The sequence below is a fragment of the Pipistrellus kuhlii genome, unplaced genomic scaffold (genome assembly GCF_014108245.1).
Source record: "Pipistrellus kuhlii isolate mPipKuh1 unplaced genomic scaffold, mPipKuh1.p scaffold_m20_p_3, whole genome shotgun sequence".
NCBI lineage: Eukaryota > Metazoa > Chordata > Mammalia > Chiroptera > Vespertilionidae > Pipistrellus > Pipistrellus kuhlii.
This window is the reverse complement of record NW_023425529.1, coordinates 142,450,259-142,522,347: the sequence shown is the minus strand read 5'-3', so window position 1 is coordinate 142,522,347 and position 72,089 is coordinate 142,450,259. Positions and strand designations below refer to the sequence as shown.

The 72,089-nt window shown below is 37.4% G+C and overlaps 1 long non-coding RNA gene across 1 annotated transcript; it reads left to right on the top strand.

The window, feature by feature from the left end:
• The first annotated feature begins 44,667 nt into the window (after positions 1-44,667).
• On the top strand, positions 44,668-68,949 carry LOC118729435. Its single transcript, XR_004991234.1, has 3 exons — positions 44,668-44,677; positions 52,628-52,632; positions 68,679-68,949. It is a non-coding gene; the product is annotated as an uncharacterized LOC118729435 (long non-coding RNA).
• Positions 68,950-72,089: the final 3,140 nt, after the last annotated feature.

Below are 72,089 nucleotides of genomic sequence, written 5' to 3'. Positions count from 1 at the left end.
TTAGCATATTTTATGCTACAGAACGAATTATTTTTTTTAACATGTATTGTTATGGGAAAACGCATTTCACATAACGAACTTTTCGCATAACAAACTTGCTCCTGGAACGAATTGAGTTCGTTGTGTGAGGCACCACTGTAATAGCAATAGTAGATTCCTTTAAGTGGTCAAATCTACACCAATAAGAGGGTAATATGCTAATTAGACCAGGTCGACTGGACATCTTCCTGTCATCCCTCCTTCCTTCCAGACAAAGCCACAGTGGCGGAGATGAGGCAGAGGTGGTTAGGGGTGACCAGGCTGACAGGGGAGGGTAATTAGGGGCAATCAGGCAGGCAGGCAGAGGGGTTAGGAGCCAGCAGTCCCAGATTGTGAGAGGGATGTCCCACTGCCAGTTGGGATCGGGCCTAAACTGGCAGTCAGACATCCTCTGAGGAGTCCCAGATTACGAGAGGATGCAAGCTGGGCTGAGGAAAACCCCCACACCCTGCACACAAATTTTGTGCACTGGGCCTCTAGTATATACAATATATGGGCATTCCTTGGGTTTTTTTTTTTTTTCCTAGTTGCTTCAAATAGTTGTTTTAGAAATCATCTGTTACTTAACATAACCCTTTGATGTGAAATTCCTTAGGGATATGTAACATTTGGCACATGATCTTTGAATCACAAAGACAAATAGAGTATTGATAAAGTGTTCATCTCTAAATACCAAAGGAAAAAAGCACAAGTACCTTGATTTGATTTCAAGCTAAATATTTCTTTTGTCCCTATGATTATATGAGTTTCCATGGCAATGAAAGTACTTGTAAGGGGAAAGATATAAAATATGTTATTTTAAGTCATAAAATCTTTATAAATTATTTTCCTTAGTTGCTTATTTTTCTTTCTAAATTAAGCATAGGGTAGGAGGAAAAATACATGGCTCAACTCTAATTGGGTTGTCTACAACATATAGTCAATAATATTATAAAATCTACCTTAGCTTCATCAATTCAAAATGAGATTCAGTGCATTTGATTAGAAAGCTGAACTTAATATAGTTATAGGGCTTAAAAGATGGAATGAAAATAAAAGATTCTACATCAGTATAATATTACCAAATATAGTGGAGAAAAGCTACAGCTTGCCCCTGATTTACCATATTCAATTTACTATTGTTTTACTTTATGATGGTGCAAGAGTGCTATATGTAATAAATTATGTGAGGCATTCAATACTTTATTACAAGATAATCTTTGTGGTAGGTGATTTTGCCCAATGGTAGGCTAATGTAAGTGTGAGCACATTTAAGGTAGGCTGTGCTAAACTATGATGTTAGGTAAGTTAGCTGTATTAAATGCATGTTTTACTTAAAATATTTTCAACTTATGATGGGTATATCAGGACATAACTCCAACAGAAATCAAAGAGTCTCTGTATCTAAATTTGGAGAGCTTCAGATCCTCCATTTATTCTTAATCACTTGTTGAATTTGAAATTATTTACAAACTTCTCTAAGGCTGAGGTTCTCATCAGTAAAATGGAGATAATATGTTAGGCTTTCTAGTTAAAAAAAACCCCACACTGAATACCATGCATACCACATAATAGGTGCCCAATAAATGCAATAAACCTTTTGTTGAGTTTATTTATTTGTACACTAGACATATATTTCAACTATCCAAAAATGTAATTTATATTATTTCTAGAATCATAGTGCAGAATACCAGCTGAGAGAGCTTGTTTCCTGATAGTAATCTAATGACTCTAAGGGAATACAGATAGTTACTAAATATATTCCATGACTTAATATATGTTTTGTTGTTAAGTTTCACATCAAGCCTATATATTTTATAAACTTGGTGTGAGTGAGACAGGAAAGTTAGAATAGGCAACAAAGCTTTATGCCACCCTTCCCCTTTCTCTTCCCCATCTTGGCTGGAACATCACAGGTGTGACCTTCACTGACCACTTGGTCCCACACATCTTGGCTCTAACATCACAGGTGTGACCTTCACTGACCACTTGGTCCCACACTTCCCCTCTTCAATTTCCCATAATTGGGAGGACCCCAAAAATGGCCATCTGAAGAGGAGAGAAGGACCAGCCTTAATGGCAGTCATCCCATCAGTGCTAGAAGCTGAGGACCAATCTCCCCTCCCCTGCCCTCCCACGTTTAATAAAAACTTTTACCCAGCCCTAAAAGGTTTGGCTCAGTGGATAGAGCATCGGCCTGTGGACTGAAGGATCCTTGGTTCGATTCTGGTCGAGGGCATATGCCTAGGTTGTGGGTTCAATCCCCAAGTGGTGGGTGTACAGGAGGCAGCTGATCAATGATTCTCTCTCATCCTTGATGTTTTTTTCTCTCTCTCTTCCTCTCTTAAATAAATTAAAACATATTAAAAATAAAATAAATTAATTAAAAGAAATTTTCACCCAGATCCCATTGGTGCAACGATTTGTTCTCTGAGGTTGCCCAGTCCTCACTTCTGGAGTGCATACTATCACTTTAACACATTTACTGTACTTTGCTAAATCTTTCTGATATTCTCTTGAATTCCTTCTTGTTCCATTGCAAGGACCTGAGTTGGGTTGAGGCCTCCCTTCTGCCTCTGGATGCTGCCCAGCATCATAAGTATTGAGTAATTATTTTTTGGCCATCTCATTATCTGATATTACTATCATGCAAAAATATCACTATCAAAGACACTTGTATATATGTACTTAGGAAAACATAAAACTGTGCATATAATAAAACATTCTATTAATATATTTTTATTTTGTTTTAAAATACATTATAAATAAATGTTTACAATTTTAAAAAATTTCTAATGCAATAGATAACAATATATGTAATGCACATAAACAAAAATTCTGTGGGATCCTCAAGTATTTTTAAACTACTTCAGGGATAGATGAAAATGATTTTCTTCAGGTATTAAGGCCAAGAGACCATTCCCCCTCCCCATTTTCTAAACGTGTTACATTAGGAACAGTAAAGCTGAGTCCAGAGTCTTCCCCATAATCTTTGACACAGAGGAAAATTCTATAAGGATTCAACTCAGTGAATTCGTTTCCTGGGGATTCTGTAACAAAATAGCACAAACAAGGCGGCTTAGATTTTATCCTCTCACATGTGTGGGAGCTACAAGTCCAAAATCAAGGGGTCAGAAGGCCCACGCTCGCTCTGAAGGCGCTAAAAAAGATTTTTTCTTCTCTTTTCCTCCCTTTGGTGACTTCCAGCACTTCTTGACATTCACTGGCTTGAAACTGCATTACTTTAATTTATGCCTCTGTTTTCATAGACTTCTTTCCTCTCTGTGTGTCTCTGTCTTTGCTTGACCTTCTTATAAGACACCAAGCATACAATTTAGATCCTATTCAGATCCAGCATGACTTCATCCTAATTAATTACATCTACAAACCTTCTATTTCTAAATAAGGTCACAGTCTGAGGTTCTGTGTGGGCATGAGTTTTCGAGGGAGGCTACTTAACTGAATACAGTTTGCTTTCTGACCCCAAAATTCATGTCTGTCCTACACGCAGAATACATTTACTTCATTCCAACATCCCCATAAGCCTTCTCATCTGTACATCATCAATTCACTTATAGTTATTTTTAAATTTCTCTTACATTAATATGAAGAGGTCTTTTTGTTGACATTATTATTATTTTTTTATTTTTTTATTTTTTTATTTCTACATACCAGGAATTAAAGAGTTCTGCAAAATCTAAAACAATGCTACTGATTTTATTAAATTGTATTGTTATTGTTCATAAAATAATCTATGTAATTGCACAATAAATGTACTATGGCTATTTTAAGTAAGCTGATAATTAACTATTTAAAATAATTCTCAGGCTTACATATAAAACATTGATATATTTAAGACACATTAAAACATTGATCTATTTATGACACATTAATAATTCTTTAGAGTTTTTAATTTTTCATTGTTTGAAGGTCTTATGAGTCAAAAACTTTTGAGAATTAACTGTTTACAATTCTGTTTTATGGTGTCAGCATGGCTTCAGCTGTTCCAAAACACCTTTTCACACAACAGAGTTTGGTGTCTGAAAGAGACAAGATAATATTTTCTTTTGTTCTTTGTGGATATCCTTATAGCAATTCTACACAGGCTTAACGACTATTGGTTTATTTCCAGATGATATTTGGTAATCAACTATTTTTCTTTTTTCTTTTCATATTGACTTAGCTATTTTCCATGACAAATTATATTACCTTGCCATTTTTACACACACACACACACACACACACACACACACACACAGATACCACTGCTGGTATTTTGTTTGGGATTTCCTCAAATTTATTGATTAACTTCATCTCATATACTAATTCTTAAAAATAAGTGAGACACTAAAATTTTAAAGGCATGACTCTTTTAAAAAAATTTTCCTTATTGATTAAAGTATTACATATGTGTCCTTATCCCCCACCATTGCCCTTCCCATCCCCCTGCTCATACCCTCACCACCACTCCCCCCCCCCCCCCCCCCCCCCCCCCCCCCCCCCCGTTGTCTGTGTCCATTGGTTAGGCTTATATGCATGCATACAAGTCCTTTGGTCCCTTACCTCCACCTTCCCCTACTTTCCCTATGAGGTTTGATGGTCTGATCAATGCTTCTCTGTCACTGGATCTGTTACTCTTTTAATACATATTACATTATCAATTTATATTGCTGACATTGATCTTCCATTTTAATAGTCAATAAAGCCGAGACCGGTTTGGGTCAATGGATAGAGCGTCCGCTTGGGGACTGAAGGGTCCCGGGTTCGATTCCGGTCAGGGGCATGTACCTTGGTTGCGGGCATGTCCCCAGTAGGGGGTGTGCAAGAGGCAGCTGATCTATGACTCTCTCTCATCGATGTTTCTAACTCGCTATCTCTCTCCCTTCCTCTCTGTACAAAATCAATAAAATATATTTTAAAAAAAATAGTCAATAAAGTTGGCATTCTTAGCTTTTCTGCTGTCTTCCTCCAACATCTGCATTTTCAAAAATCAAAATATATAAAAGCCTCAGTGATCGTTAGCACCAGTTGATTGGTCGCTATGATGCTGTTGACCATCAGGGGGCAGATACTCAATGCAGGAGCTGACCCATGGTAGTCAGTGCACTCCCACAGCCAGACTCCCATGCTGGCCAACCTCCCGTGGTCCCTCCCCCCAGATAGCCCCAATCACCCAATAGGCTGAAGAACCCCACCTGTGCATTAATTTGTGCACCAGGCCTCTAGTTAAATTATAATTTTTATCTCATCAGCTTTTAAACATGTTATCTTTTGGAAACTTGACCCTCAGAATGCTTGGTCTTAGCAAAATATAATTTTTATAATATAAACCTGAGTTTTTAGCATGTATTTTCCCATTTTCAGGTTTAAATCTAATTATCATCTTTGTTGAAATAAAAGTTTGTTTTTTTATTTTTTTTTAGAAAACAAACTTAAAGTTACTGTGTACTAGTACTCTGACTTCTACATGTAGAAGGATATTATATGTTTAATACTATGAAGAAGAGTGGATTGGTGTCCTAACTAGTTTGGCTCAGTGGATAGAGCATCAGCCTGTGGACTGAAGGGTAGCAGGTTTGATTCCTGATCAAGGGCACATATCCGAGTTGTGGACTTGATCCCCAGTAGGGGGCGTGCAGGAGGCAGCCAATCAATGATTTTCTCTCATCATTGATGTTTCTGGCTTTCTCTCCCTCTCCCTTCCTCTCTGAAATCAGTAAAAATATGTTTAACAAGAAAGAAAGAAAAAAAAGTGGATGGCTAGAAGATTCAATGTACTATTTGTTATATAGATTTTTATAATATGAACAAATAACAAATGTTCCTTTTTGTCTACATTTTTATATTTTTCTAAAATTGGAATATCATTATTGTTTAGAATTTGATAATAGCCAATTCTAATTTCTATCAGTTTATCTAAAATATAACTTTAACATTTTTCTTCCCATAATATAACTATGATAATGAAATTGCATGTATCTATTCTCTAAAGTTTAGACACATGTGCATAAAATGTGAAGAATTAAAATTTTATTTGCTCAAGCATTTTAGATTAGTATAAAGCTTTTTATTAGTGACCAAAATTGTAGGGAATTGCTCATTCATAAATAATATAATATCATCCCAGGAACAATTGTAATTTAATGAGCTTGATCTTACCGTCAGTTCATTGCTTACTAAGGCAATAAAAACTGACATTTTAAAGTAATATTTAGTAAAGCACCTGGCCTGAAGCAATAGTCTTATTGCACGTTAACAAAAAATGTATATACCCTTACCAATAAAAAGAAATTATCCTTAATCTACTAAACAGATATGTGAAATCCAATTAATTATTACCAAATTATTATTGGAAGGTCCATTTAATGTGGTAATATGATTCATTTTTGAATTTTAAATTATATGATACATATTTTATAATTAAAAAATATTTTTAAGTTTAAATAAATTGAATAATATTTTAAAAAGTCAATTTAAAAAACACACACAAAACTTCAATTGATTTCACCAGGACCTGCACTGAGTTGGCGGGTTTGCTAGAATTGCGAAGCCTCCTTACAAGCAGCAAATGGCCCAGAGGGTACAACGTGACACACTGGTGAGCAATTATCATGGAAACAGTGGGACATTCAGGAAAGCAGGGGGGACAGCAGCAGAAAAGGTTTGCCCACCACAGGTTCGCAAGAGGACCCACATCTCTGCTTCTGAGGCAATTAAAAGGAATTCTCCATCTGTCCAAAAAAATGCTGATATAAAGTGTCCTCTTCTCTCCCGTCTCCACATGTTCCTCACCTGTCAGCTAGGACAGGCTTTTGGCCAATGCACACCAGCCAGCAGCTAATGCGTGTGTAGCCAGGTACAGCCAGAGGTACCTGTTAGGGAGAAGATCTGGGCATACAGCTTTATCTAAACATGTGTAAGAGCAATCCTTATGTGGGGAGCATGCTTCCCACATGTCCATTAGCATTTTCCCAATCTGCTCCTCTGCTGCCTGCAGCGAGGAAGTACAATAGATAAAGTCTGTAAATATTACGTTTGTATGTCTGCATAGACACTCACCCAGAGCATGTCCTTGAACAGAAAGGATGAAGAGATGGTTTTGCTGAAAAGGGCTCAAATTTTCCCTCCCTCTACCTACACGCAGTCTATAATATAACTAATTAAATAAAAAATAAAAGTAATGAATTATTATGGTACATATGCATTTCTAGGAAAATATTTTAAAAGCTACTCTTTTTTAAAATTGAAATTAGAAAATGCTGAGAAAAGCCAATATCATTATATGAGTTTTCTTTTTTTAATTTTCACCTGAGGATATTTTCCCCATTAATTTTTAGAGAGAGTGGAAAGGAGGGAAGGAAAGAGGAGAGGAAAGAGAAGGAGGAGGAGGAGAAGGAGGAGGAGGAGGAAAAGAGAAAGATCAACTTGAAAGACTCAACTATTGGTTGTCTCCCATTCATGCCCTGACTGGGGCTCTGGGGATCGAACCTGCAACTGAGGTATGTGCACTTGACTGGGAATTGAACTCCTGACCCTTCGGTCTGAGGGCCAATGCTCTAATCACTGACAAAACCAGTCAGGTTTCAGTTTTTACAATTCTCAGATGAGAGTAAATGTGATTTTCCGTTTATTCAGGTCAATAATGATGGGCTAAAATTAAACCAGCCAGGAGCCAATATATTCAATATGAAAGTTTAAATGAACCATTAAATTTAAATTTATAACTAGTACATTCAAGTAGTCCAAATATTAGAATACGCAGAAGTCTAAACCTGAAGAAAAAGCCTTGATCCCACCCCTTTTCATATAACTTATTCTCTACTCATTTAGTTTTCCCTATATAAGCAACTTTTTTATTCTTTGTGCGTTTTTTCAGTATTTCATTATAAAATATGGTTTTTATTCACCCCTTTCATAAATAAAGCACCCAATAAAATTTACTGTTCAACTGGTATTTCTCACTTGAAATTGTAACTATGTAAATGTGCACACACATTAAAATGTTATAATTATATTAATAAATTATAATAGAGTATCTTACACAACTGTATATTTCTGGAATGAATTCATCTTATTTAAGATATAGTATTATTCAATAATCTACTAGATTCTGTTTACTAACATTTTTTTAAAAGTTATTGTCTATTGTCTCTATAATGAAAGCCTAAATGACCATTATGGCAGAATGACCGGTTGCTGTGATGTGCCTTGACCACCAGGGGGCAGAAGGTGCTCAACGCAGGAGCTGCCCCCTTGTGGTCTGTGCACTCCTACAGGGGGAGTGCTGCTCAGCCAGAAGCTGGCCTCCTGGGTGGTGAGCGCAGCCATGGCGGGAGCCTCTTCCACCTCTGTGGCAGCGCTAAAGAGCAGTGAGCGTAGAGGTAAGGAGTGAGGGGGCCTGCACTGTGAGAGGGCGCAGGCCAGGCTGAGGGAATCCCCCTGCAGTGCACGAATTTCATGCACCCAACCTCTAATACTGTCATAAGATAGATGTCTAGCATTCTTCTGCCCCATACGTAAGAGGTTTTGCTGTCTGTCTCATACTGACCTTTCTCTTTACAATTTATGTAACATTTGGATTTTCTGAGTTTTGAAAGTTTGGTAGACTTGCCTTGTGATATTTCTGTGTATTTTGTTATCACACTATTGTACTTTTAGTTCCACATTCATGTATTTACAATTACTGAGGTTTTATAGCTTAAAATTTTCTAATTTTTAAATGTTTTGAGTATTTGAAAAAAAAAGTATCTTTTCTATTATGAGTGTTCAGAGTCCTATATATTCTTAAGATATGCCTTATTTATCATGTTGTTAATTCTTTTATTTTTTATATTGTATGTTGAAAGAGATGAATTTGCATCCCCATAATTACATAATTTTATCTATTTTCCCTGCATTTCTGCTGAATTTTACATGTACTTGTATTTAATTTTGTATTAAATTATTCTGTTCATTATTATAGTAAGTCAATATATGTTTGAAACTTTATGTTGTCATCTAATATATTTATTTTTCTGTTTTGCTCCATAGAAAAAAATTGACAAACATATGGTTTGTGTTAACATCTAAGTGACTTATTTCACTTTTTCTTATAATAGGAACAATACTATCTATAAATATATGGTTCTAAATTTATTTTTAAAAATGTATCCACATCATCAGAAAATTGATAGTTCTGGCCAACTTTAGGAGGTATACAGAACCTATATAAACCAATTGTGAGCTACTTTCCATGTATGACAAATCTAGTGCACATGTTACTGATATACAAACTGAGACCCATGTATGAACAATTAAGGAAAGTGAAAGGAAAACGTCCAAAGCAAGACTGCCTGCATTTGAATATCAAGAAACAAAAATGATGACTATAGAAGGTACAGCTTTAAAATACTCAGCTCACCAATAGTTCCCAACACTTAGTTGAGAGGACTAAGCAAAGTCTGAATCACACTCATCTGGACCACAACTTTGATATACACCAGGCTGCTTTTAACAGAACTTTGATGACAATAACAACCTCATCCTCACTGTCCTGTCATCCTGCATCACATGTGAAAGTGAGCTTAGTCTAAAATTAATTAAAATTCTTGTTCACAGTGATAGACTTCAGTATTATTTGATTTATTAAATAAATATTTATTAATATTGTGTGAGAGTCCCCTGTTTCCTCCCACAGATTTTATTCCTATGTGTGATGGTTGATGTCAACTTGTCTGGGTTAAGAGATGCCCAGAGAGCTGGTAGAACGTGATTTCTGTGCGTGTGTGTGAGGGTGCTTCTGGCTGAGATCAGCATTGTATTCAGTAGACTGAGTAAGAAGATCCACCGTCACCAATGTGGGTGGGCATCCTGCACTCTGTTGGAGCCCTGAATGGAACAGAAAAATGGAAGATGGTGACTTACCTTTTTCCTTGAGTCGGGACATCTGTTTTCCCTTGCCAAAGGGCACTAGAACAGATTCTCTTACTTCTTACTCTTAACTGTAGTGCAAAGTTTACCTTAAACATTTGAAGATTCATGAATTTTTACATCTGCTAAAACTTAGAAACCGGCTTTAAAATGAGGTATATCTTCCCAAGATAAATTTGTAACATTAAAGTACACCCTAGGCTCTCAGTATTTTATTCATTACATTTAGAAAATTCATTATAACATACATGACATTTAGTCCAATATTTTTTAAAAAAATCTAGTTGTCACTAATTTTCCAACATATACTGAAAAGAAGATTTTTTTTTTTGTTCAAATGAATAAGATTTTTAATATTACCCAGAAGTGGAGTACAGTGAGTAAAACATTCTCCTATTAGAAGGAATTGCTTCCCATTAGGGACATTATTAAACTTCACTGGAAGGGAGCAAAGATAAATTAGCAGCCTCTGCAATAAACCAGCAGCCACAGAAATCTCGGGAAGAAAACTGTTACTTTAAAATATCTTGTGTGAGTGCTTCACGGAGAGAGAAAATTTGCAGATGGAAAGCGATTTTAAGTTCACTGACTACTTTGCAAGGTGAAGGGATGGGAGACTCACTAGAGCAATCTCCTAAATGGGAAACAATATAGAATAATATTAATTTTATAAGCCGTTTTCATGACAATTAAAATGCAAGTGTAGTATAATTGTAAGTGGAGAAAACTGGACAAATACATGAATTTTAACTAAAAAACATCCTCAGAGAGTATATTTCTTGGCTTTATCCATATCAAAATTTATAAGTTTGAACCATTATTTTCACTTATATTATATTATATTATTATATTATTATTATATATTAATTATATTGTTATATATTATACCAATGCCTTTCCTTTATATGTGTCTACATAGTAAACAGTATATGCAAGAGGTCTTCAGTTTTGACTTTTTTCCAAACTCAACTGATCAATGCATTTCAGGAGGGTGAGCGTTAGTCTAAAATTAATTAAAAGTGTTGTTCACAGTGATAGACTTCAGTTTATTTGATATTATTTGAAACTGCCAGCCTTGATGTTCACTGAGTTATTTTTTACGAGGCCTTCAGATATACAATTTAATAAATTATATCAATATAACTTTTATATCAATACCCTTTATTTAATAATTATTAACAGCATTAAACATTATGATGCCTCATTTATTTTTAGTTTCCTTTACGTTTTCCAACTCTTCATTCTTCTGATAATTTTGCCCCTTTGTATTTTGGTTCCTTTCAAATAATTCTTTCTTATATAAATGAAAATAAGGAATAGTTACTCCATTCTTCCCTCATTAATTTTGTTTTTAATGTACTAAACTGACTCAACAATGTAAGAAAAATGCAATTTCTTTAGCATGCTATGAAATAGACTACCTCTATAAGACTATAAACTGCTTCTAAAACATAATTCAACTGGGAAAAAAATGTAAAAGAGATTTCTAAATGTATATGTAAAAAGAGAAAAAGTATAGTGGTAATTTGATTAATTTTGAATCTAGAAATTAAATGCTGGTCAATAAAGATTTTTTATTTTATTTTAGAGCTAATATAAATCAAGGTATTTTATTGTGATATATCCTATCTAATAAAAGAGTAATATGCAAATTGCTGTGCTTCTACTACACCCACAAAGCCATGGCCACCAGCCAATCAGGAGTGAGTATGCAAATTAACCCAATCAAGATGGCTACGGCCACTGAGAGACCAGGAGGCTTGGGTTTCCCTGGCAATGGAGGAAGCCAAGCTTTCCACCTGCCTTGGCGGGTCCAGGCCTCTTCTAACGGCTATAAAGTTTATTATATTATAGGAGATAAATAAATTCCAACAAAAATGGCGGTGGTCATGCAGCTGGAGAGAGCAGGATGCTTGAGTTACCCCTGGTGATGGAGGAAACCAAGCTTTCCAGTGGGCCCAGGCTTCCACTCAAGGCTACAAAGTTTCAAATATAGAAGATAAATAAATCCCAGATATCAGGGCCTCCACTTGGGTCGCTGGGGGGTATGGCTGTCCTGCAAACCACCAAAGGCCCCTCACCCAGATTGCCCCATGCCTCAAGGAATCTTCACCCTAAACCGGGACATCCTTCAGGGCAAACCAGCCAGCCCCCACATGTGCACCAGGCAGCTATCCCATCTAATCCTATCTAATTAAATAATACAATAATATGCAAATTGACCATCACTTCAACACACTGGCTGCCCCCATGTGGTCAAAGATGACTGCCCCCATGTGGTCAAAGATGACTGCCCCCATGTGGACATACGATGGCCACCACAAGATGGCCAGCAGGAGAGGGAAGTTGGGAGGGACCAGGTGTAGGAGGGACCAGGAGGGCAGTTGTGGGAGATCAGGCCAGCAGGGGATGGCAGCTGGGAGGGACCAGCCCTGCAAGGGAGGGCAGTTGGGGGCGATCAAGCCTGCAGGGGAGGAAGGCAGATAGGGGTGACCAGGCCATCAGAGGAGGGAAGTTAAGGGTGACTGGGCTTGCAGAAAAGGGCAGTTTAGGGGGTGACCAGGCCTCCAGAGGAGGGCAGCTTGGGATAACCAGGCCTACAGGGGAGAGCAAACAAGCTGGCAGGGGAGCAGTTAGGCATCAATCAGGCTGTCAGGGGAGTGATTAGGAGGTGGCAGGCAGAAATGGTTAGGGACAATCAGGAAGGCAAGCAGGCGAGCAGTTGGGAGCCAAGAGTCCTGGATTGTGAGAGAGATGTCCAATCCCAGTTAGGTCCAATTCTGGTAGGATCAGGCCTAAATGGGCAGTTGGACATCCCTCGAGGGGTCCCATATTGGAGTGGGTGCAGGCTGGGCTGAGGGACACCCCCCAATCTGTGCATGAATTTTGTGCACAGGGCCTCTAGTATTCTTTACAATTTGATAGCCCTCCTTGTAGTAAACTGCACAGTAGATTAAGAGTTAATAAACTGACGCATGTTTTAGTTTCTGCCCATGCTCAGATATTTGACTTTGGAAAGTCACCCAATCTTCCAGTCTTCTGGTTTTTCAATGGCATAAGCAGCAAGATGGCCTATATGATGTCTTGGCACTCTTTAGAGGCAATGAGGCAAAAATGCCCATAAGTCAAACACAATTTATAGCTGTGTATGGAATGCCTTTGTTATTTGGATCTAAATTTGGGAATCTCCCTTATGCTAGAAACTAATACAATAATGAACTGGCACTCTGAAGATCCAGAATCAATATCTTTCCTGACAAGTATAAAACTTCTCTGTTTAATCTGTTTCATGAGTCACACTTCATAGTTTGCTTTTCAGAGAGTTTAAAACTTTCTACTAAGGATTATTTCCCAAATCTCCTTGAAACATGGGTTCTGTATAAATCTTTGAGATACCAAGGACTTCTTGATATACTATGGGGTTGACTAAATAATTGAGAAAATCACTCTTTTTTTTTTTTTTTTTTTTTTTTTTTTTAAATAACTTGTACTGGTACTGTTGCAGAAATGAGGATTGCTTACACAAAGAGACATATGACCCAGCCTACTACATTATAATTGCTCATATTCTAATGGATAAAACCGTCAAATATTTAAGCAAACTTAAAAAATCATGGAATACTCTATGTAAAAGATAATATGTGAGCTACCCAAAGGCCAATGAGTACATAGTCCTGTAAAGATGGAATGGCCATTTCAGGATGAAGATGCAGCATTAACATTGTGCAAAAGACTCATTCAAACATAACACCAGAAGACATAACTAGCTTTGTATGTTAGGGACATAGGGATAAGTAGAGATACACTGAGGCTGGCATGGGAGTAGTTAGGGGGTGATCAAGCTGGCAGGCAGAAGCAGTTAGGGGCCATTAGGAAGGCAGGCAGGTGAGCAATTGGGAGCCAGCAGTCCTGGATCGTGAGAGGTATGTCTGACTGCCCTTTTAGGCCAGATCCCAGTGGGATACGGTCTAAATGGGCAGTTTAACATCCCTCGAGGTGTCCCAAATTGGAGAGGGTGCAGGCTGGGCTGAGGGACACCCCCTCCCCATCCTGTGCAAGAATTTCCTGCACTGGGCCTCTAAATATATATATATTTATATTTAGAAGCCCAGTGCACAGAGATTTGTGCAAGAATGGGCCTTTCTTTCCCTGGCTGCCAGCACTGCCTTTCTGCTCTGGCCCAGGAGCCACCTCTTTCTGCTCTGGCCCTGCCTTCCCACACTACCCAGAGCATCTGAGCAGCTGGGGTGGTGTAAAACGCCTGTGTCATTGTCATGGCGATGATGTAAGCATCCCATCCCACTCCCAGCTGCTTGGGACCTGCATATGCAAGTTAATTCACCACCTGTGTTGGGTTAATTTGCATACTCACTCCTGATTGGTTGGTGGGTGTCACGAAGGTGTGGTCAATTTGCATCTTTCTCTTTTATTAGTGTGTGTGTGTGTGTGTGTGTGTGTGTGTGTGTGTGTGTATGGTCCAGTACATGGAATTCGTGCACAAGTGAATGGGGGGTTGGAAAGGTGTCCCTCACCCAGCCTGCACCCAATCTGGGACTCCTCAGGGGATAACCAGCAGTCAGACATCTCTCACAATCCAGAACTGCTTGCTCCTAACCACTTGCCTGCCTGATTGATTGCCCCTAACTTCTGCCTGCCAGCCTGATTGTCCCTAACTGTTTCCCTGCTGGCTTGATTGCCCCTAACCGCCTCTGCCTCTGCCCTGCATCTGGGACCAGGATTTCCTACTCCAGCCAACCACAGACACCAGGCACCAGGGCTTCCTTCCCTCTGGTCAGCCATAGGCGCCCAGGTAGGCTGCAGCCACAGAGGATGGTGGGCAGGTGGCTTTGCCTGGGCTGCAGCCGTAAGTGCTAGTGCCTGAGACCTTGGGGTGGGCGGCTTCTCTGTCTGCCAGGCTATAGCCTGGACTGCAGGTGGATGGCTTCTCTGTCTTCCCTGGGATTCAGTGTGGGTAATTCCCCAGCTGGTGGTGGCCTGGTTTCCCAGGCTGCAGCTAGCCTTAGGGATTGGGGCCCGGTTTCTCCATCTCCCCCAGGCTGTGGGACAGGCAGACATGAGGCTTCTGCTGCTGTCTGCAGCCTGGGATCCTGGGACAGATGGCTTCTTTGTCTCATGGGCTGCAGCCAGTCTCAGGTGCTGGGGCCTGATTTCTCCATCTCCCCAGAACAGGGGCAGGTGGATGTGAGGCTTCTCTGGCTGGCTGCAGCCAGGGATCACTGAGCAGGTGGCTTCTTCATCTCCTGGGCTATAGCTAACCTCAGGAGCTGGGGCCCGGTTATCTGTCTCCCCCAGGACGTGGGGCAGGAGGATGTAATGCTTCTGCTGCTGTCTGAGATCTGGGATCACGGGACAGGCGGCTTCTTGGTCTCCCTGGCCGCAGCCAGCTTCAGGCGCTGGCATCCAACTTCTCCAATCCCCATAGGCCCAGAGTGGTGGGGGGCAGGGCTGCCACCATGTTTTCAGGTTAATTTGCATACTCACTCTGATTGGCTGGTAGTGTAGTGTAGTGATGGTAATTTGCATGTTTCTCTTTTATTAGTATATATATATATATATATATATATATATATATATATGTGTGTGTGTGTGTGTGTGTGTGTGTGTGTGTGTGGTGTGTGTGTGTATGTGTGTATATATATATATATATATATATATATATATATATATAGAGAGAGAGAGAGAGAGAGAGAGAGAGAGAGAGAGAGAACCATTGCATTAATTTGTGCATGGGTGGGGTCTGGCCAGCCTGGCCAGGGGAGGGGACATGGGCAGTTGGCCAGCCTGCCTGCTGGCTGAACTTCTGGTTCAGGGGACAATTTGCATATTAGCCTTTTATTATATAGGATATATACTGAATGGCCAGATTATTATGCATTCAGAGAGCATAATAATCTCGCCACTCAGTGTATGTGAGGAGATGGAGGAGATGGATCATTTCTGACATTTTGTATCGTGCTAAAGTTTTTAGATTTTATCCTGGGGATTTGAGGTGGGGAAGTGACCTTATAAAGAGAATGTTTGAAAAAAACTATTGTATCAACAGAGTGAAAGATATATCTGACAGGGATTTGAAGCAAGAAGAACATTAAGAGATTGGAGAGATACAAAGAGCAGCATAGACAGTGCGCATTAGTGAGCCTTCAGAAATGTTTATTGAGTCAAAACAAATTGCAGAAGTTTGCTGAAACTTTTCTTCTTTGAGTCTTATTTTTAGAAAATGTCAATAGCAACTATTCATTGAGTTGCTTCAAAGTTTCCCCACTGAACCCCGGTGAGAGGGAGATAGTTGAAGTCTGGGTGAGTGACCCATCTCATCACAGGTGCTTCAAGAATGTAATCAAACAGTCCTCACAGATGGTCCCATTATTCAAAATGCTCTTTATAGATCCCAAGTGTTATGCTGCTGTTGGATGCAGAAAATAGTATCCTGCTTTTTGCAATGGAATTCAAAAGGTGCCTTAATTATTCCCTTTGCACCTTCACAAACAGCATGCCAGTGATTTCATCATCTTTGGTTGTTATAACCACACTCCTTTGAGATTAACTATTTTTACAGCTGTTTATACTTCTTAAAATTTTTGTCTGGGTCATTTTCAAGAGTTTTGTCAATAAAATAAACCTTTTAACAGTTGCTTGTCAATAATTTTGCCTACTGATGATTGAAAGCTGACTAGCATTTTTATTTTTGGATCACTTCCACATTTGGAATGTGCCATCATAGCAGTCATATAGATGAAAAGAGATATAACTTTTCTCATTTTACAAATGAGTATGTTAAGATACAAAATGTTGACTTAAAAGAAGTTGGTGAAAAATGCTTGGATTAAAAGGAGAAAGAATATCCCACCACAATATAATGTTATTTCAATATTTATAGCATCTATATTGGTGATAACATTTGATTACTTTAGCTTTGGCAATGGGAATATATTATTTTTTATACACTTGTGTGCGTGCATGCGCACGTACACACACATACATTTTCTCCTTTGTATGCATATATATTTTTAAGCATCATAACCTAGAAATAATGACCAACCCAGTAGCAATGAATACTTTGGCATATAGCATAAGGTCTGTAAAATAGCAAACTCCTTAAAATGAATTAAGGGTCATTGAAGAAATGGTTAAATCCACATGTAGTGAGTGCACAAAATGTACAGAATTGTTTGGAAATAGTCCAAAAATAAATAATTCTATTAAAAAAACCACCAGGAGTATGTCAAAAGGACTCAAGGTCCAATTTGAAGAGTCTTCCATTGTTGGCAATGGGATAAAGTGATATGAGCAGTCAAATAAGTGGAACCAATTGAATAAATGATTGAAATTAAAAATCAATCAAATATGATAAATTCATTAATTGATAATATCACTTAATTAAAAAACTATTTAGTTACATTTGGTAGGTACTATGTAACCAAAACATTCTGAAAACTGAGAAATAAAGGGAATTAGTGAAGCATTCATCCTAATATTCTTTTACAAACTACAACTAAATAATGACAGTTTAAAAATTAAGCAATCCAGCTAATAAAGGAAAACAAAAGCATGGTAGTTGCATATTGCAACCACTTATGAAATTATTAACATGTAAAGTGATTACCAGTGACTTCTTAAATTATTAGTAGACAGGTTAAAGAGGATTAGGCTAACTACACTTGAATCCTCTAAGCAATTATTAACATAAAAAATAAAACTGCACACAATATTTATTTAACAGGAAATATTAATTATTACCCGTGGCTCTTACAGCCCAATGTATAAAATCTGAGTTGGTTCAAACCAATAGACCCACCAGTTTATTTGTAATAGAAGAAGTGGAAGAAGAAATAAAGAGCACTAAGGCTTCAAAATTCAGAAAGTGAGATGTAGAAGATAAATAATCTAGTTTTGTCAGTAATAACAAAGCCTTTTTTTAATTACAAGGGGGGAAAAAAGGAAGACAGGGAAATCTATAGATTTTTAAGCAGTATGGCCTTGGATTACTTATTTGATTTCTGTAAGGATCTTTTTCATCTGTTTTATGATAACAAAATATATATATATATATATATATATATATATATTATGGTAGAGTTGTAATGGTTAAATAGATATTGTGTAAAAAGTGACTATTATGTGTGTTGTAGGTACTCACTGAATATTCTCAGCAGGGAATAATGAGTTGGAGACAAAGACATTGAAAGTTAATTATCTATCTGTGATGGAGGAAAGCAAGAGCAAGGGAAATAAGAGAATACCGTCTTGAGAAATGAGATAATTTGAAGGGAAGAAGGGCTGTGTTGTAGGGATGAAATGGGGACCCAGTCATCACCTTCTGGTTTTGGCAATAAATAAACATTAGAGCCCAGGAATCCATAGTGGATAACACAAATCTTGGTTCTGGGCATTTGCACAAGATGCATAATCACAAGACAGTTTCTTGGATATAATTATGATTTCCCACAGTCAGAACATATTCAGAGACATGTACATGATTAAGCCCAGAGCCAGAAAGATTCTTTTGACCAAAATGGCTGAAGCCAATGAGAGGAAACTAAGAAATTGGAGAAATACCATAGAAAGATGTTGCCACTCAATGCTGTCTCTAGCTAGACCTATTGTTTGCAAAATTTGTCAACAGGTATTATGTAAAAGGTGCTGGTTTCTCCTTCTGTCTTGAAAAAATCTTATCTTTTGTTGACTGTGAAATTGAAGGCTTATTTACATTAATGCTCCACTTGAAGTGTATCAAAATTAATTACAGAATGGTGAAATATTAGAAATATACACAGATATTATGTAATAAAAAAATTACCAAAGAATAAATAAAAGCATTCAAATCCAGTTTCTTAAAGTCTACTTTGTATTAAATAATTATTATTAATACCTGGGAGGAGTACCTATGAAAAATATGTGTAGTTTGTGCAATATTTTTTATTTAGAAAATAAAATAAAAATGAGCACTTGGCTAATTTGGCTAAATGATTATTATCTGTGCAACTCTAAAATTAACAGAAGCTTGAAATTTATATTACCATAAGACAGAAAAACGAATTTTTAAAAATTAAATGGTGCGAGACCCACCAGATTTAGATTTCCCCTACCTTTGGCTTCTATATGAATGCTTTCATTTCTATAAGAATTTCCATTACAGAATAAAGTATGGGCTATTTAATTAATTAATATAATTAAATTAATACATTAATTTAAGTGTTCATAATTTAAACTTGTACTATATTTCTCCGTAAAAGGAAAGTCTCATTAGGATATAGGTTGCATAGGTCATAAGGCTGTGCCTTTAGCAGCAAAGGAGGTGGGGAGGTGGAATTCCTTGCTCATTCTTTGGAGGAGAAGGATTTATACTCTGGTTAATTCCCTGGTAAATGGGGATGTGTTTAAGGATAAGGGCAAGTGATGAAGCATGGCTACCCATGAAATCCTGTTTATCCATGAAATGAACTAAACAATCTCTAAAATTTTAATAGAGATTGTCACTTGGAAGCGAGCAGTCTGAGGATAGAAGTGACTTGCAGTTCCATTTTTAGTGAGGATGGTAGTTTTCTTGTATGTCACTGGCAGTTTTTGGAATCCATTGCTCAGTGCAGTGCTGCCAATCTTCCCTCTGTTGAGGGCAATACCTGTGGGGTAAGGGCTGGTATAATTCTTCCATGTCTTAGGTGGAAGTCCCTTGTAAATCAGAATCTGATATGGAGACACATCAGCCGAAGTTTACTAAAGAGCGCTTTCAGGTTTAGTTTAAAAAGAGTGAAATATGCAGAATTGGACAGAAGGAGATGTTGAATTGCCATGAAGATCAATCAGATGGCTCAGGCTGTCCCATGGGGCAGACCAGACCTGGGATAGCAAGTTAGAGTTTTTAACAAATTGAGATAAAGGAGCCAAGCTTTATATCTATATAAACCAGTCATTGAAGGTGGGTTAGCCCTAAGGTAGCCTAAATCTTAGGTGAGGCAGCTACTTTTGAGGGCAATTCTTTAAAAATAGACTCAACTTAAAAATGTCTATTAACCCAATAATGCCGTCATCTTGGTCCCAGGTGGGAGATCTGAGCACCGTACTGCACCCACTGCACCTATGTGGTTTGGATGTCCTTCCTGGCGCGTACCCTCCAAACCCAGTTTTCTGGCCCTCCTGGAGATAGTGAGAATTAAGAGGCTTACTCACATGCCTTTTCAAAATAATTAAAACGGGTTTATTTTATGCAACTAATAGCCCTGACTGATACAACTTTGTATTTCCTTATATTCTAAATTCTTACACAAGATGTTTTCCCTGTTAGCTGAAAATTAGAACGTATCATTGTACAAGCAGAACCCTTTCAAGATTTTCTAAGGATTGTTGATATGAACATGAGGAATAATAGGAATTAGTCTGTACATGAATGTTTTGCTCCATCTCTCTTTACAGTAGGATGTATAAGGGAAGGCCAGCGACAACCGAGGCAATGAGAGCTTGTTCTCAGCATGACACACTTGTCAACTCCGCTTATTACATAACAGGCTCCACCTTTCAGTGGCAGTGGGAAGATGAAAGAAAACCAGCATGAGTACACAATATCATATCTTCACACACACACACACACACACACACACACACACACACACAAAAAAAAAAAAAATAATGAAATATCCAAATAGGAGTGTCTGGGATGAAATTGACATACTTATCTTTTGTATTGCTATTTCTCTGTGTAGAAGGTATGTGTGCTTGTGTGTATTAGTATATTAGAACCAGGATGTATTCTCAGTAAGACTCAGAAGCATTAGTAATTGCTCTCCAAAATAAAAAAATAAAAAAGAACCAAGTTAATCCCTTTTGCTCATTATAGCTATATTCTTCAATCCAGTGGCTTCTAATGACTTTTAAGATGGTTGGAATCATCTCTTGGCCAGATCAGACAGAGGGTGAGAGCCAGGGAAAAGTAATAAAGAGAAAATGGTATAAAAAGAAACCTTACATGTGAAAGAGTATTCTGGAGAACCTTGAGAGGAATTTGAGGAAGTCCTTGTAGAGGAAACATTGGCAGGAAGCATGGAGGCTTGGGAAGGCCTGTGGGGTGTAGACAGAACTGATTTGCAAGTGATGGGGGCTATGGGAGAACTATTAAGCCTAAGATGGAAATCTTTGCAGCCCTTGCTGTTACCCCATCTGCAGAAAGAATCACATGCCAGTTTTCTTAATTAGGATGGGCAAAGAGGGGCACCCTGTTGAGACTAGGTCCACAGCACAATAAAGGAAGAAACTGTTTTACTTTTCTTGGCTGCTACCAAGCAATGTGTTAATTAGCAGGAGAGGAGAACATTTTGTATACGTGATAAGTGAAATTCTTAACAAGTGAAAAGATTGAAGGTGATCTTTGAAATATTTAGTCAACAAGGAAGAATGATGCAGCCTACTGAGAATGCTGATGGAACTCAGTGTTTTAGGTATATTTATTCAATCTCAAATCCTGATTAACGGAGAATTGAGAATTCCACTGTGCTAAAGTGTGTGCAAGACTCCCCCGCCCCCGCGCAGCCCAGCTTAGAAGGTGCATTTATAATATTTTCAATTAGAGTATGATCTTTTTTATAATTTTACTTAAGAAGTGTGAATTTTGTTTATACTTATGCTAAAAATTGAAGAACACTTGTTTATTTTATATATATTTTTATTGTTGATAGTAAAAGGTGAAATAGAGAGGGCCAGAGGCCAGGATGCCAGGACACAGGCTTTATTGAAGAGAAGAGTACCTCTGCCAGCTGCTTCAAGAGAGATCGAGGGCCGGGGTCCATGTACTTTTTAAGGAGAGGATAGGGAACGGAGTTTAGGGCACTCAGCACACGCTGATGGGTGGTTTCATGTAAGGCCTATGATTAGGGACCTAGGGACTTAGGAATCGGGGGCTTAGGGTATTCGGCAGGTGCTCATTGGTGGTTCAGTGCTCAGGTGAAGTTAACATCTGTCCACACTTGGAGGAAGGGAGGATCTATCAGATAGTGTTACAGATGTCTCCTACTTCTCCCCTTTACTCCCCTTCTCCCAGCTTCTGTCCACGCCTGCAGGTCTTCACCTCCCTATTGCCAGTGTCCATGAGCTATGCATATAAGTGTATAAGTTTATCTCTTCTTGTTCCCCCACCCCCACACCAAGGTATGTCAGTTTGTTCCATGTCTCCATGCTTTGGGTCTTATATTACTGGCCAGTTCATTTTGTTCATTAGATTCTACAAATAAATGAGATCATGTGAAATTTGTCTTTCTCAGATTGGCTTATTTCACTTAGCATAATATTCCCCAGGTCCATTCATGCTGTTCTAAAGAGTAACAGATCCCTCTTTTTTTTTTTTTTTTAATCTACTCAGAACACTTTGAAATATAGGAGGATTTATACTACATGGCAAGAAATGTCCAATACCATGGTATCAGATATAATTCTTAATTATAATATTTTCTTATAGTATCTTCTTGTTTCCTCACACATGTTGGTTCCTGGTAGTTTTATAACATCTTCTATTCTGAAAACCAGTGCAATATAAAGAATGTTTAAAGGGCCTCCATCAGTTTAACATTCAGTTGACATTTTAATTAGTTGTAACCTTTTAAAGTATTTTGTTCTATATTAGATATTGGCTTTTATAGTTACAATAATCTTTGTGATTTAAGTAAATATGCAAAAAATTTCTTTGTGTTGTTGGTATCTTAAACTTTCTAATTGACTACATTTAATAGTCTAGTTGATATATTAGACTTTTCCTTAAAATGCCATTTATAAATTAGCTTGACAGAAAGCTTAGATTTATAATTTGACCTTCATTATGAATATGTTCACTTCATGTTTTATTAACATTTGGATGATAAAGCAATATGGCATTTAAGTTAAATTTCATCTAAAATTAGAAGACATTTTTTAATGACTAGTAAATACAATAGATAACATTATTATTTTATAACATCCCAATAATCTTTATATTTATCAGTGAATATGTAAGTATAAAAATATGTAGAATAGATATATAATATATTCATTATAGACATAAAGTGAATTTATATTTACTATATTATACATGTAAATAAATTTACCAATGGATAGAGATATAAATAGATACAGATGAATATACATTTAGGTCATATGTGTTTCCTCACTGAGAACTTTTTATTGTCATTTACATATTCTTATATTTATGCTCTTTATACCGAGCACTAAAATGACAATATGATTTGTATGAAAAAGCCCATGATCAGTTTATGTCTATTCTGGAGACCTAAATTTGATTTTATACTCTTTTTTTTTCATATTAGATGAGCAGACTTGGCTATTATTTATCTAAAACTAAGCAACTATTTCTTTAATAAAAAAACACCAAGTTTTAGTTGTTTCCTCTCTATTAAAGGAAAACAACTCCTATTTTTTTCTATTTTGTGTAATCTGCTAACAATATACTTGTTATTCTTTGACCTATTTGCTTATTCTTTCATGCAAACATATTGCTTCTCATAAGCTCTTCTCTGTAAAAACAAAACACCTTTCTACTAATAGCAATATATGTTATTTAAAGAGCTATCACACATTTTTCACAAGAAAGCTTTTCTACATACTTTTACTTTTTCATAACAAGCTCGTCTATTTTAATCCTGACATAACATAGTACATATTCAATGTGATGTAATGAATAGTGAATCTACAGTGCATTTCATACTGAGGAAAAAAGTAGATGATGTAGGTATGACACAATTTTTAAAAACTGTGACTTTAAAGTTTATGAGAAATATATGTAAAAATCTATTAAACAAGATACAAATATTATGAGATAAATGAATAAATGATACCTAAATGTAATTAAAGGAGATTTAGAAAACACTAAATTAAATACTTAACTTTGGAGACAAAGTTTAAAAGATGAGTTATGTTTTGACAGGGAATTTTGTTCTTTAGGATTGAACAAAGGACTGTAAGAAAATAGGGGTATTTCATTTAATTATCACATTTTTAAATTTCACCTAGGTGTGTTTATTAATCACCTGTATGTACAGGGCACAGTGTTTGATATCAATGGGGAAAAACAATACAGTTATCAATGTTTAATTTCTATATCAGATGTGCTCCTTAGAATAAGGTGACTAGATCGTCCTGCTTTTGGCGGGATTTTTGAAAAGATTGGAAAGATTCTTTCCAAAAATCGGGACTTTTTAAAAATGCCACGGGACATGGGAAAAATTGTTAGAAATCGGGACTGTCCCGCCAAAAGTGAGATGATCTGGTCACCTTACCTTAGAACGAGAGATTATAAAGATGAACAAAATGTGAACCCTAAGATTAAGGTTCTTATGTTCTAACTAGAGGCCCGGTGCACGAAAGTCATGCACGGGGTGGGCGGTGTCCCTCATCCCAGCCTGCACCCTCTCCAATCTAGGACCCCTTGAGGGATGTCCAACTGCCCGATTAGGCCCGATCCTACTGAGATCAGTTAGACATCCCTCTCACAATCCAGGACTGCTGGCTCCCAACTGCTCACCTGCCTGCCTTCTTGATTACCCTTAACTGCTTCTGCCTGCCAGCCTGATCACCCCTTAACTACTCCCATGCCAGCCTAATTGATGTCTAACTGCTCCCCTGCCAGCCTGTTTGTGCCCAACTTCCCTCCACTGCAGATCTGGTCACCCATACCTGCCCTCCCCTGCAGGCCTGGTCCCCCTCAACTGCCCTCCCTTGCAGGCCTAGTCCCTCTCAGTTGCCCTCCCCTGCTGGCCATCTTGTGGCGGCTATCTTGTATCCACATGGGGGAAGCCATCTTTGACCACATGGTCAATTTGCATATTACTCTTTTATTAGATAGGATGGGGAAGGGCAATATATAAATAGTTTATAAATGAAAAATACCTGTAAAATGTTACAGGAACATAATGAAAATAATAATTCTTTCTGAGGCTGATGGAATGAATGAGTGTATCCATGGAAGCTGAAAGGAGTTAACATGTGAGCTGTATTTAGAAGAATCAGATGATTTCCTAAGGAAAACTTGGTGGTGAAGAAAGTTGTTTCAGGTAGAGAAACCAGCATGAGTAATGCCACAGAGCTTTACAAACACACGGGGAGTCCTGGGAAGATGCTCTAGTTCAGAGTTTCCAAATTTCCTTTTCATTAACCCTCCCTGCCCATCCCACAAGGAGATATTTTTAAAATCACCACCTTATCCCATGAAATTAAATACTAAGGATAAAAATTTTGTGTGTACATTTAAGCTTTAGAAACTCACAATCAGTATATTATCTAAGAATATTTTGGTCTCACAAAACTATTTTTAAAAATATTTTGCAGAAAATATCACTGTTTTGGAAAATGTATTATCTAATCCAATAATATTTTAAGTAATTAGGGTTTTTGAAAAAACTGAACGCTGAGAGGTTTGGAAAAGGAAGACATATTTAGATTCTGATATTATTGTACTTATACTAAGGGTTTTAGAACTCCAGGAGTAAAAACTTCAGAGGTGGAAAGTGAGTAAATTTATTTTAAAACATAGGTAATTGAGGATCAAAACAGAGGGGGGGAAAATTGAGAAAGCATTTTTACCGTACCGTAGAGAAGCAGAATATAAGCATGACTTACAATAATTCATCTTGACCATACATTCTAAACCTATAAAGTGGTTAACTCACAGCATATATGTAATGATGATAATGATTTTCATTTCAGGATGTTCAAGGATTATGTGACTAGACTACCAGTCTGGGCTGCCACTCAGTGAACCCTCCTAGGTTATTCTCTGTGCCTGTTTAAAACAAACAACCAGCTGGTTAGGGAATTCAGTTAAATCTAATAATACAAACATTTCGCTTCTCAATGCATGTGTTTATTAATATTGAGTGGCTTATTCCATTGTCTTTGTTCAGGTAAAAAATTGAATTGAATTTTGTATTTTATATTACAATGATGATAATTATTTGCATGACAATCAGTTTATAATTTACCCATATAAAACCCTATTATGCAAATTGACTGCACTGTGGAACAACTGGTGGAATGACTAGTTGCTATGATGTGTACTGACCACCAGGGGGCAGATGCTCAATGTAGGAGCTGCCCCCAGCCCACAGGCCCGGATTGGTGGCAGTGGCAGGGAGTGGGGTGCATGGGGCAGCACCAGGCCAGCCAAAATGGGTGCAAGTAGGGGCCCCCATTTCCTTGCAGGTCACCCTGCAGATCAGCCCTGATGGATGGCCAGGCCTAGGGACCCTATATGTGCATGAATTTCATGCACTGGGCCTCTAGTCATAAAATATTTCAAATAAGGTTCAGCAAATGATAACATAAACATTTATTTTTCTCAACATTATAGTAATTATTATCTCATCCTCATTTTTCCAATGGCATAATAATAGATTTTGATTTCTGGGCTCATTTCCAGACTTTGCCAATCCTCAATATTAATGAACAACTCATTTCACATGCTTTACCATATTCTGAAACAGGAATTATTGGATACTAGAGGTAATGACCTAGATTGCATGTGTTTTATTTTCACTAGACATCTTAGGTTTTAGAATTTTTCAGAATACAGCACGCATACTTAGATCCCCCTGGGAGAAGATCCTACCTGGGACTAGTTGGTACCCAGGGCTAGAGGCCTAGGCTATATGAATAGTAGTGATGCCAGGGGGAGACCAAACTCCTATTGTTTACTGTGCAATGGTGATGAGAACAGATTGTTGCAGTGAGGAGACAGCGGCTCTCACTAGTAATTCTTTTCTTAGATTAAAATATTCAGGATGGATTTTTTTTTTTTTTGTCAGGGATGTGGAGAATGAGGGAGAGAGCCTGTGGATGTTTCTTCTTTTATTATATTATCTCATTACATTCTAATAGCGTAGAGCAATTAGTCACAGAGAAAAATAAATGAGCATGGTAATGAGAGGTAAAAAGAGTATCTACAACAATTAAAATTATCAAGGTTGAAGAGCTGTGTATGTGTGTTTGAGGAAGAAAGAGAAAGAGAGAGAGATGTGAGAGAGAGAGAGAGAGAGAGAGAGAGAGAGAGAGAGAGAGAGAGAGAAGAAGAGAGAGAGAATGTGCCTCTAGGTACAAATTTTATTACAGCACATGTGCACATATTTTATGACTAACTATAGACCCCCAATGGAAATAAAACACAGAATCTATGTTTTACCTTTGCCACAAGTTTTTATTTTATATTGGAAACTTTATTTCTTACATAATTTTACAAAAATATTTAGTGTTTATAACAAATTCTTAGTGAAACTTGTCAGTTTGATGCAAATTGGAGTTAATAGAAGTTCTGTGTTAGTTACATAAGACAGCAAGTGCATTGCAGCAGGTTTCCGTCAATTATTTATCTTTTAAATTTGGTCATTACTATTCTACAGTGCTCATTTACTCAATCACTTTCCACCAATGTAACTGTTGAAAAGAAATCTCAAAATGGCATATCTTATTTCGAGTTAGTTACTACTAACCCTATTGGAGTGAAAGCATGTATCATCTACTTCACTGAGCTAATTCTAGCATTTTGTTGTACTCCTATTCCCTTTGGCCCTTTCCTTTCTAATTTGCCCTTAATGCTTTCTTTCTTTGTTATTCCTCTATGCCTTTCTTCTCACTTGCCTTTTTTAAAGGTTCCTTGGCAGCATCCTTTCATCTCTTCAGTATTCATTCCTTTTACCCCCTTCTCATCACTACTAGCTTGTTGGTATTTCTTTCTTATTGTGTATTTTCTATATCTTGTGTGTGTTTTTTCCACTTCTACATCTTGAACACTCTCCTTGTTTCTTCCTCCATTTACAGTTCTTTGCTCTAGTAAAAATAGTGAATTTTTAAAAATTAGCAAAATATTTGGCACATACATATTGATAAATATGAAAAAGCATTTGTTATTCCTTTTGGCAGTGTTTTTCATAATTTTGGAGTAGGGTGTTTATGTAACATCTATTTCAGGTAAGCTCATGTGAAAATTATCAAATATAATACATTGAATTACATCTGTTCCATTTCTATATTGAACTTTATGGGCTAAAATGATAACATGGTTTTGCTAACCACAGATACATTCATTCTATATTATATTGTATGTTCCTGTAGTTTGAATACATTCTAGCTGCAAAGTTTAGTCATGAGAACTTTGTTTGCCCAATTCAATTGTTTAGCTCTTCTCTGAAATTTAATTCAGAAAAACTGGTTAGAAATACCAGTTCCTCTATCAAAAACATCAACCCCAATACTAGTAATTGATATCTCTATTTACTCATCCTAAATTTGGGCAGCACAACCATTATTCCTGGAGCTCTGTTCTGTACACCAGTCTTACTCACTATTCCTATAGTTTGGGATTTATGTGCCAAATAGAACCTTCCCCTACAAAGATTCTCCAAGAAGAGCACATATAGAGAAGGAACACATTGCTTTTGCTTTGTCTTGCTAATTTTTTCCTGCCTTTTGCTTAAAATATCCAGAACAACCTTGTTTTATTTGGTGCCAACTCAGTCCCACAACTGGGACCTGCAATTCTTCCCAATGCATTGTATTACAAGGTGTCTCTTCAATAGCTGGTGGAGCACAAAATGATTCCTAGCCCTGTGGCAGTTCCAGAACTCTTTGTCTACTAAGCACCTCCTGGTGTGTCTTTTCCTTGTCTTGGGGAGTTTCCACTCACTCAATAATGATTCATTTTCAGCATAACTCAAAGGGATGCCTAAGCACATCCCTGGAGCTCGTGGTGAGTAGTCAGGAAATGACATGAGAACTGGAAGCATTAAAACTGATTGAAATATAGTCTTATTTTTTATAATTAGGAGTAGACTATTATGCTGTTTTATATATTTCGCTGATCCCCCATCCTCATTTCTCTAACAGGCAACTCTTTTTTGATGAATTGTTAGGCTATCATTTGCTCTTTCTTGTTACAACTTTAAAAATAGTTCTGCGAATCAGATCTACAGAAGCCTTAAGGGTGTGTCCTTTTCATTTTTTAGGTGATTCACATTAGAACTGTAAAGAAAAAATATTTTGTCCCAGATACTCTTAGGTACTATCACATGGGTATGATTTTTTTCACTTTGATGGATAATTGGTCTCTAAAATTATAAACTGTTATTTATAACCACTTGGGGAAAATTTTTCATTTGGTTAAGTGTATTTTTCTCTTAATAATGTTGGGTAATTTAAAAATACTTGCATAGCATTTCTCATTTACTAGGACCAGTCATAAGTGCACTACAAACTGTAGTTTAAGAAAAAATTACACCATTCCTCTTATATGGCAAGAATCATTATTTTCCTTCTTTGTCAAATGAGGAATCTGAAGCACAGAGATTTTTTAAAATTATAATTCAGTTTTTAATATTATAATAATAAGGATACATTTGGCATTATGGGGGTACATTGGAAGGCTATTTAAAACTTAAAATGTGAATTCAGAAAAGGTTTACTTCTGAGCTTAAAAAGAAATCCTATATAATAAAATGTATAGTAATATGCAAATTGACCATTACTCCAATACACAAGATGGCTGCCCCCATGTGGTCAAAGATGGCTGCCACAGATGGCCAGCAGGGGAGGGATCAGGTCTGCAAGGGAGGGCAGTTGGGGGTGATCAAGCTTGCAGGGGAGGGCAGTTAGGGGTGACCAGGCCATCAGAGGAGGGAGTGACTGGGCCTGAAGGGAAGGGTAGTTAGGGGGAAGGGGGGACCCAGGCCTGCAGGGGAGGGCAGTTAGGAGTGACCAGGCCTTCAGGGGAGAGCAGTTAGGAGTGACCAGGCCTGCAGGGGAGGACAGTTGGGGGTACCAGGCCTGCAGGGGAGGACGGTTAGAGGTGACCACGCCTGCAGAGGAGGGCAGTTAGGGGCAATCAGGCTGGCAGGGGAGCAGTTAGGCATTAATCAGGCTGGTAGGGAGTGATTAGGCAGTGATCAGGCTGGCAGGCAGAAGTGGTTAAGGGCAATCAGGAAGGCAGGCAGGCAAGCAGTTGGGAGCCAGCAATCCTGGATTGTGAGAGAGATGTCTGACTGCTCGTTTAGAACTGATCCTACCTGGATTGGGCCTAAGCGGGCAGTTGGACATTCCTTGAGCATTCCTAGATTGGAGAGGGTGCAGGCTTGGCTGAGGGACACCACCCCACCTCCGTGCATGAATTTCGTGTACTGGGCCTCTAGTAGTAACAAAAATAAGCAAATGAGGAGATGGCCGTTAAAAATAAATATTTAAACCAAATGGCTATTCATGAAATTAAACTGGTTTAAAGTGAATTACCAATCTGAATTCCATGTTGTTATCAAGTAAAAAGTGAGAAGCAGAGAACTGTAATTAGATTAGAGGTCATGGGTTAATAGTAGAAATTAATAGATAAGTAAAAATAGACATTAACATATAGATCTGCCTAGCACAGAGATCTTAATAGTCAAGATCACAAGACTGGCAGGTGGTAGTCTCAGAATTCAGCTCCAGGTGGTCTGGCTCCAGAGTCCCTGGCTGAAAAATTTCACAGGCTACCTTAGAGTAAGTTTTTCTGTCAATGTACTGTATATTCTTTTCTAATTTTATTGGATTTTATTCTGAACTATTTTTTTGTATTTCCCTAACTGACTGTCCTTAGCATTGGTGCAATTGATTTTCATTATCTGTTATAGCTGTGTTCTCTTAATTCACTATAAACACTGAATTAACAAGTACAGATCTAGTGCTGCTTACAGGAAATATGGGGTTTGGTGCTTGTGAGCCTTTGATAAAAATATTTTCCTCAATCATTCAACACATAACCTTGTTTTTTTTGTTTGTTTGTTTGTTTTGTTGTGTGTGTGTTTTATTTAAAGACATCTTATTTAATATGTATTAAATATATTGACTCATTGGCATTGAACTGACAGCCAATGGCACTATGACTCATGTCTGAATGATATCTAACACATATATAGTATTTTGTACGGAAAGCACAATACAGCCTTCTTGCATTTAGGAAACTAAACAGCACTTCAACATTAATCTTGGGGCCATTTTAAACAGTGAAGTCACAAACGAAAAGCATAAAATTGTGAAAAATATAACCCTATATAGACTGAAAAAGAGGCGCTTATTTATAGTATGAGAGCTGAAACAAAGCAGAAGATTGCCCTGCTTGACTTCAGCTGGAAGTGTGTGCACCAGGTGAGTCAAATTTCTCGCCACTTTATGCACGCCTATGAATGACCAAGAAAGTGATTTTGAAGTTACAATGAAATATTAGGCAATTCACAAATATGGAATACATCAACAATAAGGATCAGCTAATCATACATTTAAGGAAATGAAGTTGTCTTCAGTCTACAAATGAATATGAAAACAAAACAAACAAAAAATCTTGTCCTTTTTTGTGGACTGGGGATAGTAAAAAAAATCAAGAAGGAAACATTTTACTTATGGTTTTGAACAAGTTAAATGAAACACTTTTTCTTCTGTTTAGAGGCAATGCTCACAAGCCATAGAAAGTACCAGCTAAGAGGAAGAGGTTTTTTTTTATTTTCTAACAAAATCTTCTATGCCTACTTTCTTTATATAATAGGGATATCTTCCTGTCTATACAGAACTGAGTTAAAACTCTGTCATTTAAAAAAGGTATTAAAAGCTGTAGGTCTCCTTGCAAGCATGATAGCCCATAAATGAATGAAGAATATTAGTGATGAGAAGAATATCAAGATAAACCAGTAACGATTGGTTCAACATTCAGAGGATGAAATTAATGGGCACACAGAGTGAGTGGTACATAAAACTTTACTGACAAAATTGGTACCTGTGTTATTTTACATTCGAAAGTACTTAACAATTCTATGAAACAGTTGCTGCTCAATTAGAACTCAATTATATGTTAAATGAACTAAATGCCATTCATTTGCACAGAGGAATCTTTAATAATGATTAATGGAAATTTAATCAAATATGAGTTGAGACTGCAATGTGTTCAGCAATGGAATACAAATGAATTTTATTGGTGCTAACTAGATCCATTATCTAGATTATGATGCTGATGAGGTCAAGTTGGAGGGTTTGATCCTTATACAGCACATCAAGCAAAAAGAATATTATGTAGAATAACAGATGGCATCTCATAATCAGCTCTTCACCTTGCAAATGTATCCCTTTGGCCACAATAGAACAAAGCAATTATGAGTAGGAAAATTACTCAAACTGGCCCCAAAATATGTCAGTCAGCAGTTTTGTTTTAAAATGCAAAGAGCAATAATTGAAAGGATTTATTAGTAAGCAAGTTCTTGTGGATTATCCCATAAGACTCATCCATCCAAAGAATTACATTTACTTCCATAAAAGGGAGAGTTCCTCTCTCTTCACTGCCTATATCAAACATCCATCTATTAACCCAAAGTTTGAGTAATTGTATAATATTTTCATATTTTGGAATAATAAATGGTTTATGGTGTGTAAATTTCAACCCATATTAAAATAAAAATTTAACTTAATTATTTAAAATACGAAGTTTTTAAAATTTACATGTAAACACCAGGCTCAACTTGAATAGCAAGTATATGCTTCTTATTTGTATGCTAGTGTCCTGGTGCATGAATTCTGGATTTGCACACATTGAAAGGAAATTAATTAGAAGAAATATTTTAATATCTCTATTCATGTCTTGCTAATGAAAAAAAAAATAGGACTCTACCGAGTCTCCTATCTACCTATTTCAGGACTTCTGTGAGGATCAGATGAGATGAGGCACTGGAAAACACTTCACAAACATTTGGTTAAACTGCAAAATGTTTGCATCTGGTTATAAAGCAAGTTGGGTTCCTGGGTTGAAAAAACTCCAAGGATGCTAATCGCTAGGAAGAGGAAGCTGAGCGTTGCTATGTGATGTCATTACCCAGTGTCCACAGTGACCATTTCTGGGCTGGGCTGGGCTGGGCTGGGCTGTGGGCCACAATTTGCACCATAGGGTCTTGGCAGCATTGACTGTGATTTGGTGGGGTGTCCCTCCCAGGTGGTGGCGGGGGCCTGTGTCCCACTTGGGGAAAGCCGAGTGTTGGTTTGTGGGCACCAGGTCTGTGGTACTGTTTAATTTTAAATAGCCAGTGTGCATCACGGCAGTTCCTGCATTGAGTGTCTGCCCCCTGGTGGTCAGTGCGTGTCATAGCTACTGGTTAGATGGACGGATACTTAACCTTTTATATATAGAGATAGTAGATTAGTGTTTTCTTTGGCATGTTTTATTCATATATTCTATTAGTTTTGTTTTTTTAATTATATTGTTACAAATAATTATGCACCATCTTATTTTCTACCACTTGAGAAAAGCTAACATGTTTATAAGTGCTTTCTTATCTTCTTTCTTCTAAATTAGTTTTATTTTATACCAATCACAAATCTATTTTCCCCTTTAATTCTAATACCGGCCGTTCAATTTGTCTGTATAATTATACCAAATTCCTAACATACTAGCATTTTCTTAGGCCTGGGGGTGAGGGAGCATAATTTATTTCTTTCATTACCTGTTGTTTTATGAATACCTTTGCTTCAGTAAAAATATTCTAGCTTGTATGAATATTTGCCTTTAGGCTTATAATTTTGCAGAGAAGAATAAAAGAAATAATTTGTTGTTTTGATTATTATATTATTTCAAAAATGAAGTGAAGCTCACATCTATTTTTTATTCATAACTGTATGGAATATGCTGTGCCAGTGACTGAGACAGGTGTTCATGATAATGATTATGCAATATCAAAACGACCCTTTGGCAATTCTGCCACTACGGAGAGAGAAATTACTTACTGCTAGTTAGTTTGGTGTTATACAAATCTCAACACAGTGACATACTTATTGTAGTGTATAAACCCAAATTCCACCTTTTTGGCCAAAATACAGGTACTGAGTTATTAAGGTCTCATTTAAAGCTACCCACTGAGAAAACTGCCTGCTATTCAAATTATCTCAGAGGGATAATGAGAGATACAGTTGTTGGAAGTTAAGCCTATGTTTCAAAGAATGTGAGCAATGTATAGTGGATTTCAAGCTGAAGAGAAATGGTATTATTAATATAATACCCATGTGAACTATTTTTTTTTTTTTTCATTAGCGGCTTCAGTTTGCAAAACATTCACTTTGTGCTAGATATTCTTTTCAGCTTTTTTATCTTACAACTAAGTCTTCTGGTATTTTAGACTTTGAAACACTGGTGTTTTAGAAGGTGTGATTTCAAGTAATCCTAATCCACCTATGTGATAATATCTGTTACAGTTTTAACATTTAGTTTTGAATATGTACTCAGGGGATCTAAAGATCATGTAAATAGATCTCAAGGTGTTGTATGCACCATAAATTTTCTTGAAAAACATAATTAGGAGAAGTACATTACTGGGAATAAAAACTTATAAACTATCACATAGAATTAAATTTTTTTTGAAATAAGTAGGTTTCTTATATCAAAATAAGTTAAACTTCTCTAACGTATTAGCTCAGTTTATGCAAAATAACCAAATATATAAAAGCAACATACAATATATAATGCATATGGGTTTTCTGCAATTAGAAAATTTTAGTTAAATTCCATAAATCTTTGTTTCTCTTTCTCAGTGACCCACATCTTTTCAATAAACACAAATATTTAGATACATATAAAGTTGTCTTGTATATGCTGTTTCTCTCTCCACTCCACATGTATGATATGTAGAGCAATACAGAGACTAAATTCTCTTTTTCATTCACCCTTCCACCCTGGCATTAGCCAGTTACCCTAGAGAACCACAGAGATAAGGAAGAACTATATATGCCTGTCTGTCCTGCCCCACATCTTCCAACAAATGTGGACTGCACATGTGGCTTCTCATAATTCAGTCTGGTTCGTTTCTATTGACACCACTGTAAAATCTTCCACATACTCATTATCTATAGTTTGTTTGTAGTGTCCTGCTCACCTCACATGTCTGAACTTACCTCTAGACACTTTATCTCCCATTCCTTCTTCTTTTGTCCTCTTACTTCCATCTACTTCTCTTTTCCGCTGTGAGCCAAAGGCAAATAGCCAAAAACAAATAAACAAAGATATCAAAATTAAATGTTTAAGTAACGCCTGAAAAATCAAGGTAAATGTGAGCATTTAGAAAATTAAAAATAAATGGAATTATTGCAGCTTTCATTAGCGATAGTATTCAGTCAATTAACTCTCAATAGCTTAAATTACAATTCAGTTTATTTACCCACATTTGGCTCTTATTTCTAATTATTTCCAAACTGTAAGTGGGTTTCCAGTTCTCCAGGTTGAGGAAGTACGGAGAAAGATCGTATCAGGGAAAGTTCTGGCAAGTGTGGTCACGATAGAGGCTGCAGGTTTCCTACGTGATGTCATACCGAACCCAGCTGAATCTGCTTGCGCAGCAGTGACTATCAATAAGTGCAAAGTAGTTATTTCTCTCTCTCCAAGAAGTGGCTGGTGTAGTTCTGTGAATATTGCTTTTCTTTAATTCTTATGACACTGCAGAAATACTTCAGGAAATGAAGTTTTTATCTGATCCTTCTTAACTTTCTTTCATCTTGCTGTGTATATGCAGTAGCTGGAAGAATGTTCACGTAATTTGTATTTGAAGATAGAATCTTTGCAGTCTTTAGCATGTATCCAATTTGTCCAATGTGCTCCTGTCACTTCACAAATAAAAAACTTTTGATAGGAAAGAGTGTGGGGCATTGCTCTTGACGAAAATGATGGGAGCCTAGGCTCATATCATCAGGTTTCTAAGAAAACACCTATTTATTTTTAAGTGACTTTTATATTTAGGAAAACCTTTTACTTAGGAACATGGACTATAGAATAATTTTGTCAGGTTTGATTACTGGATGTACCAGTTTAAGAAGTTTGACCTTGGGTAAATGAATTAAAATTATGTTTTTTTCATATATAAAATCAATTCCTATGAGAACTAATGTATATGAAGCATTTTGTTGAAATCCAGGATTCATTGGGCATCAATCAACATTGCATATTACTATAAGAACTCAGGATTATTATATTTTATTATATTATATTTTTATTAAGTTTATGCTTTACCCATTGATCCCAGTTGTCTCCCTGGAACCACAGAGAATAAATATAACACTTTTACATGTGGCAATCCTTGAAATTCTTAGATTGCACAACAATGACCCAAAAATATTTACTTGTCCATGACAAATATTGACCTTTAAACATTTTATGGCATGATTTTCTTTACCTTTGATCCTCTTGGTTACCATTTTATAGATATGTTTAGTGAACATTTTATTTATCCTATGATACCCTCAACTAAGTAAGTACTTCAAGTAGGTCTTTATTAGAGATGCAAAACAATTCATTTTTATTTTTTTAACCTGAATTAAACATTATAGCTGTTAACCTTCGATATTATAGTGGGCCCTTTCTCTTCCTTATCCTCTTTCTCTTTCACAATTACTTCTTACAACTAAGTCTTCTGGTATACTTCCCCAAATAACATTAATAGATACAAGGGCAATATAGACACATGGTAACAAATCCATAAAGTAAGAAGAGTATAAAAAAAAGTAAAAAGTTACCCCTTCCTCTTCTATAACCCCTGTTCTCTTAGAAGTAAACTGTTTCAACCATTGAAGACACTAAGTCTTTATTTCTTGAAATAATTGACATAAAATAATCTCTGTTGATTCTTGTACCTACTGAATGCCAAAGAAAGAATGGCTGCCATTTTTAATGCTGCCTTTACATATTATATAAACCATCTATTTTATATTTTCCATACTATCTCTCTTCCACATGGCACTAACCCTCCCTCCCTCTCTTAGAGCTAATAGATGTTTTTGCTTTTTTTTTTTTTTTACATTGTTTCACTGGGGGAAGAGGTAATTCATGTGCAATTAACCCTTATGAACTGTACAGACAATATATTTTTTTAAGTTTTCTAATGTGGAGTGCCTTTAGCAATAGAATTTATTGCTTAGGGAAACTGAGTAATATATATGTATTTTTAAATCTTAACTCAGTGTTAAAAAGTATTTTTGTAATAAGGGTAATTTTTTAAAAAGGACTTATTTTAAGTCCACTTAAAGAGCCAATAATAAGACCTATTATTTATAAGAGCATCTATTTCTAACCCATCTTCACAAGGAAATCTAAATAATATGTTTTTTTAATAGTTTTTCACTAAGCTTCCATCTAAAAAGTGAGGTTTAAAAAATGCTTATATTGGATATGTTTTATATAATATATGTGTGTGTGTGTGTGTGTGTGTGCGCGCGCATTGTGCATATATATATGTGTCTTTGTGCATGTCTGCTATCCTATTGGCATGCACTGAATGTCTTTTGTGTGCTGAGTTCTTTTCTACTTCCTAAGCATAGAGAAATGAACAAATACTCCACTCTCATGCTCCTGAAGGCCTGTTCACAGTCATAACGCAGACTCTTATTTCAGTAGTAAAACCGAAGGCACTCATCTAACATCCCATTTAAAGAAAGAAGCCCTTAGTGAGCCTAGTCATGACCTGGGCAGCTCTGGGGAAACCTAGATGATAGAATAATATTACTTAAATAGCTCATGCTTCAATGACTTGTAAACTCTGAACTATTATCCTTTCATCCTTTCTTTACTGAGAACCTATGAATAGTATGAAACCCAAATTTACTCAAGCAAACGTCATGGTACAGTGGGAAAAGTGGTCTAGAATTTAATATATCTAAGTCCTTAAGCCTATTCCTGTTGCTCACAAGCTATATATTCATTGTTTATTTTTAAAAAATACACCCACATTTTATGTTGTCTAAGAATTAGTTTTATAGATTCTGTCAAGGAAAAAATAAATACTTTAAGTGGCTCACACAGAGGTGAAGTTTTGATTCAGTTAATGAACATCAGGGAAAACCTGAAGAACAGGTAACTCTAAGGCAAAGCAGACTTAGAGACTGATCCCTTAAAGAGGAAAGAGGTTGCAGGGTCTTGTGGTTTGGCCCAGGCCCTTGTTTTCTTCCCCGGTAACTGCCACACATTTGTGGGTGGGACAGCTGGAGAGTGCCCCATTTTCTCATGCCTCTTGCTCAGGGTCCTTGGTTCAATTTCATTCTGGAAAGGGTCAGAGCAGTCCTTTCCAGAGGTGCTTTTGTCAGACCCCAAGAGGCCAGTTCCCATCAACCCTTGAGATTATACAGGGTTTGCATACTGGGGGTGGTGGTGAATGGGGGCAGATTTTAGGAACAATTTTTGAAAATTTCCTATGATCAACAGGTAATAGATAAGACAGAGAGAAAGAGAGAGAGGAGAGTGGGAGAGAGAGGAGAGTGGGAGAAAAAGTTATTTCATATTCATCACTATAAAGCTCAAATTTTAGATCGATTTAACATGCCGTTGTTTTCTACTATCTTGAAATGATGAGACTGTGAAGCATTGTAGTGAAGCTGCCCTGCTTTATTGCACATAATATAAAAGTAATTGGGATGGTTGTTGTACACAATTAATTTGAGAGTAATTTATCTATGAGCCTGCTTTACCTGGTGATTATATTAGAAAAGTGTTAAAACATATCAACGGAAATATTTGAACATATCATAATTTAGACAGTTCAATTTTAAAATGCGCACATTCTTCTGGGTTTATCCTCCTCACTGGTTGTATGAGAATGGATGGACTAATTTCCCCATGTGACCTCATGAAAAAATATGCAAAGTAAGGAGCATAATTTTTCTTAGAGATGACTCATGACAAATAGCTATCTGTTCATATTTTAAATGTGCCATTGTCTGGTTCATAAAGAGAGTGATAAAAAAAATGTCTTGATCATATTTAATACACAGTATTCTATTTAAATGAAGGACTATCTTGTATTTGAAAGGTACCTTTGAACTGTATGAAAGCTAAGCAAAATATTTTTGTAAATATTATTTTTAAAATGTTGATCGCTTAGAAGTCATTTCTGTAGTTAGAAACTAAGTACTGAATTTTTAACCTTGTAGCGGGACACAGGGAAAACTTAAACAGTGTCGATGTATCTATTGTATTTTGCACTATAACCTTTTGGGAAAATACTCATACTTGCCAAGAGTTAATTTTAAATTTTGTACTAATAAGGTAATGAGGTTTGGCTATAATTTGGTTACTAGGATATCTCGCCATGTGTTTTGCATGTTTGTTTGTTTATAATAAAGGACACAGTAGCCAATTTTTAAACAATTACCAAGCACTCAAACATATTTATGTGCTACAGAATGTGCCAGGCGACCGAAAAATGCACAGGAGTCCCCAGAGATGCAGGAAAAAACCCATTTATTTCCAGATGTACCAGTACCCTGACTGAGGGGAGGAAGCTTTCTCTTTATATTCTTTGGTTTCTTTGTCCCCCAGATACAGATCAGACTTCCGGACCTTTCACGGTGTGTGTGTGTGTGTGTGTGTGTGTGTGTGTGTGTGTACACGTGAGACCACACCTAAAGGCCTGGCCTGGCGCCAGCTCTGATACCCTCCTCTGGGGGTTGTGTATTGTTCATGGTTTACGGACTCTGTAAAATGGGAATATTTAGGCAAACAGGTCTTGCAAGACCAGATAGTTAAGGAAGGGGCAGTGACTAGACTATAGGCTGACAGGAATGCTCATTAGGATAATGATTAACTAGATACAGAGTCAGGCTGCTGGTCTCCCCCCAAAAAATGTCTTATTCTCCTTATCACAGAGCTATATTTGGCATATACAGACCAAGCAAGAATGTACTTGTGCTGTTCCCAGTGAAAAAAGTTATATCGTAGAGTTTGTTAACCCTACTGTCATTAGAAGGTATAGCACTGTCAAATCACTTTTTTAGAATGGGGCAAGGGCAGTTAATCTACTAATATCTGTTTTCTCTGTGTTCAGTGCTAAGACCAATAGATCAAAAACGTATCTAAGACTTAAGTATGCACTGAAAGCTAACACAGAATGGGCATTTTAGGAACTTGACTCTGTAGAAATTATATCTGGTGTAAATATTTACCCATAAAGCCGAAACCAGTTTGGCTCAGTGGATAGAGCAACGGCCTGCGGACTGAAAGGTCCCAGGTTCGATTCCGGTCAAGGGCACATCTCTAGTAGAGGGTGTGCAAGAGGCAGTTGATCGATGATTCTTTCTTATCGATGTTTCTGACTCTCTTCCTCTCTGTAAAAATCAATAAAATATATTTAAAAAAACATTTACCCATAGAGATTTGGGATTTACTTTTTGGACTTTGTACATTTTATAGGCTCTACCATGTAAAGAATTAAACTCATCTGTGCTTCATTGACTGAGTAGCCATTTTCTCTTCTTGAAGTCCTATCAATCAGAGGTTCTCCCACTTAATTTATACCTTCTAGAAATTTTTCTTCTCCATCTCATCCCTTCCACAAACCAGCCATACACTGCATTTTGTTCTGGACGTCTGGAGGATGTGGTCCCTTGCCTGTTTCATCTTTAAGGGGTCACCCATATATTTTCCCCCTAGAATTATCCCATTAACAATATTCCTCTAGGTGTTATTTTAATGACATGTGAATTCATTACTTAAGCTTAAGTTATTAAAAAGCACATTGTATACAAACTTAAATGTTTCCCCCGGATTTTCTCTTAATCTAAACTTTGACTTTTTTTTCAGGATGTTCTCTTTATCTACATGTGGTACAGCTTGACTTACTCATGAAGCATGCTTTAAAATTTTTTTCTAATTTCCTCTTTTTCCCAAGCTCTTTGGCAAGCTCCAACCCATTCGCCACATTAACCCAGACTTTCTCAGTTAGGTGCCATAGCTATTCTATACTCCCTTATCTGTGTGTGTGTGTGTGTGTGTGTGTGTGTGTGTGTGTGTGTTTAAGTTTTTTCCAGATTTATTGAGATATAATTGACATATAATGTCACATAAGTTTAAAAAGAACAGTGTTGATTTGATACATTAATATATTATAAAATGATTACCATTGTAGCATTTGTTAATACCTCTATCAGATCACTAAATCACCCTTTTCTTTTGTGGTGAGAACACAATATTTACTCTCATAGTAACTTTCATGTATACAATACAGTATTACTAACTGTAATCATTATGTTGTATATTGGATCCCCAGAATGTATTCATCTTATAACTAGAAGTCTGTAATCTTTGTCCAACATCTTCTCACTTCACACCCTCAAGCCCCTGGTATCCATCAATTACCCTCAGTTTCATGAGTTCAGCTATTTTAGATTCCACATGCAAGTGATATCAGCTCATACTGTCTTTCTCTGATTGATTCATTTCACTTAGTATAATGCCCATGTTGCAAATGGCAGGGTTTCCTTCTTCCCATGGCTGAATTATATTTTATTCTATTACTAGAGACCCGATGCATGGGTAATTTGTGCAAGGGTAGGCCTTCCTTCCCCCGGCTGCTGGCTTCACAGCCCCACCCCCTGCTCGCACCTGTATTGGCCTGGTGCTGCTAGTGTCCACTGCTACCCCCCCTTCCCAGTTCCTACAGGCAACGGTGGGGACCCCGGATCAATCGCATGCAACCGCCTTGGCTGGCCTGGCACCAGTGTGTGTCATAGTGTGGTTACCCAGATGGTCATTCTGCTGTTTGGCTATTTGGTTGATTTGCATATTATGCTTTTATTATATATGTACATGATATATATATATATACATTACATATACCATATGTATATACACATATATATCTTCTTTTCCCATTCATTTATTGAATCTCACACTCCTACTATTTTGGGGAATATATTTAAATGAAATGAAGTCATGACCTCAGAAAGATCACTCCTCTATTAATTGCAGCATTATTCGCTATTGTGAACAAAGATAAGGAAACAACCTCAGTCACTCCATTAGTCTATTCTTTTAATCATGGCGCTCCTCTGAAGCTTTAGAATACAGAGCAGAAGTACGTGACACAGAAAAATCTTTTTCTGTCATCTAAGTGCTTTGATCTCTCATTCGTTTCCTTTCTCTTTCACTCTATGCTGCTCCCTTTGTTTCCACGACAACCCAGTGAATCTCTTAATATTTTGTGAAGATCTGTTCAACATTTATTCTTATCTGCTAAGCATTCCCTAATCTGAGATCTGTACTCTTTTCAGTGTGACAACTAACTAATCTGAAAACCCAGCTGCTAATTGTGTGTTAATGGAGTATTCATTATTCATGTGCTCATAAAGGTTAGAGCTATGCTTTTACAAGTAATTTTTTTTAATCTAAGAAATATTAAAGCGGTAGCATTATAAAATAATAACTAAATTATCTTCACTCAAAATGGCTATTTTAAACTATTTTTATTTTATTTTTTTAAAAATATATTTTATTGATTTTGTACAGAGAGGAAGGGAGAGAGATAGAGAGTTTAGAAACATCGATGAGAGAGAGTCATCGATCAGCTGCCTCTTGCACACCCCCTACTGAGGATGTGCCCGCAACCAAGGTACATGCCCTTGACCGGAATCGAACCCGGGACCTTTCAGTCCTCAAGCTGACGCTCTATCCATTGAGCCAAACCGGTTTCGGCTATTTTCAATTTATGTTTAATTGACCTTATCATTATACAATTTTTAATAGTTAAAATAGTTATGTGGAATACATTAATTTGTTACTTTATTCAACAAACTTGCATTGAGTATTTAGATTGAGTTTGAGGTTTATTGGTTGGTGCTTTGCAAAGGTAGCTTCAGACTGCATGAAGCTCATTGTTTGTTTGGAGATATGACAAATAATAAAATAATGCCATGTAGAGTGATAGCAACTACAATAAAGTCATGTATGAGGTGCTGTGGGAACACATCAGTGAGCAACCGATCCAATTCCTGAGAAGGATTTCAATCAGGAGTGAAATGGGATGTAGAGAATAAAAGGATCTTAACATTCAAGACAGTTTATGAATTATGCAATGAACAAAAAAAAATCTCACAGAAGGGACAACCAGAAGGAAGGCGAGAAGTGGAGGCAGCATGATGTATAAGGGAGCTGTGAGAATGAGTAAGTGCATAGTATACTTGTACTTGAGTCTATGGAAAAGGTATTTGGAATCGGAAGAATAATTCTGAATACGTTCAATGCCAGGTCATAAAGGATGTTGCAGGCTATGCCAGGGATCTCATCTTTTATTCTTAATGATATTTGGAACTCTTAATGAATAGTAGCAGAAAGTAGTGGCAGGAAGAAATTCTTTTTTTTTTTTTTGAGAACGGAGGATAGACCGAGGGCAACGAGGCCGGAATAATAGAGGCCAGTGCTATGCTGGCTGCCCTCAATCAAGCTTTGTAAAACGAGCGGCTGATCTAAAGTAATAAATAAGGTTCAATTGGTAGAACTTGGATGTAGAGGAAGGAGGGAGTTTACATTGATGAATCTCAGGCTTCTGGATTTTTCAGCTGAAATATTTACAACTGTCTGTGTCTCATTTGGAATCTGCATCAGTCAGGGGTACAGGTTGACAGTACTGCCATGGGAAATGAATGAAGATGGGGCAGACCTGTGGAAACACAGGCAGGTGTTTTGTCTCAGAAGTGCAGAATCCTGGAACATTCTCCGATTTTTCTAAAAAAAAAAAAAAACAAAACAAAACAAAAAAACCCTCTTGGCCATGATAAGAAACACAGTAATTATTAAATCACAACTGGAGCCACCTTGAGGGGAATGGCAAACCTGTTTGGGAGTTAAATTTAAGGAGCCTGTCAGTTTACATTAAGGTGACCAGACGTCCCGCTTTTGGCGGGACAGTCCTGATTTTCAACAATTTGTCCCGCGAAAATCGGGACTCTTTAAAACGCCGAGAGGCGAGGGACACGTTGTTAAGAATTGGGACTGTCCCACTCGGGTCACCTTACCCAGCATAGCATTCCTCTTTGTGAGGAAGGGACAGTTTGAAAATAGTGTATTGCTACACCTGAAACTAAAACAAAATGATATTGAATGTAAGCTATGATTGAAAAGTAATATAGTTTTAAAAAGAAAATATGCTGCAATGGCGTAAATATCCTACCAGTATCTCCATAGCTATATCTGAAAGATTACTCCCTCCCCTATACTCCTTAGGTATTGAGGTTGTTGTTCTCCCTCCAATACCATGAAATCATGGTGTCCCAGTCCATAACAAAACTTCACCCTGAGAGTGGGCCAAAGGTTTGATTTAATCTCTTGGCAGCATCTTGAACGATTGATTGCCTCATTTGATTTTACCACTCTCATTGAACTACCAATGGATCAATTTCTGGTAAGAGTTACAAATCTGGCATACAGTCATAGTCTCTACATCAGGACAACAGTCCTTTATTTATACCCAGTCTGTTATAGTATACTAGAGGCCCAGTGCATGAAATTCATGCAAGAGTAGACCTTCCTTCCCCTGGCTGCTGGCACCAGCTTCCCTCTGGCACCCAGGACATGGGTTTCCCTCGCAGCCCTGGCTTCCAGTCTAATTAGCATATTATGCTTTTATTATTATAGATGTGTTTTCATGTCTAATCTGAGGATGGATCCAGCCATCAACAATGACAATCTGTGAGATGCAGACTTGATCCGCAGCTTGATTGCAGTAGGTCTCAATAGAGAACAGACTCTTATCATGAACCCTAGTCAGTGTCTTATCAATTGCTTCATAAGGGAATTTGTCTGTGTCAGGGAACTCTCCCCAATAGGGCCTAACAGCAGTTTTGTAACAGCCAGGACCCATTGCAAAAATCTCTGATATATTTTCCTGTCTCCAAACGGACTAGGGTTGGCTTGATATATACTACAGGAGGAGCTGGGCTGTAAAATTGTGCAGGTGATACAGTAATTCTTTAATGAGCACTATACTCATTTTCTTTTCAAGTCAACTACCCAAAGTTCTAATGTTTCATTTGGTTTTGCACATAGCAGTTGCAAATTGTACGGTTTTATGCTTAGAGTAGGTGCATGTTCCTGTAACTTTCATCTGAAAGGGATCAGAAATTTCTGCCCAACCAGAAAGACCTCAGGCTTACTGCCACAGGCATGACAAAGTTCACTGAAAGGATGGTTAGCAATAACTGGGGCACATCAGGTAGCAGCTGCCTTTCAATCTGTTTCCAAGTCCTCAGCCTGCAATTACCCTCTTACTTCTTCCTCATTAACAGGCAACTGGTGAAGGACCATTTATTGACTGAATAACAACGTAATTTGGTCAGTGTTAGCAGTATTGATTTCCATGGACTTCCCTGAAATTCTGTTAATCGGTTCAGCAGGCCTCATCCTTCCTCTCCATAAAGCTGTGTCAGCATCCCATCCCAATTGCCAAAACTGTCATATACTGTACTGTGAAGGGTCTGGAATGTCATCATCTGTGCAAGTTTTAAAGTCAGCCTCTTACAATTTTATGGATGCTGTTCAAAGACATGGTCCTCCTAGGACAGCGGTCGGCAAAGCGTGGCTCGCGAGCCACACGCGGCTGGTGAGCTGCGGCTTGCCGCTCTGTTGACTAATGAGTTTGACGACCACTGCCTTAGGGAAAAACACTTAAAAAACATTACAATATTGTACTAATGTTTTAAACCTGAAGTCAAAACTTCTAGGTAAGGGTAATCCCTTACGCAGTGGTCGGCAAACCCATTAGTCAACAGAGCGGCAAACCGCGGCTCATGAACGACATATGGCTCAGGAGCCGCAGTTTGCCGACCGCTGTCTAGGACAAAGGCAAAGTAATTAGTCACTCAGTAGTAGTGCTCCCACAAGTTCTAGAAGACCATATTTCTAAGGTGTGATGAAAGAAAGAGACAAATGACCTTGCCACGTACAATGGGTTGAATTATATGAAAAAGGTGGTGAAGCATTTTCTTAAGAAACCCAAATCCTTTAAAGCGGACAACAAGTATGCCTCTCATTTGCTCTGGAAGGATTATCTTTCAAATAATCCCTCCCCATGCTCCACCCCCCGCCCCCCACCACCCCTCACCCCCAAATGGTAGCCAGAGGCTCTGTTCACACTGTAGGCAAACAGGGGGCACATTTATGGAGAATTGTCTTTAAATATGCAAAGGTGAAGAGAGAAAATGAAAGGGTCAAAGAGCTAGCTTTCCATTGTACGAGAAATTGAAATTATCTGGGACCTCGCCACACACATGGGATGAAATTCTCAGGACCCTCCTGCAAAACTAGATTACTAATCCAAATAGGGAAGTGAAAAGTCTACTCGTGGAGGCCATAGCCTATGCACTGATCCTGTTAGATAATTTTGCAAAGTTGTATGGAACAAAATCTGCCATTAGATAGAGCAGTGGTTGGCAAACCGTGGCTCTAGAGCCACATGTGGCTCTTTTGGCCTCGTGAGTTTTCTAACACTACTTCTTTAAAATAAACTCCCCCAGGCCGAAAACCGACTTCTGCGCATGGACCACAAAGTTTCAATCGCACTGTACATGTGTGCCTGAACTCGGTATTTTGTGGAAGAGCCACACTCAAGGGGCCAAAGAGCCACATGTGGCTCATGAGCCACAGTTTGCGGACCACTTCGATAGAGTAACTGAGACTGGACTTATCCTAGCGTCATTTTGTGGACACCAGAACCTGGACACCTAGGCCTTTCCCAAATGCCAATGTAGGGAAACGGATGCTGAGGAGAGCACAGTCACTCTAAATTAAGAAGACAGGAATTCAAAGTTCCAAATGCTTCTTAAACAAACTTGTTTGAATCTTATCTTTACAGCTTCATTTAATTGCTATTTCCCCATAGTTTTGGGGTTTCATTGATTATGTCATGTATTTTTACATTTACTTTAGTTTTCTTTCAAGATTAATAATGAGAAGAGCACACTTAAGTTATAAATTTATAATTGCTGGAGAGTTGATTTATTGGGTAAGACTCAAGATATAGGTGCTCAGTCCAAGGAGGTAATATCAAATTAAGGCATTCAATATTAGCTTGAGCCTTTAAATGTTCCTAATGCAATGAAGCTTTAATTTTTATATCATGGGGTTTTATGTCTGTCTTTCATATAAATGTTACATTGTGAAATTTCATTAACTTTCCTAAAAATAATGTAGTAATCTAGTATAATATATTAAAATTATTTCTTGGTTTGATTGGAAACTTAGGTATAGCTTAATAGTATTTTTTTAAAATGTGTAAAGCAATTTAGACCTTTTAAAATTTTTTGAGTAAAAAATCATGTCTACACAAGATTTTTTTTGAAACATTTGACACATTTATGTTTTTGAAATAGTGACTGTTTGATCTTTTAATTAATTGGTCCTTTGGTATTGCTACTAATATGAGTAAATATTTGGACACACTTCTAACCTTCATGTTCTTAGTATGTTTCATAAGTTTTTGAAGATATTTTTTTCTGGATATTTTTGTTTTTGTACTTTTTTGTTTATCAAAACTTATGTGCAAGTATGTATATACATATATGCTTATATGTTTCATAAGTAAATCTATGATAAAATCCTCTATGAGAAAATAAATTAAAGATATGACTTTTATTATTGCCATCATTTAATCTTATATAAGTATATCCATTATTCTGTATTTTATATTGCTTTTCTCTTTTGGACTCATGGATTTTAATGAACTCAAATGTATCTAAATTACCATAATAATTTTAAATATTTTATTGTCAAATTCATTATTACAGCTTGGCCAGTGACTTCCTTTAAGATGTCTTCCTTGAAAGACATCCTTGAAATATCCTAAATGTTAAGCAGTGACAAAAGTGTACTCCAAGCTCATTTCTTTTTTCTTTTCAAAGCCATGAATACAAGTATCCTCCAAGGAGCCCTTGTTACTTGTAGTAGAGATTAGTGACAGAAAGGAAAATAACATCTGAATTATTTTGTAAGGATAATCATGAGGATTCTTCATGGGCTAAAGTACAGTTATTCTATTAAAATACATCTAGAAATGCAGAAGATGGAAAAATATATTTTAAAATAATTTCCAACTAATTTTTCCGTTATGAAATATATCTATATAACTTAAAAAAAAATCTATTTAGGTTAATCCTCATCCAAGGATATTTTCCCATTGATTTCTAGGGCGAGTGGAAGAGAGAGGGAAAGACAGACAGAAACACTGATGTGAGAGAAACACATCAATTGGTTGCCTCCTGCATGAGATCGTGGCCTGGGCCAGAGAGAAACCTGCAACCAAGGTATGTACCCTTGACCAGAATCGAACCCGGGACCCTTTGGTCCACAGGCTGATGCTCTATCCACTGAGCCAAACTGGGTAGGGCTATATTCTGTTGTTTTTAAACTTCAAGATTCTTATACTCTTGACACACTGAATTTGTATGTCAATTAAAAATTTATATTTTATGTCAATTTAGAGTTAATCAGGAGCAGCAATTGTATGGATTTTATAAGGACTGAGCCACATCTTTATATTGTTTTTAAACTTTCAGTTCCAACTGAAGTTTCAGTGTTGGGCAATGAGGCCCAGTATATCACAGAATAAATAAGCCTTTCTAGGCTTACTGCAGTTCTTGGGGCATACATTTAAAGGAACATGAGTTCACACTAGATCTCCTGGCCCCAACTTTCAAAGCTAGAATTCTTGAACTCATTCTTCCTCCCCCATTTACTTTATTCCCCACACCCAATTTGTTGTCAAGTTTTCTCACTTACACTTGCTGTATATCATTAGAATCCTTCGCCTGGTCAACATAATTACCCTCACTTGTCTAGAATCAGCTGATACCATTTCTCCTCTCCTTTATTACTTTATCTTCCTAATTTTTCTCTATTTCTTCAGCTTTTACCATCCTTGAAATTCTTTTCCAGGTTGCTGCCATTTTTATAAAATGTACACATGCTGTAGTTTTGTTACTTTAAATGCTTCCATGACTTTCTACTACATTTAGAATATTAGTAAATCTCAAATGTGTAGATGTGGCATAGGAAATTTATTTTCCTGATAATTTCTTCAGCCTTTCATGACATCTACATCACTTGCTAAACTGAAGACATCTTTTCAAAACTGTCACTTCTTTTTTTTCTAAGTCACAAATCTCTCTCTTAAAGGTTCATGCTAAACTATTATTTCTTTTCTCGGGGAAATCTTAAAATCCTTTAAAATTTGTCTCAGATAAAAGTTTGTTTGTTTTTTAATGATCCTACCTACTGCTTCCCTGTTAGACAAAAAAATAAAATGAACCAAAAACAACAACAACAACAAAAAAACACCTCCCTCACTGGTAAAGATGCCCGACCCCTCATCTACAGACCATTTAGCTAATATGGCAAAAAGGATTTACAGAGGTGATTAAGCCTAAAGACACTGAGGTAGGGAGATTTTCTGCATTACCTGGTTGGGCCCAAACTCATCATATGATTGCCTAAAAGTGGAAGAAGAAGGAGAGGAGCGAGTCAGAAAGATGTGATGTGAAAAGGACTGAACTCACCATTGCTGGTTTTGATGGGCAAACAAGGAACCTACAAGATAAGTGTGGCAGCCTCTAGAAGTTGGGAATGGTCCTTAGTTTATATCCAATAAGAAAGTAGGAGTTTTAGTCAAACAGCTGCAAGGAATTGAATTCTGACCATAATTGATCAAGGATCTGTATTTTCTTCTAGGAGCCCCCAACAAGAAACAGGGCCCTGCTGTCATTTTGACACCCATGCAAGACTTTTGACCTACAGAACTATAATAGCAGGTGGGATTATCTTTTTTTTTTTTTTAATAAATAAGTATTTTTATAAGTATCTTTTTTTGTTGTTGACAGTATTAATTACGTGTCCTCTTTTTTCTCCCATTGACCCTGCCCCACCACCCACCTCAGGCCCCACCATCCTATTGTCTGTGTCTGTGGGTTATGCATACAAGTTTGTTGGTTAATCTCTTCCCATCCACCCACCCAACTCTTTCTTCCCTTTGAAATTCTATGGTCTGTCCCATGCTTCTATGTCTCTGGATCTATTTTGTTCATCAGTTTATTTTCTTCATTGGGTTCTACATATAAGTGAGGTCTTGTGATACTTGTCTTTCTCTGACTGGCTTATTTCACTTAGCATAATACTCTCCAGGTCCCTTCATGCTGTCTCAAAGGTAAGAGATCTTTTTTTTTTTTTTTTATAGCTGCATAGTATTCAATATGTAAATATATCATAGGTTTTTTATCCATTCATCTACTGATAGGCACTGGGCTGTTTCCAGATCTTAGCTATTGTAAATTGTGCTATTAAGAGCACAGGGGTACATACATTCTTTCTGATTGGTATTTTAGGTTTCTTAGGATATTTTCCTAGAAGTGGAATCACTGATTCAAATGGCAGCTCCATATTTAATTTTTTGAGGAAACTTCATAATGTTCCCCATAGTAGCTGCACCAGTCTGCATTCCCACCAGCAGTATTCCAGGATTCCCTTTTCTCCACATCCTTGCCAGCACTTGTCATTTGTTCATTTGTTGATGGTAGCCATTCTGACAGGTGTGAGGTTATACCTCATTGTCGTTTTAATTTGCATTTCTCAGGTGCTTAGTGACAACTTTTTTTTTTTTCATATGTCTCTTGGCCATCTGTATATCTCCTTTGGAGAATGTCTGTTTAGGTCCTTTGCCTATTTTTTAATTGGACTGTTTGTCTTCCTTTTGTTAAGTTGTATGAGTTCCTTATGTATTTTAGTATTAGACCTTTATCAGATGTATCATCGCCAAATATGTTTTCCCATACAGTGGGCTCCCTTTTCATTTTGTTGATGGTTTCTTTTGCTGTGAAGAAGCTTTTTATTTTTATTTAGTCCCATTTGTGTGTTTTTTCCTCCTTAGTTTTCTTTGCCCTAAAAGATGTATCTGCAAACATATTGCTATAAACGATGTGTGAGATTTTGCTGCCTATGGTTTCTTTTAGGATTTTATGGTTTCATGACTTACATTTATGTCTTTTATGAGTTTATTCTCGTGTACGGTGTAAGTTGGTGGTCTAGTTTCATTTTCTTGCGTATATCTGTCCAATTTCCCCAGCACCATTGTGTATTCTCTTGGTGATTCTTTGAGGGCTTTGATAAGCAGGACAGAGGCAAAAGGTCCTCTCCTCCCCCAGTCTGAGCCTTTCTGTTCTGAATAGTCAGTTTTACTGTAATCTCAAATCCTTCCAATCATCGGTTGTTTTGGCAATGTCATCACCAATCTTTTTTGAAGACAGATTTGAGGTTGATCTTGGGGGTCAGGCCAACATGGCAGTGACTTCCCATTGTGCTCATTGGGATCAAACTTCACTAGCACAGTTTGAGATAGTTGGTGTCAGATGAAGCTGCATTTGTAAAGACCCAAGAAAGTTGCACCTAAGCTTTCTCATCTAAAAGCCAAAAGACAGAATGCTCCTTTTAATTAACTGTACCCGTTGATTAAAAATATTTAATAATTGTACTCATTTCTCCTTCCACACAAGATTAGATGGTGCATAGACTTAAATATTAAAGCTAAAGTGATGGAACTTCTATGTTAACTTCTTGTATGGGTAAATTTATTAAATAGAGCAGAATAAAAATAACTGTAACAAAACACTGATAAATTATGCTTCATTAACATTAAAAACTTCCTATTTTCAAAGATTTGATCATTTAGGGAGGTGATAAGGAAAATCACACCCACACCAAGAGATATTACTATAACTCAATGGAAAAAGACAGACTGGGTAAAAGGAATTGAGCATGTGTTTCCTGGTAAGCTATCAAATAGTTAAAAAAAAAAAACATATGCAAATGTTTCACACCCATCAGAATGTCTAAATAAGTAAGACTGAAAATACCAAAAGTTGTTGAGGATTTGGAGTAACAGAGTCTACTATAATACTGTGAGAATAAAAATTTATAAAATCATTATTAAGAAAATGGTTAGCTACTATCATTTATTTTTTCAACTATTAATGTTCAATGCTTATGAAGTACATATATGTATAGACTCAATCCTTAGAACAACATCAAAGCATGTTAATATTATTCTAATTTCATATATGGGGAAAAAAGCTCAAAAGTGCTTAGGCATCTTGACTGGGGTCACACATCTGGTAAACAGTGGTACTCAATTAAAATCATGTTCTCTGAACAACATCACTTGTGGCATGCCCTCCCAGGGGCTGCCAAATACAGTTTCTGTTTGTCAGGAATCCAAGCGAGGCTCACCTGGGTGGTTCTGGGTCAGGATTTCTCAGAGCCTCACGGTGTTACTGGGACTGCAGCCATCCCCAGCAGACAGGGTCTGCAGGATACTCTTCCAAGCTCACTCACATGGCTGCTGACAGAGGCTGCAGTTCCTCACCACATGTGTCTCCACTGTAAGCTCGCAACACAGCTTCCCCCAAAGTGAGGGATCCAAGAGAGGGGGAATAGAAAAAAAAAAAAATGCCCAGGATAGAAAGCACTCTTATTTAATAAAAGCCTAATATGCTAAGTGTTTGGTAGTCTAGTCATCCGTTCAACAAGTCATAGTGTAATATGCTAATGATATGCTAAGGCCACTCAACTGCTTGGTAGGACATGCACTGACCACCAGACCACCAGGGGGCAGTTGACCTGTGGATCAGTCACTATGGAGTGCACTGACCACCAGGAGGCAGACACTCCATCTGGTAGATTAGCTTGCTTCTGGGGTCTGGCCAATCGGGGCTGAGCAAGATGGGCCAGACATACCCTAAAGCCCTGTTGCAGTCCCTTCCTGATGGCTAACCTCCCTCACCCCTCCCTGGCCCCAATTTTGCATTGTTGGGATTCCTTCTATCCTGGCATTGTGCCCTCTTGCAATCCAGGACCTTTCAGGGGATGTCAGAGAGCTGGTTTTGGCCCAATCCCACTCAATGCAGGACCTACCCCCTGGTGGTTAATGTGCTCCCACAGGGGAAGCACCACTCAACCAGAATCCGGGCTCAAGGTTGGCAAGTACAGTGGCAGTGGTGGGAGCCTCTCTGCCTCCATGACAGAACTAAGGATGGCCATCAATTGGTCATCCCCCAAGGGCTCCTGGACTGCAAGAGGGTGCAGGCTGGGTTAGGAAACACTCCCTCCATCTCTCCCCAGGGAGTGCATGAATTTTGTGCACTGAGTCTCTAGTCTTTTATAGCAACCTCAGAAGTGACATACCATCACTTCTGCCATCACTGTTGAGAATGTGAGAAGACTATATGTAGGCATGAATAACAAGAGGCAGGAATCATTGGGGGAGCATCTTGGAGGCTGTAAAATTTGAAATAATCAAATCTTCTAAATCCTGGAGATAAATGAAGATAATGAAAATTAACACAGCATCATAGGCAGAGTTATTTTTGCTCAGTTGCAAAAACTTACATGAACCATTCATGTGGTATTACAAGAATAAAAAGAAAAATATCTATAAAAAGAAATAATTATCCATGAGAAATATCAGCTTTGATTTTCCTCCTATTCCAAAAACGATTGAAATGTTCTTGCTACCTAATTTTTAACTCATTGACAATCTTGATTTCTATCCTAAAAATGCAGGACATGGCTTAGCAAACTCATCAGTGCCCAGAAGATAAATTTTCAAAATTACATCTCTCTCTTCCTAGCATAGGCTGGACCTAAATGAAAAACAAAACAAGAGTTTAGACCACAAAATGATCTGTCATCGCTAGTCCTGCATAGGCAGTAAAATTGTGAAGAAAAAAAAAAAGGCATAAAATACAAGGGAACACTTTTCTGAAGTATCTTATTATCTGAGCCTGAATTGGAAAATGGATTTTACATCACAAAAAACTTTGCATTGATTTCCTTCTGCTCCTTCATTTGTAACCAAAAGTCATTCAGACTCGGACTAAACTTAAGTCATAACTGACAGGTGTTGACTCTGCCAAGTTTGAGCTCTTCCATGACTGGATCAAACCCATGGGTAAGCTTACTTGGCATATTCTTCTTTGTTTTAAATATTTCCAGAAAATGATGACAATGGTCAGCTTAGATTAATACAAAATACTTCAAATTAGATTTTTGAGCTGACTGCAAGATCTATGCTTAGTCTCCGCTCTGTGCTCCCTCCCATGTATTTTCTAAAACATACCAGTACCCATCAATATGCTTGGAATCAACAATTATATTCCTTAGTCACTGCTTGATAGAAATGCATCAGAACAGATGTTAAAGAATGATCATAGAAATTTTATTCTTAGTAGCTTCAAACTGGGAATAACTCAAATGTCTAATAAGAGCAGAATGAGTAAATTATGATATCTTTCGATCTTGGCATTCTGCAAAGCAATGAAAAAAATCAAACTACTGGAATACTCACATTGTGGACGAATCTCATAGATTCAGTCTTGGCGAATGAAGTGAGATAAAAGAAGAGTTCATGTTTTATGAGTGCATTTATATTAAGTAAAGAATAGACAAAGCTGCCGAAATGAGTTTGGCTCAGTGGATAGAGCATCGACCTGCAAACTGAAAGGTCCCAGGATCGATTCTGGTCAAGGGCATGTACCTTGGTTGTGGGCACATCCCCTCTTGCACATAATATATATATATATATATTATGTGCAAGATGCAGCTGATCGATGTTTCTCTATCATCGATGTTTCTAACTATTTCTCTCTCTTCCTCTCTGTAAAAAAATCAATAAAAATATATTTAAAAAAAAAGAATAGACAAAGCTAAACTTTGGTGTTAGAAGTCAGGTTAATGTTTATAATTGGGTATGATTGTGATTGGGACTTGACATGAGGAATTACTATCCTTCTTGAATAGTAATTACAGTCTTGATCGGGTAGTGTTACATGAGCTACACATTTCAGATATATACACTTTATGTGTATGATACCACCGAAAAGGGGAAATAAGAGTATCTTTTCCTACACTTCTTCTAAGATATATTATAAAATAATGCTTTTGGCAATTGGAAAATATCCTCATTCTACGGCTCACAAAGTAAAATATATAATGCTGTGCTTTATAAGACACAAATTAATGCACCACTGTGAATTACATTTATTCTTGGTTAGTTTTCTCATTCCACAAGTGCACTATTATATTAAAACCATAAAATATTTTAGATGAGCACACAATTTATTTTAAAAAGGAAATTAGCATCATCTCCCATTGTCATCCTATCTATTAATGTCTTATTCAGAGTATGTATTGTTAAAAAAGACTCTAGTAAGCCATAAAATTTCAGGTTTATTAGAATGCTTTCATGGTATGAGATACTAGTATGCATAATATCAATGACTAGCACCTACATCATACCTAAATATCTTGAAAAAAACCACACAATTATTTTCCATGGCATTACGGTGCAAGTATTTCAATATATTTAAATTACAAGATATGGATGACATTCCTAGTGATAGCAGCAGGACTTTGATCCTAGTTTTTGGAGACTATTGTAAAATGAAAATTATATATAGAGTGCCAGCAGGTCAGATATTATTAGTTGTCCTAGAAAGGTAATGTATCACTAAGCATGTCAGTTATTTAGTATATATTATTATTATTTCTATGGATGGATAAACTGAATGAAGAAAAATTAATGCTCACATTAAAAATAAAATTCCTTACACCGTCTATGTATAATCACACTCAGAAGAGTTCATCTATCCAAGAGCATTATATACAGATTCCAAGCCTATTGTAACATTAGCCATGTGATTATTGATACAAATTTAACCAGGAATTTTTTCAATAATGGCATATATGGGAGATACTAGAGAAATTAATTCTTGCCTCATTTTATTAAAAGTGATATGTTCTGATAAGTCTATAGAATTCAGAGCAAGCCAAAATATCCTTGGATAAATCTTAATTATATCTCACTGGAAAAATTGTGAATTTAAATTGGAATATAGATTTTAAAAAATCTTACATTGTCATCTAGGGTGAAAAACATCCTTAGCTTCTAATATTTGATAGAATTTAGTAAGCAAAATTTCATATAAAAGTTTTCAAGTAAAAAATAAAGGAACCTAAGGGAAAATTGCCAGAGTTGCCTTTGTTTTGGGCATTCATAAACATCTCCTAGACATCTTTCTTGCTATTAAAACTTCAATGTGATTTTTAGTCTCCAATTTGCCGTATCTTTCAACAGTGTTCTGCCTGTCTTATAAAACTTTTTTTTTTTAAACCAAAAACAGTAGTCTCATTTCTCTTGGTGAATGATTGTTTTAGGCAAGAACATTTGAGAAAAATTACGGCAATTCAGAAGTACAGAAAAGTTCACAGAAAGCAATCGGTGAAGGATTTTCTTGTTCCTGAAGGAGATAAAAGACAGATGTTCTTTTATCTGCTTCTTGATCCTTTCCTCTGCCTGTGACACCTTGAAATGGCACTGCCATCTTGGAGCTACTTGCTGAGGATTGACATTCTGAGGAAGACAGAGCTGGAGGCTATGTTCTTATTAAGCACAGAATTAGCATTGCCTGGGGTTGCTCAACTTCCAGAATTATTGTTTGTTTTTGCTTTTTCTGTAATTTGCAGCCCCCAAATGATAACTTTTAAGGTATATTTTTATATCATAAAGATCTACAAAACAAATGCTGTGACAATTATAGAGAAGTTTCTGAGCATTTAAAAGTAGAATATAAATATAGTGTGTACGTTATCATTTCCGTTGACTTAGGAGACTAAAGGAATCAGTTCAGAAAAACAACTTTGTGTGGGCTCTGTTCAAGGAGTAAACGTATGGTTCCTAACCACAACCATTATCTCAAAGCAATGTTAGAATTATTAGGATCAATCAACGAGCATTTGTATTTTGTGAGTATAAATAAATGTTCTCACACTCCAAAGTGTCAAAAAATGTAATTTAAATAGTTCTTTACTGACATGAAAGTATGAACAATATAAATTTGACTCATGAAACTGAAGTTGACTATATTATAGTTGAGGGTGGTATATATATAAGAAGTTAAAGATAATGAAGTACCCAGTTTGAACATGACTTTGACTTGACAATAGATAACTGAATCGACAATGAATTATAATCTCTTTTTGGGCCATCATTTTGAAGGTAGTATAAAGACTAGTAATACAGAACAAGAAATTGCAAAAAGAGAGGCCAAGAGGCATTGGCAGAAGTTTTGCAGTGTTTAAAAAGGACATATAACTCTTTAATATTCCATATTGCATGTAAAAGAGCAGTGGAATATTTTTACCAAGCCTACCTAGAGATATAGAAACATATATACACTAGAGACCCAGGGCACAAAACCGTGTGTCCCTGCTCACCCTCATGCACCTAGCCTGTCCTTGCTTCGCTGTGCCCACCCACTCTGTCTTCCTATCTCTCTCTTTTGCCTTCTCTCCTTCTTTCCTCCTCTTCTTTTCTGATTTTTTTAAATTAATATATTTTACTGATTTTGTACAGAGAGAAAGGGAGAGAGATAGAGAGTTAGAAACATTGATGAGAGAGAGTCATCGATCAGCTGCCTCTTGCACACCCCCTACTGGGGTTATGCCCGCAACCAAGGTACATGCTTTTGACTGGAATTGAACCTGGGACCTTTCAATCCCCAAGCCGATGCTCTATCTATTGAGCCAAACCGGTTTCAGCTCTTCTTTTCTAATTTTTCTTCTCCTTGTCCTTCTTTCTCCGCCTCTGTTTCTTTCTTCTCTTTTTCTTGCTCTATCACCATGCATTTACACAGGTACTACAAATATCTGTGTTCTGTTCAATGGATTAACCTTTCTAAAGAAAATGCTATTCTAAAAATACACTAGACTAGGGGTGTCGAACTCAATCAGAGAAGGGGCCAAAATCTAAAATCCAGCCTAAATCGCGGGCCGAATGGTTTACTGAACAGTCATAAACTGTCATTGTGATGGAAACGCAGCGGAGTGCAGTGATGACAGCGCGGTGCGGGCCACATTGCAAGGCCTGGCGGGACGGATTTGGCCCGCGGGCCTTGTGTTTGACACATGTGCACTAGACTATCAAGTGAGGAACAATTAATTAATCATATCTGGCAATTAATATGTGTTTGTTGATTTTTAGAGAAAGAAGAAGGGAAAGGGATTGAGAGATCGAAACATTGATGACAGAGAAACATCAGTGATCAGTTGCTACTGCATGCTGTCTACTGGGGATCAAGCCTGCAACCCAGACATGTGCAGTTATCAAAATGGTGACCTTTTGATTCCTGATTTTGAGGCTCAACCACTAAGCCACACCAGCTGGGCAATCATGTCTGGCAATTAGATGGTTATTGACTAATCAAAAACATGATAAAAAAAAAACCCACATAATTTTTGGACTTAATTTAAAAGAATCCTAATATATAAAAACCCAGGGTTCATAACGACTAACCTAACACTGGAAGTCAGTCCTGCAGTCAGTGCAGGGTTGCCGTGGTGACTGCCCCTGGTGTGGGTGCAGCAACCCATCACTGACTGCCAAAGGGGGCTGTGGATCAGGCCTGGAGAGAAGCCTGGAGAGGGGCAGGTCTGATCCACTTTCTCTCCAGGCTTTGTCAGCAGCCATGCCTCTGTTTCTCTCTGGTCCTCCATGGGGGAGGGAGAGCTGCCAATCATCCCTGCCTCTCTGATCAGGCCTAGAGACGCTGACTGGAATTAAAACCAACCAAGCAGAACCAAATCTGGGTGAACTGTGAGGAGCCAATGGCTGCCTAGGAGGTAGAGCTTATGATGCTGACTGGCATAGAAACCAACCAATCAGAACCAAATTGTCTGGCAGGGGAGGGCATTTGAGGGTGAGATCAGGCCTGCAGGGGAGGGCAGTGAGGGGCAAGATCAGGCCAGCAGGGGAGGACAGTTAGGGGAAATCAGGCAGGCAGGCATGTGAGCAGTTAGGAGCCATCCATCCTAGATTGCGAGAGGGATGTCCAATTGCCAATTGGAGAGGGTGCAGGCTGGGCTGCGGGAAACCCCCTTCCTCTCCATTCACGAATTTCGTGCACCGGGTCACTAGTAATTATAAAGTTGGTATTAGTAATAGATTCTTACAATTTGGTTTAATTCTTTGGTTATAGCAAATATGATTTCATCATTTTTTTCTAGCAATATGCCAATTATAATAATTTCAACTTAATACATGTTTATTATGTTTATGCAGGTATTTATTTATTAGCTTTATTTTTATTGTTGATGCTGTTATAGTTCTGCCCATTTTTCTACCTTTGCCCACTCCCATCCAGCCCCCACCACTCTTCCCTCTGGCCATCATCACACTTCATCAGTGTCTATGGGTTCTATAATACATATATATTTTGGCAAATTCCTTCAGCTTCTTTCATCCAATCCCTCATTTCCTCCTCCCCTCTAGAAACTATCATGTCTGTTTTTATCAATCCATACCTCTGCTTCTATGTTGCTCATCAGCTTTTGTTCATTAGATTCCTCATATAAATGAGATCACATGGCACTTGTCTTTCTCTGATTGGCTTATTTTACTTAGCGTAATAATCTCCAAGTCCATCAATGCTGTCACAAAAGATATGGTTTCTTTCCTTTTTATGGCCAAGTAATATTCCATTGTGTAAATGTAACACATCTTCTTTATCCCCTCATTTACTAATGGGGACTTGGTCTGTTTCCAGATCACCTAATGCCTGCCTATTGGCTACAATAAATCAACAAACAGTGAGTGCTGGAGAGGATGTGGAGATAAAGGAATCCTAGGGCACTGTTGGCGGGAATGCAGACTGTGGAAAACAGTATGGAGTTTCTTTAAAAAAAATTAAAAATGAAACTATCTTTTGACCCAGTGATCCCACTTCTGGGAATATATAGTAAGAATCCAGAAACACCAATTTGAAAGAATACATGCATCTCTATGTTCATAGCAGCATTATTTAGAATAAATTTTCATGATTACTTCATATGGACCCTTAAAAGCAGGTGTACTTGTACTGTAGAAAAACATTTATAGTTGTTCTTTTGTAAGAATTAAATGTTAACTATAATTTTGGAGAGAAAGTTGTCAGAATTACAGAGAAATGTAAAGGTTGTTCAGGAACGCATTTGCATAAACCATAAGGAAATATTGAGTTGTTCATAAAGAGATGGCTTCAAAATAGTATGTTATAGTAATAAAAAAGGAATATATCCTGAAAGATCACAGAAAAGAAAAAAAGGGACTTGCTTAAAGCCACATTCCTGCTTCTCAGAACAAAACCAGTTGGATGCCCTTTGTAATAAAAAACTCCTGAGTGTTTTGGCTACTAAAATTAGTATTTTTTTTTTTTTTTTCTTTCTTTTTTGTTTTTTTTAGAAATAAGGGGATAAAGAAAAGTATATTTATATTAAAAACTATTTTACATTTTATAAACAAAACGTATGTTAGGGATGAGAGCTAATGAGTAAAAGAGCAATATAAAAAGGGACAGAGATGGCACTAGAGGGCACCTGTACACCCCAGGGTACAAATAAGAGAAGGGCAAATAGGAATGTAGTAGAAAAATTGCATTTCAGTGTGGCAGTTTGTAGTTGACCTGATGACAAGGTCGAGTATTATGCACTGAGTGTAAAATTAATGTCAAGTCGAAATGGGCTTTTCATCTGGATGGCACTTGCTAATGCAAAGCATTTTAAAAAGAAGCCATCAGCAACACTTGGAGAAAGATAATTCTGAAAGGGGAAGTAATTCATGTCATTTATTTTAAGAGGAAAAATAAACCCTTGAGAGCAAAGCTTTCATTTCCACATTTAATTTGGAAGAAAAAAAAGAGTCAGATGCACACAAAAGTCAGATAGATATCAATAATTATTTCTGTCCACCTGGAACCAGGATAGTAATTTAATTTGTATTAAGACAAAAATGAACATTTTTCTTTTTGCTGATAAAAAGATAATTGGTATAATGTCCACACTTAACATAATACTTTGCTCCCTAAAAAAATGTAAACAAGTACCTTTTTAAAGATTGAGTAATCAGCATATATTTTTTAATCTTTATTGTTGAAAGTATTACAGATGCCTGCCTTTTTATACACCATTGACTCCTTCTAGCCCACGCTCGCCCTTCCCCCCACCCCTCCACTCCAGGCCTCCTTTTAGTGTCAATAATGTCAAAATCAAATATGAGTCCAAAGAAATAATTAAACCAAATTCCATATCAACAGATTTTGCAGCCAGCACTGACAACTGGATTATAAAGGTTGATATAGACAGAAAAATACATCAATGTCTGGAAAGGAGTTTTGTCAAGATCCAGAACAAAAGAAAGCAAAAGCCTGGTTACAAAAGTTACAAAGCTAAAAGTCAGAAAGCAATAGACCCACGCCAAAAATTTTAGATGCAGAGGATCAAAAACAGATTGCTTATTAACTGAGACACAAGCCACATTTCTTGTGGTTTTCTCCTCTATGCTTGATTTGCGGGTTAACATACCAAGACACATTAGTATTAGACAAAAATAACTATTATAAATTTTGTGTCTAAGATGTTATTGCCCAAAATAGACTAACATTTTTGCCAGCTTTACAAAATTTTGAAGTCAAGTGGTATACTTTTCTGAAATTATTGCACTCCTATATAAAAAAAAAAAACACACTCAGAAATCTCTAGAGAAATGTACTGTGATGTATCCAATGTCATAATAAGAAACATCTTTGTTTAGGATATTTAAAATAAACCTGCTGGGAATAGTGCATTGAATTATAATATGTAACATATTGCCTATATGATTTATAGAAGAGATCACTTTAAATTGCTAAATATTCTTACAGAATTGTTATTGTATTATTAGCAAATTGTGAAGTATGATAAAATTAATGCACAAAATATTTTTAGGAGTATTAAATCAATGCTTTCTGTATACCAAAACCTGTGATGAATATTTAAGGATCTGATGTAATAGGAATGGAGTTAGGAGATTATTTTAATATAACATTAATAAAAATATGTTTTTAGGTTGTCAAAGTCTTCAAATAAAAAGCTACGAATTGAAGCTACAACACTTGTTATAACTAGGGAGTCAGGATGGGGCTGTTGTGTGGTAAGTATATTTGAAAAGGCTGAGAAGATTCTTTTTAAATTAACATAACCTAGTTTTGTGGGGTTTTTTTCTTTTTCTTTCTTATGAGTATCCTTAAAGAATTTTACTAGTGAAAAGAACTGTAGTTGACTAACTTATCTGGGGAATTATGATTTCTCTTCTGCCTTCAAGAACACGATGCGTTTTTAATATTTGAGGAACTTTCATTCCCATGAATAATGTATAAGAAATGTGCCATGTAGCGATGGGAGAATGTGCGATAGACTGGATGGACTAATGGGAGTATACGGAGAACCCAGAGAGAAGTTAATGATTTTTTGCATATTTGATGATTTAGCCAAGGAAGTGCATTTCAAAGAGTAGAAGAAGACAAATAGTCCCCCAAGTAAATTAAAAATGACAAAATACAGATATTGGCTATAAAAAGAAAACTAGAAATTACTACCTACCAAGCATATAAAGCATACCTCACTAATTTGGAAGACAATGCAAGGTTTCCTGCAAAAAGGACCTTTAGTTATCATATAAAAAATTGTTTGAAGTTAAAGGTACAAAGTTCAATCTTTGGGAAGCAGAGCTCTGCAGAGAACATTTCTAGCAGAAGAACAATATGCATGAAAGTCCTTAATGCACAAAGGAGCACTGAGTGTTTGAGAAACAAATCCACACCAAGCCAGTGAGACTGGAACATAGCAGGCTGGGAGGGAGAGGTGGAGGTAAAACTACTAGGAAGTTTTTCAAGGAATAAAAAATACTGAGTCTTGTAGGTCACATTAAAAGTGTGCTTTGGGCTTATAAATAATGAGAAGTAAAGTAGATTTATAAATTTAATGACATTTTTAGATTTTGATTTTTGAAAGAACTAAGATGTGTGGAACAGGGTAAGCTATGTGATATACAAAATGCAACTTTTCAATCACCATAGCACTATTATAGAGTACTCTTTTTAAATTAATCTAAAAGTTACACTCTTATAGGACTGTGAAATAGTTCTTTTATGTATTGTTTTGTATTTAAATCACTGTGGAAGGTTTCCATCTAAATACATATATGTACTCAAGAGAATATAAGCATCGTGAAAAAACTGCTGTGATTTAAAGCGAATAACTGAAAAGTAAAAATTAGCACACACAAAAAAACTGACAAAACACGTTGTATAGGCAGAGACAGTTCAAAAATATTGTAAAAATTATTCGTATAGGAAATAGTATTTTGAAGCACTTTGATAGTTACTATGACTTTTGTAAAACTCAAAAGATATATTATCTACAAACCTACCACTACATAATATATTACATTATATTGTGTTATGTTATTCTAGAGGCCTGGTGCACAAAATTTGTGCACAGTGTGTGTGTGTGTGTGTGTGTGTGTGTGTGTGAGAGAGAGAGCATGTGTGACTCAGCCCAGCCTGCACCCTCTCCAATCTGGGACCCCTCAAGGGATGTCTGACTGTCCATTTAGGCCCAATCCCACCAGGCAGTTGGACATCCCTTTCACAATCAGGACTGCTGGCTCCCAACCACTTATCTGCCTGCCTGCCTAATTGTCCCTAACCACTTCTGCCTGCCAGCCTGATCACCCCTAACCACTCCCCTGCCAGCCTGAGCAATGCCTAACTGCTCTTCTGCTGACCTGGTCAACCCTAACTGCCCTCCCTTGTATGCTTGGTCCCCCCCAACTGCTTTATCTGCATGCCCAGTCACCCCCAATTTCCCTTCTCTGCTGGCCTGGTCACCACTAACTGCTCTCCCTTATGGGCTTGATCACATCCAATGGCCCTCCCTTGCAGTCCTGGTCACTTCCAACTGTCCTCCCCTTCTGGCCCAGTCAACCCTAACTTTCCTCCCTTGCCAGCCTGGTCGCCTCCAACTGCTCTCCCCTGCTGGCCCAATTGCCCCTAATTGCTCTCCCCTGGCCTGGTCCCCCCCAACTGCCCTCCATTGTATGCCTTCCCCCCAAAAAACTGCCCTCCCCTGCAGGCCTGGTCACTCCTAACTATCCTCCCCTGCTGACCTGGCCTCCTCCCCCCAACTGCCCTACCCTGCAGACCTGATAGCCCCCAACTGCCCTTCCCTGCTGGCCATCTTGTGGTGGTCATCTTGTGTCCACATGGGGGTGGTCATCTTGTGTGGTGGAGTGACAGTCAGTTTGCATATTACCTTTTATTATATAGGATAATATTAGAATGTACTATATTATGTTACAATAAATATTTACATCACTCTATGCTCATATGAAAATTTTTGTATTAAAGCAATCAAATATAATTGGTTAGGTAATTATAAAATTTACCAAAGTGGTACTAATCAATAGAGTTTATCTTATTATTGAATTATTGTTAATAAGAAGACCAAAATGTAAAAAAACAAAACAAAAACTAATTCTTATCTAATTTGGCATTTGTCCAACCAATATAAAAATATATGTAATTTTGTTATTTTCTTAAGCATTAATAAAATTTAATATATGAAAATTATGTGCTGCTTTATTCTTATTTCAAGGAAAATGTCAATTTTGATAAGTAAGTGATGATATTCAATAGCCAAATTTTCCCTCTTTAACTACTATAAAAAGAAGTCATGCAGCCTCTGGGACCATCCTCCAAACCTCTGCTCACATATACTGGAAAGCCAAGAATGACTTCCCAAGGGGGCATGAGTGTCCATTTTATGATTTCTTATCAAAGGAGCTTTCTCACACTTGGCAGTCTCCAGTAACACATTAAGTCATGACAGGTATAAATTAACAGTGGGTGCCCTTCTCTTGACATCGTGAGTCTCAAAAATACTTTGCCTTTCACTAGATTACAGATATAAGAAATGACTAAAGCCAAGAATATTAATTAATCAAAGATTTCATTCACTTTAAAGGTAATGTCTGATTTGTTTTTAAGTTGAATTTTACAATAGCCATGTCAGAATCACGCTCAAACCCCGTGATTTAATGGGGTGTCCTCTGAGTAAAACATGTATTAACATCTTGAGTGTAAATAAACACAAGCATGAACTATTACAGCACTTGAAGTCATATGACTATATAAAATAGGCATTTCAATTTTTATATTTATAAATAAGCCTAGAGATTCTTTTCTATTTCTTTCAATCACCACCACATTGAGGCATCCAGGTAAGTGTATGTTGAATTTAAAAATTTTTGAAACGACTTACAGTCATTCAAAATGAACATCAATGTCCTTCATTAATATAACACATAAAATTAACATGTAAAATGTGGAGCAATGAAATAGAGATAGTATTTTGTAGTTCTGCAATGGTGATGAAATATTCATATAGTAACACGATAGCTTTCTTTTCATCATTAAAGTTATGTAAATGTAGGGGTAGATGAACTCTTTTCTGCTAGTCATAATATTGTCATCAAAACATCTCCCAGATATTGTTTAATATAACTAAAATATTTAGAAAAAATATTACAAGTAAAAATGTATTCAAAATTATTGTGACCTTTTTCTGCAATATTTTTGGCATTTTGACTATCATCAAATATAAACTTCTCCAACTGAAAACTTTGTGGGTTAATATATCTTCCCCATCTTGGACTCTTCCTTTAGAAGCCACAGGAAAAAAATCTTTTCTATTTGTATGAGTCCTTAATAAGATAGATGTAAAATTCCTCACCCCAACAGCATATATCAGTTTTGCCAAGGACAAATCTTTACAACAATAAAAAGGAAAGTCTATCTTAATTCACATGCCCAATAGTTAAGGACATGTTGTTACAAATTCAGTTAAAATATAAAGTTGATACTTTAACAACACAGGTTTTAACTGTGCAGGTCTATTTCTATGTGAATCTTTTTCAGTAAATACCGTGCTTTACCATTTGCTGTTGGAAGTCCCGGGGGCTACTGTATTCATTGCTTTATATCATTGTATAGAGGGGACTTGAGCATCCATGGATTGTGGTACCCCCGCGGGGCCCTGAAACCAATCTTTCATGCATACAGAGGGTAGTTGAGTTTGGGAAGAGTCTAAAGTTATACTTGGATTGTTGACTTCAAGTGTGTTAGCAACCCTAACAACTGTGATACTCAAGGGTCAGCTGCACCTTATTTTGAATAAGGCCTGCTGTCGGCTTTACTTTTGTCAAGAGGAGCACATCCTTTTATAAAAAGAAGCACATCTCTGTCAACTAAATAAAAAGATTTAAATCATCTATTTTACTGGCAACTTTCCTCTATATGAAAGTGAGATAGTTTGTTTGTTCATTTGCAGCTTTAAAACGGAAATACTGTATACTAGTACAACATCCAAGCGAATCTATTGCTTGAAAAGATGCTGACAGTTGGCAATCTCTAGTAATAAAATAATTACATGTTACTTGTCTTGAAACCTTAGTAGCTTTAGTATGCATATTCTCTATGAGTGATGTAGGCTATAGACAATCTTGAGAGTTCTATAATATGAGTATATATCACTGCGTGTCAGGAGTCGGCTTCTCATCTCATTTCTGCTACTTCTTAGTTGGCCAAACTCTTACGTTTCTCACATACATTTGTGAAACTCTCATTTAGACAATAGGACTCTAAAGTTCTTTATAATCTAACTAGGGGCCCAGTGCACAAATTCGTGCACCTTGAAAGGAACTGTGGGCCACGAGGCTGCTGTGGGCATAAGGGCGAGTCTCAGCCCATTCTCCACACCCCTGCCCAGCCTCTCCCACTGTGTCCCGGTCCCCTCTCTGTCGGCAACCCCATTCCTGCCACTGCCATTCCCATGTGCTGATGGCACCAGCCCCTCTTGTACCCGCTGACAGCGTGGAACAATTGGGACCAGTGCTGTCAGTTGGTGCAAGAGGTGGCTGCTGGCCTTGGCCACCTCTCAGGAGCAGGGGGAGGTGGAGAAAGCCTGAGGAGTGATTGGGGCCAGCAGCCTCTGCTCACACCCGCTGACAGAGCCAAGCAATAGGGGCTGGTGCTGGGTGCCAGCAGCAGGTTCCAGCAGTGGCTTCAGCACCAGCAGTGGGTGCGAGCAAGGCCAGCGCCAGCAGCAGGTGCGACCGCTGGGACCACAACATGCAGAAGCAAAGTATTTTCAGCAACGACCGGAGGCTTGCCCCAATGACAGCGACTGGCTCCCCACATTGGTCTGGGGCCCCTGTTCACCTGCGCTCACTGTGTTCTATGCACACCACCTGGTAGTCAGCACATGCCATAGCGACCAGTTGTTCAGTTGTTCTGTGTTTGGTCTATTTGCATCTTAGGGTTTTATATTTAATAGATATTCTATAATTTTAACATCGACATGCCCAGAAGTAGAAAAACTCCACATCTTTACACCTGGATACATAAGTACTCTACGTTTACTGAATGAAAAAAATACATTTAATCTACTTATGGATTTATCTGCAAAAGACTATGGCTATATATTTCAAAATAAGTAACATTTTAAAAATCCTCACCCAGGAATATGTTTATTGATTTTTTAGAGATAGAAAAAGGGGGTGTGGAGAGAGAGCAACATTGACTGGTTGCCTCCGATGAGTTCCTTGAATGAAGATGGAACCCTCAACCTTTTGCTATGCCACCAGACAGGGCTAAGTTATATTTTATAAAGCCTTGATACAGAAACTTAACTGAACTTCAAAACTTAACTAAAACTTAAAACATCCTATGAAATGCAAATATAGATCTTTTTACCCCAAAATTTAATTGATTAAAGACTTGATGCTGTCTTATTTGACATGTATCAATTTATAGGCATAAAAAAGTCATTTCCAAAATGTAATGAAGACACCAATCACCATTAGTATAGTACTTTAAATTTATAATGCTTTATTTCCACTCACATTTTTTTAACTTTATTAACTTACTTAGACTTGAGAGCCTACAGAAGTTTGAAATCATCCATTTGAGTACCAACAGGAACCAGAGAAATCTAACACACTGAGGACTTAATAAGGGAAGAAAATATAAAATACATTAGTAAATAGAAACAAAAAAGATGAAGAAGAAAAGGAAGAGAAGGAGGTAGAGGAGGAGGAGGAGGAACACGTGGGAAGGCACAGATTAATACTGACCAACAAATTAGAGCTTATTATTTTTTTAAATTTATTTTTTAGAGAGAGAGGAGGGGAGAGGGGGAGAGAAACATTGATGCGAGAGCCAAACATTGACCACTGCTTCTGCATGCCCCAAACTGGGAATTGAGCCCACAACCGAGGAATGTTCCCTGGCCGGGAATCGAACTGGCAACCATTTTGGTGCATGGGGCAATGCCCAACCAACTATGCAACACTGGCCAAGGTCATTAGAGCTTATTCACTGGCATCTGCCCAAAAGGGAACTTGAAGCAGGAAAAACCCTGTAACTGAAGGATTCATCACCAGTGATTATTGCAATATAGCATACACGTTTTATTTCTGCCAAGAAACGAGGGAATGCCTTCTTTCCCAGGGAAAGGATTGCTATCACCACAATAGAAGGTATTTATTTGGCTTGGGATGTAAGATTCTAAATGCTAGAGGGGAAAAGTAGTAGCCAGACTCATCAGAGGTTTAAGAATAAGCCCTTATCTCCAGTTTAACAGAATAATTATTATATTTAACATTCTCTAGAAGCACTATCATTAATCCAGGGATCTATACTTGTAATTTCTGAGGGTTTTATTTTCCCTCAGATTAAAGGGCATTTAATAAAAACACAAGATTTCTGCATATTTGTGACTCTAGACTGTTGACTAAATATATTGTTGTTATCCTTTTTCTAGTAGATCTGGTTAATCTCAGCAAACCCCTAAACTCCAGGTGCATTGGCCAGCGGCTACTTGGTGTGTGGTTCTAAGATGTGATCATAATGACTGGGCTGATGGTGTTGATAATCTTAGGGTCAGTGGATATAGCTCATAGAGATAGTAAAAAATCTGATTCTAGGGTGTTTTTTTCTTTTAGGAAACAGAACCTGAGATATAATTTTCATAAATAGCTTTGATAGCATGAAAAGTTGCCCAGTGTGGAACAACACACAACATGTATTTGTTTTTTCTTTGGTGAAAATCTTGCCTATCTGTAGTATGTGCTTGATAATTGTAACACTTAAATAGTATGAGTATATGGCATGATGGTGACAAAAATGAGTCTATAGCTACTTGCTAGTCATTAGAGAGAAGTTACAGAAGGGGACAGAGCGGGTATCATTTAGCAAGGCAATGACTTAAGCCTGCTTTCAGCTAATCTCCCTGGTTTCCAGTCTTCAAGTAAATTAAGAATGGACCATTCCTCAAACACCGAACTTTGTGGGTATGGAACAGGCCCATGGCCTTTAAGCCAAGGGGAAAAGATGTTGGTATTATCCATATAGCATGATCTGAGGTTGGGAAGGACCATTTGTAACAAAAACTAGAATGTAACTTCTGGGGTGGATTGAGGTTCTCTCGAAACAGCACCAATCTAGACCTATCTCAGGTAGATCAGTAGAGTAATTTTCAAGATTTCAGACCAAATGAGCACTTGTACTCAATGTATTCCTATGCTTTAATGTTTTCGTTTTCCTTAAAAAACCATTTTATTATAACATAGTTATAATTCAATTCCCAGCTTATTACCTATTATCTAAGTTACCAAACTAACACCTGAAAATAAACTCATATAAATGAACTAATAATGATGTACGTTCATCCATTCAACAATGTTTCAAATCCCTAGTGCATGGTTCGGTGCTGGATGCTGGGGATGCAGTAAACAAAGTGTGCTTAAGTGCTATCTTCACAGTGTACTTCTCAAATTGTAACTTGCAGAAGAATCGCCAAGAATATTAAACTCTTGGAGCTTGAGCCTTAGCAAAAAGAATCAGTTCAACTAGTTAAAGAGAAGACCCAGAACTGGCATTTTTAACTGATTCCAGGTGGTTTGAATTCCACAATACAATAAACATTGGTTTAAAGTCAGAGAATGAGGCTAAATATTAGTTATTTGAATAACTGGAGGCCCTGTGCGTGAAATTCAGGCAAGGGGCTTGGCCCTCACAGCCGCGGCAGCTTGCCTCGGCCCTCGCAGCCCCGGCTTCACCCGGAAGGATGTCCAGAAGGTCGTTCGGCTGTCCAGTCTGATTAGCATAGGATGCTTTTATTTTTATAGACTGGTAGCCCTGCACATGAATCAGTAGCTCTCTGTGGGGCCTGGCTGCTCTGCGCCCACTGCCCAGAGGCTCTCCACAGCCCAGAGGCCCATCCAGTGCCCGGCCTGGCCAGAGGCCTATCCGCACCAGGTGCAGAAGGGCGGCCTCATCGCCAGGGCGACGATGCAAGCGCACCCCTCACACTCCCTCGGCGGCTCCATTCTTGCTGCCCAGAGGCCCTCCGCAGCTGGGGGGGCGGGGGGAACACTCGCCTCATCGCTGCAGTGATGAAGCAAGCATTTCGCCAGGCCGCACACTTCCTCCCCACCCCCTCCCCGACTGTGGGACTCTGAGGACTGGGTGCCACCATCTTTGTGACGGAGCGATGGTTAATTTGCATATCACCCTTTTATTAGATCACATGTGTCAAACACAAGGCCCGCGGGCCAAATCCGTCCCGCCAGGCCTTGCAATGTGGCCCGCACCACGCTGTCATCACTGCACTCCGCTGCGTTTCCATCACAAAGACAGTTTATGACTGTTCAGTAAACCATTCGGCCCGCGATTTAGGCTGGATTTTAGATTTTGGCCCCTTCTCTGATTGAGTTCAACACCCCTATAGATAGACTATGTACTAAGATTAGCTTGTTTTGTAGCAGCAAAATACAGGGGCAGTATATGAGAAAATAACTGGGAAAAAAGAATGTAATTCAGAATGTGATTAAGATCAAGTAACACTTATTTGGAGACCCGAAAGGTGTGTGATATCTAGCCAGATGGAAATGTTAGGGGACAGGGGAGGTTTTCGGGCAGTGGAAACTGCGGTGTGAACATCCCAATGACCAGGAGGAGTTGTGTAGCACACTTGCTACTTAGATTATTGATGGGACTAGAATCCAGAAAGAGGTTGGGAGAGGAAAGAGTGATAGTCTTTACCCTGAGCCCGTCTTGTACTTCCAGCCTGATCCAGAAACCCTCCAGCCACCCTAGATCCAAATCCAGAAAGAAAATGTCTGGCACAGCGCAGGCCTTGCGCTGGCTCCCTCTTGGTAGCTTCATGCCGCTGCTTTACCAGTTTAAATATTTCAGTACCATCTCTGTATACAGATAGAAGGTTAAACGTGAGAATTAAGTGGGGACGTATGATGAAGGACTTTGCGGAGAATGTGAAGGATTTTAAACTGCATCTTGGGAGTCATGGGGACCCACCGATGCAAGTTAAGCAAGCGAATTCCAAGTTTAGAAATGCATTGGGATCGAGGCATCTGTGAGTGAGAGTGCGAAAGACCAGAGGCAGAAATCGTGTTACCTTTCCCTCGGAGCAGGACTGGGGACATTTCCAGAGGTCCATTCCACCATGAATGTTGAATATTAATTCGCAGGACATGAGAATCAAATTTAGAGTTCTCATCTGGTCACACAATATTGAAATAGTGTCTAGACTGGCTGATTGGCATCTGAGTGCCTGTTTCTCATTAAAGTATAATACTCTAGCTAAACAGGAGAGTAGTTGAATCTTCAAATGAGATTTTCTATTCAGAGCCACTATAATTTGGTTCTCTTCTCACTGAAGTCTATTATCACTTTGTCAAATTATACTACCGTATAACATAAAATCTAGTTATAGAGACTTAAAAACTAGATTTGGTAGCATTTAACACATTTTTGTCTTGCTCCAAAAATCTCTTTTACCACTATAAGCTCAAGCTTTTCAACCCATCACATTTAGGTAGGGAGTTGGATACACAATTACTTCGTAGTTCAGGTCATAAACTTCGCACCATTGTATGTACAATAAGGTATTATGTTTTATGATTTTTTTCTTAATTTCTTTTCTCCCAAAGTGTTGTTCTTATTTCTGATTTTAACATAAAAGTGTTTTCAGTCCTGCCATAAAAATGTGTAATGTGAATGCTTATATTCTCTGCCCCAAGAATAATAAAGTCTTGTAAATATTAAAATGTTCTCATAATTAGTAGTGTCTGCTATATCCATTTAATGTTGAGTAGGCTTCCGTTTCTTTTGATGCTTCTGGTAATTGACTCAAGTACACTGCCTACTGTAAATGAAATCAGTCATTATATGTTGTACACTATAAGCTAATGAATATACACTTAAAAGTCTTTTTTTTTATGTCCAGTGACTTACATTTTATTTACCCACTGAAAATTAGAAGAGAGGTTTAAATTACTACTGAATGGATTAACTTAATTTGATAATACAGTTCATCAATGTGACTAAGCATTAAAGCAGTGTCTTTT